Source organism: Magnolia sinica, chromosome 4, assembly GCF_029962835.1.
Source record: "Magnolia sinica isolate HGM2019 chromosome 4, MsV1, whole genome shotgun sequence".
In the NCBI taxonomy this organism is placed as follows: domain Eukaryota; kingdom Viridiplantae; phylum Streptophyta; class Magnoliopsida; order Magnoliales; family Magnoliaceae; genus Magnolia; species Magnolia sinica.
In genome coordinates this window covers 109,182,894-109,254,982 of record NC_080576.1, presented here as the reverse complement: position 1 = coordinate 109,254,982, position 72,089 = coordinate 109,182,894, and the positions used below count along the sequence as shown (strand labels likewise).

The 72,089-nt window shown below is 41.7% G+C and overlaps 4 protein-coding genes and 1 non-coding gene across 6 annotated transcripts; 4 read left to right on the top strand and 1 right to left on the bottom strand.

The window, feature by feature from the left end:
• The first annotated feature begins 7,379 nt into the window (after positions 1 to 7,379).
• Positions 7,380 to 7,935, top strand: LOC131244635 (cyclin-dependent protein kinase inhibitor SMR4-like). The gene has a single exon (XM_058244137.1). It carries the CDS (start codon positions 7,411 to 7,413, stop codon positions 7,783 to 7,785), a length of 375 nt encoding a protein of 124 aa, XP_058100120.1. The 5' UTR covers positions 7,380 to 7,410; the 3' UTR covers positions 7,786 to 7,935.
• Positions 7,936 to 19,973: 12,038 nt separating this feature from the next.
• Positions 19,974 to 26,428, top strand: LOC131244276 (abscisic acid 8'-hydroxylase 2-like). The gene is made up of 8 exons (XM_058243910.1): positions 19,974 to 20,241; positions 20,922 to 21,240; positions 21,316 to 21,465; positions 22,383 to 22,631; positions 23,075 to 23,164; positions 23,501 to 23,686; positions 23,755 to 23,873; positions 26,296 to 26,428. The coding sequence occupies exons 1-8, from the start codon at positions 20,027 to 20,029 to the stop codon at positions 26,426 to 26,428; spliced, it is 1,461 nt and encodes a 486-aa protein (XP_058099893.1). The 5' UTR covers positions 19,974 to 20,026.
• A 3,722-nt stretch (positions 26,429 to 30,150) lies between these two features.
• TRNAY-GUA (transfer RNA tyrosine (anticodon GUA)) lies at positions 30,151 to 30,241 on the bottom strand. The gene is given in 2 exon segments: positions 30,151 to 30,186; positions 30,205 to 30,241. It is a non-coding gene; the product is annotated as a tRNA-Tyr (tRNA).
• A 10,674-nt stretch (positions 30,242 to 40,915) lies between these two features.
• Positions 40,916 to 48,364, top strand: LOC131243764 (probable WRKY transcription factor 49). 2 transcript variants are annotated; one of them, XM_058243328.1, is made up of 3 exons: positions 40,916 to 41,263; positions 41,599 to 41,742; positions 47,315 to 48,364. In XM_058243328.1, exons 1-3 carry the CDS (start codon positions 41,001 to 41,003, stop codon positions 47,730 to 47,732), a joined length of 825 nt encoding a protein of 274 aa, XP_058099311.1. In that variant the 5' UTR covers positions 40,916 to 41,000; the 3' UTR covers positions 47,733 to 48,364. The 2 variants fall into 2 exon arrangements, with proteins under 2 accessions (XP_058099311.1, XP_058099309.1); XM_058243326.1 differs by having other exon boundaries at positions 47,303 to 48,364.
• A 17,381-nt stretch (positions 48,365 to 65,745) lies between these two features.
• On the top strand, positions 65,746 to 71,876 carry LOC131243763 (protein FIZZY-RELATED 3). Its single transcript, XM_058243325.1, has 10 exons — positions 65,746 to 66,402; positions 67,584 to 67,706; positions 67,837 to 67,941; positions 68,830 to 69,009; positions 69,846 to 69,908; positions 70,005 to 70,199; positions 70,604 to 70,705; positions 70,882 to 70,944; positions 71,112 to 71,180; positions 71,601 to 71,876. The coding sequence occupies exons 1-10, from the start codon at positions 65,953 to 65,955 to the stop codon at positions 71,652 to 71,654; spliced, it is 1,404 nt and encodes a 467-aa protein (XP_058099308.1). The 5' UTR covers positions 65,746 to 65,952; the 3' UTR covers positions 71,655 to 71,876.
• The last annotated feature ends 213 nt before the right edge of the window (positions 71,877 to 72,089 follow it).

Genomic DNA, 72,089 nt, shown 5'->3' with positions numbered 1-72,089 from the left:
TCTCCCTCGTCAAGGTAGTGGCGGATTGGATCGATCCAGGATGGTCCCGAGTCGATTGTGTTGACGGCCTCGCCAATTGGTTCATTTACACTCGGCTTGTCGACGTATTCGATAGGGACGGACCTGGGTATATCATCTTCATCGGCGGAGGCGAGCTTTGCTAATAAATCGGCTTTGCCGTTTTCTGTACGAGGGATCCGAGTGACACGACAGAGCTGAAATCCATTGACAAGTTCTTTCGCTTTCTCCATGTATGCTCTTAATTGGTCTTTCCGTGTTTGGTATACACCGGTAACTTGATTAACAACCAACTGAGAGTCGCTGAAAACGCTTAGGTGCGTAACTCCCATACTAGCGGCGAGTCGGAGGCCGAGTAACAATGCTTCGTATTCTGCCGTATTGTTCGACGCTTGGAATCCAAGTCGTAAGGCATACTGTATATAGGTATTATCGGGAGTTTCCAGCACAACCCCAGCCCCACTGGCCTTCGAGTTGGAAGAACCGTCGACATACAGTTTCCAAGGAATAGGGCAAGGGGGAGCGGTTGATGTCGGAACTGCACCGTCCTTCGGCGTATCGTTTACTGAGAGTTCGGTTGGAGGCGTCCCCTCGGCGATAAAATCAGCTACGGCTTGCCCTTTGATTGCTGCCTTTGGTCTGTATTGAATATCAAACTCACTCAGCTCGATAGCCCATTTAGTGAGTCGGCCGGAAGCCTCTGGTTTCTGCAATATCTGGCGAAGCGGAAGATCGGTCATCACGATGATGGTATGGGCATGGAAATACGGCCTGAGTCGGCGAGAGGAAGTTATTAAAGCCAAGGCGACTTTCTCCAAGCTTGGGTATCTCGTTTCTGCTGGCAGTAACGCTTTGCTGACGTAATACACCGGCAGTTGCTTTCCTCCGAATTCTCGTATCAAAGCCGAGCTGACCGCTGCCTCGGATACTGCTAGGTAAAGGAGCAGGGACTCCCCTGACTCGGATTTTGTTAAGAGAGATGGAGAACCGAGATATGATTTTAACTGTTGGAACGCCGCTTCACATTCTTCCGTCCAACCCATCGTTTACCTTCCTTTCAATTGTTTGAAGAAAGGGAGACATTTATCCGTGGCTCTGGACAGGAACCGATTAAGTGCTGCGACTCGTCCGGTCAACCTTTGGATGTCCTTAATGGTTTTGGGAGATTCCATATCAATCAAAGCCTTTATCTTCTCAGGGTTTGCCTCTATTCCTCGCTGACTGACCAAGAAACCGAGGAATTTTCCGGAGCCTACTCCAAAAGCACATTTACTCGGATTTAGCTTCATCCGGAACTTCCGTAGGATTAGAAACATTTCTTCCAAATCATTCACATGATCTGCCGCGTGTATGCTTTTGACGAGCATGTCGTCGATGTATACTTCCATGGTTTGGCCTATAAGCCGAGCAAAGATTTTGTTAACTAACCTTTGATAAGTTGCGCCGGCATTCTTCAAACCAAATGGCATCACTCGGTAACAATAAAGGCCTTTGTCGGTGACAAAGGTAGTTTTTGATTTATCTGTTTGATGCATTACAATTTGATTATACCCTGAATATGCATCCATGAAGCTAAGGAGCTCATGTCCGGCTGTAACCAGCTGGTCTATCCTCGGAAGCGGAAAGCTATCCTTGGGGCAGGCTTTATTTAAGTCGGTATAGTCAATACAGACTCGCCACTTCCCGTTGGATTTCTTTACAAGCACGACATTCACGACCCACTCTGGATAGTGTATTTCTTCTATGAAATTAGCCTGGAGGAGTTTGTTGACTTCTTTTTCAATGATGGCGTATCGTTCGGGGCCGAGAGGTCGTTGCTTCTGTCGGATCGGTCGATACGACGGATCGACGTTGAGTCGGTGAGTCACCACAGAGGGGTCGATCCCGGGCATATCTTCATGACTCCAGGCAAATACGTCGGCGTACCTACGGAGCAGGGCTATCAGCTTTTCTTTCAAAGGGGACTGCAGAGACGAGCCAATTCGTACTGTCTTGGATCCATCTGTCTCGACCAAGGGGACCGAGACAAGATCTTCGACCGGCTGTCCTCGTTCATAATTCTCGCCCCGAGGGTCCAATGATTCGATCGTTAATATGTTGGTCGGATTCTTGTCGGCGGCTCCTTTTACAGCTATCATGTAACATCGCCTCGCATCTTGCTGGTCTCCTTTGACAATTCCGACTCCCGACTCGGTCGGGAATTTCATTGAAAGATGGTATGTGGATACCACGGCCTGGAGGAGACTCAATGAAGGTCGGCCGAGTATTGCGTTGTATACTGAGGGTTGATCGACGACCAGGAAGTCAACCATCATCGTCGTCTGATGTGGGGCACTACCAGCAGTGAGTGGTAATGAGACAGTCCCTTCGGGCAGTACTTGTCCTCCGGAAAAACCAATCAACGGGGTCCGAACTGGGCGTAACGTGGATCGTTCGATCCCCATTTTGTCGAACGCCCGAGTAAACAACACGTCTGCAGATGATCCCGTATCGACGAGTATTCGGAACACTTTTCGGTTAGCGATCGCCAGGGTGACGATCAACGCATCATCGTGGGGGTGATGGATACCTCGGGCGTCTTCCTCAGTGAACGATATGCAATATCTTTCCCTTTTTTTCTCCTTTGGTGGCCGATCTATAATCATGAGCTCGGACTGAGGCTGACTAAGTTTTCTTGCATGATTCCTTCGTGCATTGTTTGAGTCGCCCCCACCCGATAATCGTCCGGATTTCTTCCATAGGCTGACTCTCGGTCGGGCGTGCCTCAGCTGCCCCAGCTTTAACCATATGTTCTCTGAGTCGGCCGTCTTTTATGAGTCGTTCGATCTCTTCTTTTAGGTGACGGCAATCACTTGTGTTATGCCCGTGATCACGGTGATAATGGCAGTATTTATCCTTGTCCCGCCGATTAGGATTACTCCTGAGCTTACTGGGCCAGTTAACAAAGCCTTCGTTTTTTATTTCCATAAATACCTCTTCCTGAGTCTTGTTCAGGGGAGTATATGTGGAAAATCTTCGATCCGGCCGTTTGCCTGACCTTCGCTCATCACGTGCTTGATCATCCTTGCGTTTCCTTCCTTCGGCCAAGTCGGCTTCCTTTTTGGCCGACTCTTTGGCCAAAGTTTTAGTTTCACGCAGGATTCGCGCTTCCTCAGCATTCGCATACTTATCCGACCGTGCCATAAATTCTGCCAGAGTATCGGGCGGAGTTTTATCTAGAGATGCCAGAAATGGCTTATCTCTAACTCCTTGCATGAGCGCATTGAGAGCCATTTCTTCTGAATGTTTTCGAACCTGAAGGGATTCGAAATTAAAACGCTTGATATAATCTTTCAGTAGCTCTCCCTGCTTTTGAACTACGTTGTTCAGATGTGCAGGGGGCTTCAATTTCTTCTTTCCGCCGATGAAGTTGGTGAGGAAGGCGTCGCTCAGCTCAGCGAATGAACTGATGGACTTTGGTTTCAACTGTTTGAACCACATTCGAGCTACATCGGTCAATGTAAGAGAAAAGGCCCGACACATTACTGCATCCGAGGCATCGTGGAGCTCCATATAGGTTATGAAGCATTCAATATGCTCAGTCGGGTCGGTCTTGCCGGTGAAAGGAGTGATTTGAGGTAATCGAAACCTCTCGGGCAACCGGGCCTTCAGTACCGAGTCCACAAAGGGGGACGCCTTCGCTTCGGACCCGGTTGAATATACATTCCGGCCGTGCTTCATGTCCGCCATCTCTTTCGCCATCTCTTCCCGCACTTCTCTTTTAAAATTTTGAATATCGGCTTTCCAAGGTTCACTGCTCTCTGCGGTGCCTTCCATGGATGGGCGATTGCGCCTTCTTCGCTCTATCTCGTGCCGAAGATCAGTCGGGGGTAGGGAAGCGTTGGCTGATTGCGCTGGAGATGGTTCTGATCCGCCTTGGGGTTGGATCGGCCGGAAAGACTGCGGCGCGGAAGGTTGAGGATCAACCGCCGTAGTTGGTACGTGCGTTGTCTCCCCTTGAGGATGCGGGAGCGGCTGCATTTGTTGCTGATACATTCGTTCCAGCATCTGCTTCATCATATTCATATCAGACCGGATTTCTTGAACCTCCTTATCCAACCGTCCATCGTCGCGACCCCGCTGATTGTTGCTTGTCCTGGTCGCTCCTCGTTGGCGGGAGCCGCGACTGGACCCGCTGGCCCTGTAATCGCATTCTCATTCAAATCTTCTTCTGGGACCGTCCTTCTAGTCATCACCATGGAACTCAATGTAGAAATATGAGATGGCTTTTTTGTACGGGTTCCCACAGACGACGCCAAACTGTTGGTGCAAATATCTGGTTCGTCCTTCTGGACCTTCGTGTACCTGCACAGAGAGGGGACAAAGGAGACCCTGGCTTGAGCAGGGGACCCTCCGATGCCAAAGTCAGGCCTGGATTCGGGGTCTAGATGTATAGAGGGGTTCTGAGAAAGAATTATTTTTTCTTACCTCCCAAGACGATGGAGGTCCCTCTTTTAAAGCTGCCGGAGCATTTAATCGTACGAGGATTCTTCTCCTGATATCGCGGAAATAGGATCGTGCCCATCTCGAGCCTTCATCCGATCCCGTGAGCTTCGGGGTCGGAGATCTTATCCCAAGATATCCGGGATGAGGCTTGATCTTGCGATGGCCGATCTGGTAAGGAGGTCCGCCCGATGCATGCCCAGAATGCTGATGAGTCGTCCGAACCGACTCAACCTTTGTCTCGGTTTAGCGAATCATGCCTCGGATTTGACACATCCTTTGGTAACCCGAGGCATTAAGTCCGAGTCTGCGGACTTATATTTTTTATCCCCAACAGACATCATAGTGGGGCCCACAGAGCACCGACCATCAGCCAAGGCAGGGGAGTAGCCAATCTGTTTCCGATTTATAAGAAATATCACGATGGCCCCGCAAAGCTTCCGCAGGCAATCTGTTTGTTGCCGCTTCCGCTTGGGAGGCGAATTGCCTACCACCCCGAGTTCCTGCGGTCAGCAGTCAAGTGAGGCCCACCGTGATGTTTGTAAAAAAATCCGACCCGTTAATTCGTTTTGTAGCTCATTTTATGAGATGAGGTCAAAAATAAGGATCCTAAACTCAAGTGGGCCACACGATGTGAAAAAGAGGAGAAGAAAATCCAATTCGTTAAAACCTCTCCAGAGTCCAACATGATGTTTATGTGACATCCAAATCTTCCGTATGATCATTCCCACTGGGATGAACTGAAAGCACAGAAATTTCATCTGGCCCAACAAACATTTCAACGGTGGACGGGGTTAATTTCTCACAACATCCAGCCATTAAATCCAAGTTACCGTGACCGCGGAAACTCGCATTCCCACACAAACCCTGAGCACTGGGCAGGGCTCACAATGAATGTTCCCTCAGAGTCAGATGCTTGCTAGAATACAGCCCGACGTACAGAAGATATAGCGTGTGACTTTAGCCGTTGGATCCGATTCATTTCCTATCATCAAAACCGTTTTGATGACGGACCACACCGTGGATGGGAATGCTTATCATGTTTAATTAATTTAAATTTTTTGTTATTTCAGGGCTAAGTAAGGGTCCATTTTCAAAGGTAGAAGGTCAAATAATCAAATTTTTAGTATTTCAATCTAAGATTTTTGATCATTATACCATCATCCATCCAACGTGTGGTCATCATATAAACGGAATAGATCATTGAAAAATGGCCCAAAATGCCTCAAGTCCTCCGACGTATCCTATTGCAATAACTCAGATGTACTGTAGCAAATCCTTTGTTCCCTCAATCTAAACGTGCAGTGTCATATTTGCTGAGGAGCCGACACAGACATCCTAACGAGGCTCGTGCGAGTTCCAAATAAAGAGACTCGCCACCAACGCATGCCTACGTAGCAGGAATATTTAAGATCTAGACCGTTCATCAAATGGTATTAATATTTTTATTTATTATAGTTTAATCTGGATATCTATTATTCTAATATTAATATAAAGTTGAATATTTTTACTGAACGGACAGATTAAAATTACTGAAGATTCAAACTCAACTCAAATACTTAACCCACCAGATATCAGAGCATGCTGATTTTTGGGACACATCATCTAAAATTTGGGTCCTCCTGATGAGCAGATTGGATCTTTCACACGTATACCGATATGGTACACCTAATGGGCGAGTTCTTCAGATGAGACTCGCTCGATTCCTGTACAGATTTTTCAGCTGAAACATGGTTGAAGTGGACAACAGGTCTTCGATGAACAGTGAATACTCCGTACTCGTTACGGTACACTTTGACAGTATGCTCTCTTCGCACGTAGGCACGATGTGTACGTGTATGAGATCAGAGCCTCTCATCAGGCAAACCAGACATGGTAGATGCAACCAATAGATGGATCAAACGTGTACTTGAGTAATGGATGGTTAAGGCGTCTCTCATAAGTAAAACAAATACGGATAGATTATAATATTGATTTCCACTTATTTAGGATCAACAGATGATCCGTTCCGATCTCAAACATATACAATTATTTTACATGCTTAACGCGAATACTCATTCAAAATCCACGCGAGAGAGTATATGCACTAATCCCACTGCTTGTTTCCTTTGGGAGCGGATTAGGTGAGGCCCCGGCCGCACCCAACACGGTGCGACCCATACAGTGGGGCTCACCTTGATAAATATATTTTATATCCACGCTGTTCATCTGTTTTTCTAGATAATTTTATAATATGATTCCAAAAATGAAGAATATCTAATCAAAGATGGACCATACCAAAGGAAACAGTAGTGATTGACCATTAATGGGCCAGGAAAGTTTTGGATCAAGCTGATATTTATTTTTTCCCTTCATCCAGTTTCATGTGACCTTATAAACAGGTTGGATGGTAAATAAATACTACAGAAACATTAGAGTGAGCCCTATGATTTTTTTTGAATGGTAAAGTGTTCAATCACCACTGTTTCCTATGGCATGGTCCACCTTAGAATTGGATACGTTTTTTTTTTTTTTTTTGTTGGGGGGGGGGGGTGGGGCGAAGGGGTGTTCATGTTCAAACATGATATGGAAGAACGGATGGACGGCGTGGATATAGAATATATGCATCAAGGTGGGGTCCAGGGCCGCACCGTCTTTGGTGTGGCTGGGGCGGTGGGGCCGTATATAATGAGCTCCTGTTTCCCTTCATAGCACGTGGGGGTGACGTCCCTTCCGAAACGGGGCTTCCTTCCCACGTGTCAGACTTCCCACCACACGTTCCACCTCCAAGAATGAAATACGCGCAAAACAAAACCAACGGCCCAGATTCAAAATCCAATCTCCCCGCTTTTTCCCGCCCAGCCACAAACCCAGTTCCCGCCGCTTATTTTGAAGAACCCAAAACGCGGCTTGAAGTGGCCCACACCTCGGATGCGAAATGCCTGTTGCACCTCCACTTCCATATGCTTAAAACAGCCAACAGCATCACGCCACGTGGACGCCAGCCCCATCCTAGCTGTCGCCGGGCCCACAACCCAATATATACAAAATTTCTGCACTAAAAAACCTATTCGCGTAAGGAGAGTAGAGAAGATGGAGAGAGAAGAAGAATCGACGGGAGAAGGGTGCGTTACACCAAAGCACGGTGTATATCGCATCCCAAAAGAGCTCATCTGCCCACCGCCTCCAAAGAAGAAGACAGCCGTTGGGAAGAGGATGGACCCGCCTAAGAATGGGTATTTTCAGCCGCCCGATTTGGAGGTTCTCTTCTCGTTGGTGCCAAGGCAAAGGGAGGCATGTGCGTAGTGCGCACCCTAGTCGATATGCGCATTGTAGATGTGTACTGTAGTTAGTTAGTTAGTTTTCTTTTTTCTAATCTTTTTGTTGTATTTGTAACGAAAAACATTTGAAATGTTAGTTTTTTTTTTTTTCTCTTTTCTTGAGGGTTTCTTTGAATATTTTTAAAATAGAAGTGTTTATTCCGGTGTTTGGATGTTAACATGCGTACTGCGCAACCGGCGTACTGTAGGAAAGCACCACATCATCTTGGTGTATTTGAGTAGGGGATTTTTAGTTCGTCTCATATTTGAAGATTTGTAACCAGATTCTTTTCTTTTATTTTCTGGCAGCAAAGAGGCTTCGAGCTCGGGATCTTTATGTCGATCGTGAGAGTTATGGCAATGGGCTCCGCGGCCCGGCCCGGCCTGTTACTAGGATTGTCAGTGGGCTGGGCTCTGGTCAGGCAAAATTTACATTTAGAATAAGCCCAGCCCGGGCCGAACCAACGTCAGGCTCGGCCCGTTGACAGCCCTACCTGTAGTGGTAGGGCTAGAGTCATTACACCATGCCTGAGGGCTGTGCTCGAGCTTGAAATGTTAGCCCAACATACGCAGGCCACCCTAGTCCATTAGAAAGCCGCTTTCTATAATTTTGAGTCACATTCATCGTACATGGGTTGTTGAAGGAGGCTTGCTGTATCCGAGTGATGTTGACGATATCCAAGAAAAAGAAGAAAAAAAAAAAAAAAGATTCTTAAATGAAACCATTTCAACGTTTTAATCATTTTTAAATATTTTAAGCGTAGGACAAGCGCAGGGGCAGGAAAAATGCCTTTTCAACTTGATTATGGTTAAGGGTTTGGTTACAATGATTAGCTATGGCGAACCCTGGTTCAGCCTATTGGCCCCACTCCTGCAGCCATGGTTTTAAGACTTGAATGAGTCCAATACAATTGGTCCAAGTTGACTCGGTTCAACTACGACTTGATCCGTTTGATATTATAAGTTACTACCTCGAATCACCCTGACTCGGGTGAGTCGTGACTCGATTTTATACCAAACAAGTCCATCTAGCTAGCCATGTCTAAAAACTAAAGCTCGGCAGAATTTGGCCTGATCTGAATCGAATTGAAGGCTTGGCTCGATGCAGATCGTGTAGGACCACTTAAATCTGATTGTATATAAAATCGAGTTCGGATCATGGTCAATTCAGATCGATCCAATTCGAAATCCGAGCAAACCCTAACTCCTCTTTCTTCACCCGAAGGAGGTGCCATACCCACCCATCTCTCCTCATATCTTTCCTGATTTCCCTCCTTTCCTTCATTCTCTTCTCTTTTCTTTTCTTTTTTCTCTCCTGATTTCTTACATCTCTTTCTTTCTCTCCTCTTTTATCTCCCTCTCTCTCCCTAGACTCAACTCGATCCGACTCGATTCGGTTTCCCAGACCGAATCAGACTCAATTCAAGTTAAACCAACAAGGATTCAGATTGGATCAAGTCAGCCCTACTGGACTCAGTCCCAGATTGGATCGAGTTCGAGTCAAGTTCTTGAAAAATCAAATCGAGTCGAGTTGGACCCAATCCAGTCCAACTCAACTCAATGTCCACCTCTACTAAAAACCATGCCTACTGCTAAAATGGGCATCACGTTGGGCTGGGCTGGGCTGGGATTGGCTGCAGTTTGTCTTCTAATTCCATTTGGGGGGAAATCTTCAGTGTGAAGTCACGAGGATTTTCCGGCAGATTCAAAACAAAGCGGATCGCGTCCTGCCCTCGCCTGGTCAAAATGGGTCATGCAGGGGCTTTGTGGAGCCCACTGTGATGTATCGGTTATATCCACTCCGTTCATCCATTTTTTCAGATCATATTAGGATGTGAGCCCAAAAATTATACAGATTAACACCTCAAGTGGACTGCACGGTAGGAATTGAACACTTATCGTTGAAACTTCTGGATGCCACACAAGTTTTTGATCAAACTGAAATTTGTGTTTTTACCTTCCTGGGTCTGTGTGACCTTGAGTATTGTCCTGACCCTTCATCGAGTCCAGGTAAAAGGCAGAACGGCCTAGATTCCATATAAACAGCATGGTGGGCCTTCCCTGGAAATTATGTATCGGCGTTCCTTCCCCAACCTGCACCCCGTCGTCTGGTCCACATGATTCGCAGATCAGCCCGATTTTCAACCGATAAAATCCGCTGACACATCTGATCGAGGGGTTGGATTTCATTCTTGTATCTGGCGGACCCCACATCTGCCCAGTACCACTGGAGCAGAAGTGGATTGTCTGCTGACACGCCTCCATTAGCCAGGTGGCTACTAGTCCGTGCTCTGTGAAGCAACCATAGTATAGATATTTTATCCACGCCGTCCATCCATTTTTCAGAATCATTTAAGAGAATAAGCCCAAATTTGAGGCAGATCCAAATCTCACAATGTCCACACTACAGAGAAATAAGGTGATTGAAGAATGCCCACCATTAAAATCTTCCTAAGGCCTACTGTAATTTTTATTTTCCATCCAACCTGTTGATAAGGTAATAAAGAAGGGAAAACACAAATATCAGCTTGATCCAAAACTTTTGCAGCCCCGAGAAGGCTGTAATTGTGGGCGTTTAATCACCACCGTTTCCTTTGGTGTCGTCCACCTGAGATTTGGATCTACCTGATTTTAGGCTCATGCCTTAGTATGATCTGGAAAAATGGATGGACGGCGTGGATGAAATATATACGTCATGGTGGGGCCCACAGAGAACAGAAAGGTGCTACTGGCAGCGTCTGCAGGCAACCGCTACTCGCTCGATCTCGGACACGGATTTCCCGGAAAGCCTTTGGCAGGATGTTCCTGCAGGATACTAGGTGGAACCCACCGAGATATTTGTGAGAAATCTACCCCAGCCATCCGTTTTTCAGATCATTTTAAGGACACGATACCGAAAATCAAGTGGATCCAAAACTTAAGGCCGCCATATGAGAGGGAAAACCAGGAAAGAGTTTACTACCGTTGAAACCTTCTTGGCATCTACTTAATTTTTATATGTCATCTAAACCGTTTATAATGTCATTGATGAAGTGAAAATACCAAAAACTTAGCATGATATGAAACTTTGTCGCCGTACGAATGTTTCAAACGGTGCTCACTGTTTCCTCTCGTGCGGCCTACTTAAGTTTTGGATCCACATAATTTTTAGTATCATGTCCTAAAATGATTTCTAAAAACGTATAGACGGTGTGGATTTACCACAAACATAAGCATGGGTCCCATCTAGCATTCCAGCTCAGGAACCTCTTGCGAAATCCCACAGCAGGAAATCCGCGTCCAGCGAGCTCACCCGACGTAGAAAAGGATAAACGCGTGAGCGTGACTAGCAACAAGCTCGCCGCATTTAGAAAAGCATAAATGCGACGTGATTCACGCAGAGTATGCCGCAATCTCGGTAAAGATGAGAACATGGCATGTGTAGGAGATCATGGCCGTTCATTAAGTTGACGGCGAAAGGAACATGTCGTTACCAAAAAACAGTCTCAAGATATCAGGTGGGTGCATGACGTACAAGACAATTCGGTGGTTAGGGAAAAGACGGCAACGTCTATTTTTTACCTACAAACGTAGCCCATCTTTATAGGCCATCCTACACACGTGTGATGATCAGGACCGTTGATGTCTACTGAATATGGGTACATGAAAACAATCTCACTCATCAAGCCGAGGATTGGGCCTGGACCCCTGTTTATCATGTAAAGGTGGGGCACATCTAATTAATGGCCCTTGAATCATAAAAGGTTAAAGGGAAAGTCATGGTAAAAAAGTGGGATGATCCTGACAATTCAATGGTGGCCTTCAAATACATGGTGGTAAAGGAAAAGAGAGAAATAGCTAAAAGTCCTATGATCAATGTGATTTTTGTGGGCCAGACCAGATGAACAGTTTGGATAATATAATGCATGGTCCAATCATATATGGTTCCAATGTAAACATCCGAAATATGACTTCCTTTTCCACGATGAAAATGGTGGTTCACTCATCTCTAGCATTAATCATCCTTACACATAGCACATTTGTTGTGCAATAGAAATTGTTGATCACATGTGTACCTATACTATAAAGAAACGACTGAACGTGCATGAAATCCACCCCATCCATCAGGTGCATCACCCCTTATCTTGTCTTGATACCAAAAATCCGTCCGATTCAACACTCAGATGGGCCACACCATAAAATTATACCTAAAGATCTATTCATATTTTATGGCCGTCCTAAGTTTTGGGATAGTATGATTTTTGGGTAGGTATTTCATCCTGATCTGGCACATAAGATGAATGGATTGGATGTCATACACACAACGGTACGGTTTGGATCTCTTTCCAAATGGGTCACCCTCTACCCGACGATTTGCCCTGACCATGCTAGAATTAGTCAAGCCCAAGACTAACCCAACCTTGTCAGTCATGACCACGATCCAGTTCGACAATGAAAAATGTGGCTAAAGATGCACCCAGCTTTCCCTGATTAATGCATACATAGAAACATATATACATCATGGGCTCATACGTTAATTGATCATACATGAATTAATGTCATCCATTTGCGGCTTACACATATATATTGGATGGTCCACATGAATTTGAAAGTATTGTAATTAGGTGGTCCACCTATCTATATTGGTTGGTTCAGATGTGTTTATTGGTTAGGCCACACATTACTGGCATATCTCAAGATCACGTCCATTTTATCTAGTTGGTCTTGCATGATGGGCCCATCAGATCTATAGTTTGAATAGATGAACCATGGACCTACATGATCTGGCCTCTTTAGGCACTGAATTTGTACAAGTGGGTCCCGTTTTTAGGATCCAAAACGATAATCATATTGGACCCACAATGGGTGGACCATGTGGTAGAAAGTCCAAGCTGGATAATCCTAACCCTTTGATGAATTGGTAATTGATGGTCACTGAGAAAGGTACAAAAACCCCACTTAAAATAAAAATTCAAAATTGGATGGATGAATTTTCATTCGTCCAAATTGGTCCCCACTGAATCAACAGTCTGGATTCCCTAAATATTGGGGCAGCTTTCACAAGCTCAAGGCCCAATGTCTGTTTACCTATTTCAACAGACAAGTCTCCATAATAAGCAGTTAGGATTGTTCGTCCCATTTGATTTTAGGACTGTAACAAAACTACAGTAGGTAACATAATTTAGTCTGTTTAATTTGAGGTAATGCATGCCACGTGTGCAATTTGTGAATTCCTGCGTATCAAGCATCACAGGCTGTCCGAGTATCACATAACTCCACTTTAGTATAGCGGTCGGTGGGCGGTTCCTTTGGATGTCTTTGTAGAATAAGACGTACGTCCACGTAGAAACAAGGACTGTACGTGGGGCTCACTAGGATATGTGTACAACTTCCAACTTATATGGTAGGATCTCTGCACGATGATACTTGGAAATCTAAAAATTAGGCCATCCAACCATTACATGGGCCACCACATGAATTTAGAGATTTTTATATGAGTTTCAATCGTTATAGTGCGGTCCACCTAGTGATTTTATAGTTCCAATTTTTATTTTTAGGAAACCCCATCATCACGGAGGAGCTCACATAATACATGGGTGGTATGGCCTCACTCAAGAAAACAAAAAACAACCACCAAAAACCTCCCACTTCACATGGCCCACATGATAGTTGGATGAGCCTGATTTTTGGGGCGTCCAACATTTATAGGGCTCACATAATACATAGGTTGAACGTTGGAAGCAAAACCCAGTGGGCCCAGACCAAGCTAGTGTATAATACGTTTATTATTCAAGGACTTGTACGAAAACCAAAGGAGAATATTATAAAGGGGATTTTGACCGTACTGACATCGTTGTATGGTCAAATTCTCTCGAAAGAGAATTAACCTTCGAATATTCGAAGGGTAGCTTACAATTATGAACCAAGGATAATATATTTTACTATGACCACAAGAAAAAGGAGTGACCCATATCATGCAATGTAGCACCTTGCAGGAAATAACAAGTGTCACTTGGAAAAATGACATGTGGCTTGTCGAATATGCTAGAGCTAATTTTGTTTATGAGAGCTAATTGTGTAAAATAATTAATTATAGTGAGTGCTTTCTACAACTAATTATAGTGAACGCTTTATAGGGTAGAATTAGAGCAGGGCACAAACCGACTCAACTCGCCTAACTTGACTTGTTTAGAACCTACTCGACCTAAACTAAATCGGTGAGTCGGTCCGAACCGAGCAACCTTCGCCAAATTTGAATTCAAACCAAGTCAAGTTCGAGTTACCCAGTAACTCGACTCGGCTTGACCCGAAACTCGATCCGGTCAAACTCGACTCAATTTGAAACCAACTCAACTCAAATTTGGGTATATAAATAATAATAATAATAATAATATCCTAAATTCTAAATATCTCTAACTATATACGCCGGACTGACCCACTTCTACCCGATCCCAAACTCTTTCTTCCTCCCTCATCCTCCTCTTCCAAGTTCGGCAACCACCCACCACCATCACCTCCATCCTATCTCTTTCTCTCTCCTCTCTACTCCCTCCCACCCTCCTCTTCTAAGCCCAGCAGCTGCACGAAAGTGACCCACCACCATCACCAAATTCACTGTCATCTTCTCTCTCCCCTCCACTCCCTTCCTCCCTCATCTCTTGATCTAAATTGGTGCTAACTCGAACCGATTTGGTTCAGACTAGTCCAGGCTAGACCTGGATTTGGATCGGTTCAGGCATGTTGTACTCGGTACCGAGTCAAGTCAAGTTCAGGTTAGGCCTATTTCAAAAACGGATTGAGTCGGGTCAGCCCTAACTCGGTCCAAATCGACTCGATGCCCAACTCTTGTTAGAATGGAGAGAGAGAGAGAGAGAGAGAGAGAGAGAGAGAGAGAGAGAGAGCTTGCAAATTAGGAAAAGAGAGAAAATCAAGATATATTTTAATAGTCAATTTAGATAAGCTAAGTGAAGAAAATGTGTTGGTAGGTTTTATGGGCCCAACGTCACTAAATTAGTTGTTAGGATGTCGTTTTGCCCAATCCTCCACTCAAAACACGTAATGAATCCAATGATCCATAGTGAATCTTATTTTTTATCACAAAGCCTGAGTTTGGCTATAAATGCTAATAGAATTTTTCGAAAAATCTTTCTCGTGTCGTTTAGTGTAATTCCGCCTGCAAAACGCTAAAATTAGAATTACTTGATTTACAAACAAAATCTAGTCAATTGACACGTCGCTAGTGAACCCGGCATTGTGTGTTCCGCAAATCTTGGAAACCTTTTTCTTCGCGAATGGATGCTAACTAGTTATAAACTAAAAAAAGAGTGTTATTAAGAACTATAAAACAACTAATTACGTATTTAATTTTAGTTGAATCTACAATCCAATGTGCAAGAAATAGTTATATAAAACTCTCTATTGAAATTGTTGTGGCTCTATATATTTCTCTTTTCTTTTTCTTTTGTTCTTTTTTTTTGTCAATATTTAATTAGACATAATCTCAAAAAACTCTTCTTAAGGTAAAAAAATTTCCTACATTTAATATGTCATGGATTTCAAGGAGACATTTTTATCTTTATAAGGTTGCTTGTTTCTTAAGAAATGAATATATCTTTTATTGTAAGGATTGAGATTTCTACTTGCAAAACAAACCTGAATCATGAAAATGGAATTCATTGTTCTACACATTAACAACCTAAATAACCATTACATACTAAGCAAAATTTCCATTTTCACGTCTTTAATTTCATCTATCCAAATATGATTGAATGATATATGATGCTTACCTACTCACATGTAGCAAATGATCCTATGCAGTTTGCTACACAATAATTGGATAGTTTTTAATTTTGATCATCTAATAAATGTCCACCAATCTGATAGTTGGATCACCAAATAACTGTAATATTTTTGTCATGCTATATCAAAAATTGGACCGTATAATTTAGACAGTTCAATTCTGACTTGTCTAACACACACCACTGTGTGCGCGAAAAGCATAAACGAGTTTACTTTCTTCTCAGGTTCGAACAAAGTTGGTAGTTTTTCACCACAATGGGTACTCGAACCCATTACCTTTGGTTTGATCCTCTTGTGAGTCTACCCCCGTGGGTATGCACCGTGTAAATATATTTAAGTAAGCACATGCGTTGCGTGGGCCATGTGTGGTAGCTCTCTGCCGATCACCTCAATCACTGATCCTTATCCTATGACTTGACCTTGTTAGAAATTCAGTCTTCAATAGTCTTGTTTGGTCATGTCCGATTAGGTCTCATTTGATTAAGTCATGTTATCTGAGACTCTAAATAAATAAATAATTATTTGACACATGTGATGAATGTCTGATTTTAAAAATGTGGAGAGTAATCACTGCTGCTATGGGCACGATGATGGTCCCACTTACATCAATAGAATGATTCTAACAAGTTTATGGGTAACTAAAAATGATTTATTAAAAAGTGAAAGCAGAACCACCTAGTAGAAGGCTCTAGTGGCACTATACAGCCTGGGTGAGACCCCTGACCGTGGGGCTCACAATAATGTCTTTTCCTTAAATTCACATTGTCCAACCATTTTGAAAGCTCATTTTAGGGCATGACCCGAAAAATGAAGCATGCCCTTATCATAGGTGGACCACATGACAGAAAGCTGCTGTGATTGAGTCCCCATCATTAAAAGCTTCATAGAGTCCACCGGAATGTCTTTTTGTCATCCAACCTGTTGATAATGCCACGAAGACCTATAAGAAGAGACCACACAAATATCATCTTGATCCAAAGCTTTTGTGACCTACAAGAAGTTCTTAATGGTTAATTACTATTGTTCCTGTACTATCGTCTACGGAGATTTGGCTATGCAATTCGTGTCTTCTTTTTTTATCATGCCTTAAAATGGGTTTTCAATATAGTTGAACAGCGTGATGTCATCACATACATTAAAGTGGGAACCACATTTAGGGGTTCCACCCACCTCTGCATGAGGTGGACATTTAAGTCGGAATACCAAATGAGGTACTACTGCAAGCACCAATATTCTTTCTAACATTAGTATCACGCGTAAGCAGCTGGGACTTGAGTCTGACATTTGACCTTTCAAACTTCAGAAGATACGTCTCATTTCTCTCCGGACTAGAGGTGTACACTAGCTCGGTTAGCTCGCTCGACTCGACTCGACTCGAAAAAGCTCAATTTGACTCGGTTCGAAGTTGAGTTCGAGCCAAGTCGAGCTGATTTTTTGAGCTCTCGAGCTGGCCCCAGCTCGACTTGACTCGGATCGAACCCAACTTAAATAGAACTCGGATCGAATCAGTTTGGTGACTCTCAGTTACTTTGATATTGACGCTGCTCAGCAAGTGTTTGATGAAATGACTCAAAAAAGTGTGGCTGGTAGCAAAGAAGATATAAATATGAAACCAATACCCTTTTTTTCCCTTGATTTTTATGTTGCTTAGAAGGTGTTTGATAAAATACCTGTAAAATCACTGTTGCTGTTTTACATACAGTGAGACTTTGAAGGTGCAATCCATGTGTTTGTAACAATGTTGCACAGGCGAACTCAGCTCGAATTTGGCTCGAACTCGGCTCGAACTGGCCCGATCTACTGACTGAACGGAGCCAAGTTGGCCAGTCAAGCTTGAAGATCGAGCCAAGCCAAGTTCAAGCTGGGGTCAGCTAGTGGCCGAGTCGAGCTGAGGCCACCTCGACTCGGTTCAACTCGATGTAAACTCCTAGGGATAACTACTCTGAATCGATGGAGCTTTTCTGGATAAATACTCACAAAGATACCTCAAGATCATGAGGAAAATAAGAATATAGAAATAATTTTTTAAATATTAAAAATAAATTAATTGATGATCAAAACAAGATTACAACAACTTAAATAGCAGTACGAATACTAGTAAGAAGTTTCAGAATCAAACTACAACTAAAACTCTTTGAAATCATGACTTACTATAAATAGTAAACTTACTATATAGACTGTCGTGATTTGATTTAGATCTCATGATTTTCGGCCAAAAAAATGTCTTATTTGGCCCAACCACTTTGTTTTTCTAATTTTTATAAGTACTTTTAGTGTTGGACACAACTCTTAAAGCTCAAAGAATGAAGATTTACAATCAAAATAAGATGGATTCTCAACCGTGTTGATTCGATGGAATCTCGCAAATTCAGCATCGGCAACTTACATAGTGGGGTTGGTTGGCTAAAGTATCTTCTCCTACCCAAAATCACATATGGTATGTAAAATAACTCATTCCCATTTATGAGATATGTCAGTCTTAAAGTTTTGACTGTCCGAATCACTTCCACTTCCAATCCTACCTTCTTTGGTCCATCTTGGCATTAGAATAGTCCGCGACCCACTCTACATCGCCCGGGGGAGTCTAGGACGATTTTTGGCTTTGTTTTGAAGGGTGCTGTGGAACCCGAATCCTCTTCAGCGGCTGCTGTACGCGGTGGGTAAAATACTCAAGAGGGGCCCACCGTCTTGTGCGTATAACATCCACTGTGATGATCAGGTGCATCTTCACATGTCACAGTATAAGACTAATATATGTGTTTTATCCGCAACATCCTTCCATTTTGAAAGATAATTTCAGGGCTTGATACCAAAAATGAGGTAGATGCATATCTTAGGGGACCACACTATGGAAAGCAGTATTGATTGAATGTCCACTGTTAAAAACCTCCTAAGGCCCACTGTAATGCTTATTTGACATCTAACCTGTTGATTAGGTCATACAGACTTGGATGAAGGGAGAAAATATATATCTGCTTATCCAAAACTTTTATGGCTCCCAAGGAGTTTTTAACGGTGGGCGTTCAATCAACACTGTGCGGTCCACTTGAGATTTGGATCAACCTCATTTTTGGGCTCAAACCATAAAATGATCTAAGAATGGGTTTTGGAATGGTGGAATTTCATCACCAATGGATATTGGAACCCTTGACCGGGTGTTGAAACTACTGAGAGTCTACCACCCGAGCAAGAGTAAGGATCGTGATGATGCGCAACTAATGAACAGGTTGGATGGAACATAACACGCCTTGGGTCCCACCCACAAGTCTATGGGCGTTTATTCCTCATTGACTTATCCCGCTGACGAAGACTCCGCTCAACCTAAACATGACCATCCCCGCGTCACTGGCTCCAGTGTATGGACAGCATCCCATCCGGACGCGTGGGTCCGCTTCGCCTCTCCCACGTATGTGAGGGTGGGTGGTATCGCCTCTTAATACGGTTGCGGTGGGTCAGGAGCATCAAGGCGCAACACACGTCCACAGCGCCTCACCGGTGTTTCAATAACGTAAACGGTGCGGCCTCTGCAGAGGGAAGGTTGACGAGATCATTTGGCATTCCTACCAATAATAGGCAGGTTAGAAAGATCAGCCCATTAACTAGGTGGGACCCACCATGAGGTTCCCCATGGACTGATTACCCAGTCCAGTCCAACCATCATGTGACCCACGTCATTTCCTAACCATTCATTTTTTCGACCAGCCAATATCCCCTTCACGAATGGCTGAATGGCCTGATTTTCAAGATCGGAGCAGAGTCATGTTGGGCCCCACCTGATATACGACGTTGACCCAAATAACGTGTGTCAGGTCAGTGCACGTGAGAATCAAATCCTCCCTTAAATCTTACTCTCGCGAGCGTCAGCAGCTCTGCTCGAACGATATGCTATGCGTGGAGAGTTTGCTAGTTGTCTTGAAATAGAGTACGTGCGGACTTTTAACCTTTGAATCTGGGTAATCATACAATAATCCAAGACGTTTATTTGATAATTCTCACCTTGGGATGGAAATAGAACTAATAAAATCTTCACCCTCCAATAATTTTGTCTTTTGCTTACTTAAAACACGAACGGTCACCATAACCTTTGGATAATCAACGGTTTGAATTACTCAATATGAGATTTTTTTATTTTTTTTTTCTGGGAATCACGCATTCAAGGAGACCCTTATCAAATAAACGGTTTCTATCATTTAGAAAGATTAAAATTCAACGGCTGTAGCCACGACGTATCTTATTATAATACGTGGGAATGCATTCGAGCAAACCTCATGCGTGTACTGGTGTGCGAGTAGGAAAGGGAAGCGGTGTGGTGTCCAGAAGTGGCAGACCACGTAGACGCATGGCAAGGCCTCTCAACGCGACTCCGCCCTATTTATACAGAGTCGCAGCAGGGCTTTCATTCACCAACCTCACACCCATAGAACGTTCTCTTTCAAAAAACAAACACCATGCAAGAAGCTTTTTTACATCTATATTCTCCTATTCTCTCTCTTCTCCTTCTCTTCTCCGCTCTTCTCTGTGTTTTGATCTTCTTATGCTTTGAATGGGTGAGGGGCATGCCCAAACGGCTCCCACCCGGTTCCATGGGGTGGCCTTATATTGGAGAGACACTCAAGCTCTACACTCAAAATCCAAACACCTTCTTCTCAAACCATATAAAATGGTATAGACCTCTCTCTCTCTCTCAAAGGGTAATGAAGGGGTTCTCTTTTTTCTTTTTCTTTTCTTTTTTTTAGATTTATGGGTATTTCTATGGACCAAAATAAGATATTCAAGACGCATTTAAGGAAATTATTCTCTATATTTTTTATGGATCTTTGAAGATCAAATTAATGGAATTTTCTTCTTCTTCTTCTTTTTCTTTTTTCGGTTTATCGATGGTTGTAGCACTGATATAGAGTTTATACTACAAAACCCATCTAGGAGTTCTAATTTCACTATAATTTCATTTTGAAGATTCTCTCTCTGAAAGGGAATGAAGGTTTTTTCTTTTTCTTTTTCTTTTGTTTTTTTTTTTTTTTTCGTTTTTTGTAGATATATGGGAATTTCTAGGGCTTCTTTATATTTTTATGGAGCTTTGAAGATTAAACTAATGAATATATTGAGGTTTTGTTGTTGCTTTCTTGGTATATGGATAGCACTAACATAGGGTTATACTATAAAATCCATCTAGGGACTAACCTCTGGCATTTTGAGTATTGAAACTAAGTAAAGCCCAAATGAAATTAGTAGAAAAAATCCATCTACGTATACTTTTTTAATGGACTTTTGAGTGTTTATATATACATGTGAAAAAAGAAAAGAAAAGAAAAACATAGAGATTTTTTATTTTTTTTTATGTAGGTATGGAGCTATATTCAAGACACATATATTGGGCTGTCCTTCCATAATGATTTCGAGCCCAGAAGCAGTGAAGTTTGTGTTAGTGAGTCACGCCCACTTGTTCAAGCCCACATTCCCTTCCAGCAAAGAGATGATGATAGGACCACAGGCTGTGTTCTTCCATCAAGGTCCATACCATTCAAAGCTAAAGAAGATGATTCAGTCCACCTTCCTCCCTTCTTCAATACAGGGAAATATCTCCGAGATTGAGCGCCTTGTTCTCAAATTGCTACTTCCTTGGGAGAACAACATCATCAACACTCTCAAAGAGATGAAACGGGTATGTTCAGACAAAATTCCTCAGGTTTTTGCATTCAGAAACTTAAATAAATTTCATAATCTTTCCTTCTTCCAGTTCGCCTTCGAAGTCGCAATGTTCTCTATCTTTGGACATAATAGAGATTTTGAAACAGAAGGAATCAAGGAGTTGTATCATCGCATAGAGAAAGGCTACAATTCAATGCCCTTCAAACTACCAGGAACTTCATTTCACAAAGCAATGAAGGTAACAAAATCCATGTGTCTAGCCAATATTTCTACACAAGTGGTCCCCATATTGCATGATGATCATGATTATTTATTTATTTTATTATTATTTATTTTTATGTGTGTGTCTATATTTATGGGAGAATTGTTCCTGTAAGGTTGACCTTTGCAAGTTGAATACGGATCCTCTGTTTGCGTCAAGCAGCAAAATTGTGGTTGTTGCAATCTAAACCTGTTTGGCCGGCCGGATTAAGAGGGATTAGGAGGGATGGGATGGATTTTAAGGTAATGATGGTGGTGTCATTGCGTTGGTTTAAGATCCATGGGATTGCTATATCCGGGGACAAGTTCACGGCCGAGTCTGTTTGGCACGCCCGGCATATCCCGGGATTTTACCTTGTGATTGTGTAATGCATTGAATAATGCATCGCTGACTGAGATGGACCAATCGCTACATATACAGTAAGGTCGAGCAATGTATGTCCCACCATGACGTGTATATGACATCTAAACCGGCCATCTATTGACTTCTGTCCTAAACATGGGATATCACAAAAATCAGCTGTATATGAGACTCAGTTGCCATGTAGGGTATAATATGGCTAAAATACATACAATCACTTTGTGGGGCGACCTGAGTTTTGGAATGGCTTGAAATTTGGCAGAACCCCTCATCTAGGTGGGACACACGATTAATGGAATGAGTGCTAAAATGCATGCACCCTTTTTGCTACAATTGGTAATACATCAATACAAAGTTTGTACTACTATGTTGCCAAATGCAGCTGAAAAGGGTGTGTCTATTAAAAAAAAAAATTAAAAAGGGTGGGTGTAAGTATCAACTTTCACATGATTAGTTGCATTGCATGGAATTCTATCTATGTGTATTTTTACATATTTTCATTCATAGATGATGGGATTTTTACCTGTTTATAGGCAAGGAAGGCTCTACATGAAATATTGAAGAGGATGATAGAGAAGAGGAGGGAAGAAAAGAAAGATGGTGGAGGTCTATTAGGAGTCTTGTTGGGGTCTAAAGATCAGAAAGCTCTTCATCTAAGTGACTCTCAGATTGCTGATAATATAATTGGAGTGATTTTTGCAGCTCATGACACCACTGGAAGTGTTCTCACATGGGTTTTGAAATATCTGAGTGATCATCAAAATCTCCTTGAATCTGTTATTGTAAGTCCCTTATACCCTGAAAGGTTTGGATTTTTGTGCTGTTTACGCCTTTACGATTCATAGATACAGCCTCTCTATCTACTTTTTTGTAGAGTAATAGTACAACTTTGTACTAATTGTATTAGCAATGTAAAAGGAAGAGGGTGTATCTATCAACCAGGTTGGGTTTTTATTGTAAAGTTGGAAATCTATTTCTTTTTTATTTAAGATGGTCCACCGTCCATGATAGGAACCTACCACCAAGTGTCCTCTGCCATGACTGGAATCCAATTGGTGTAATTTTTGCATGGCTTCGCAATCTTCATCAGGCCCACTAAATAAGCGGTTCCGATCTAGTGATGAGTGGACCCATATACTACAGTCTGGGTGTGCCCATAAAAGGAAGAGGAATTAATAGACGGATTGGATTGAATTTTTTTCTCACGGAATTTCTTGTACTGTAGAGAGAACAAGAAGACATTCGACTTGGAATTCTAAACGAAGGCCGTTCGCTGACGTGGCAAGATACGAGAAAAATGACTATGACTAGCCGGGTAAAAATATATGCAACTGCTCTTCCCTACCAAAATTACTACTCTTGTTACTACTAGAACATGCACGTAGCATGCATGAACGGCAATCCGTACCGTTCAAACGATGGGACCTATTTCTGATGGATCATAAAATGAAATTTACATCAATTGAAGATCATAACCATTCAATTTTTGACCAACAATTGGATGGTTAGAATGGAGGATGGTCAGTGATTCGAATTAAACAGGCAAGGTCATTAAGATGATGTGATGGGTGGTCCACTCGATGTATGTTAACCACATTGGACGGCAGATAAGTAGTCGAGGAATGGTTGTGAGAAATGACAATGGGTGCAGGTGATACAAGAGACGTTGAGGGCAGCGAGCGTGCTTTCGTTCACTTTTAGAGAAGCGGTCGAAGACGTAGAGTTCCAAGGCTACTTCATTCCTAGAGGTTGGAAGGTTCTTCCTCTCTTCAGAACCATCCATCATTGTGCTGACTTCTTCCCTCAACCAGAGAAGTTCGATCCTTCCAGATTTGAGGTGGGTCCCACTCTCTCCTTGTCCCTTTCTCTCTCTCCTTCTCTCCCTCTCTGATGTTTTGATAGCAGGTGCCACCAAGACCAAACACGTATCTGCCATTCGGCAACGGTGTGCACTCCTGTCCAGGGAGTAAGCTGGCCAAGCTCGAGATGCTCGTCCTACTCCACCACCTCACCACCATGTTCAGGTCTCTCTCTCTCTCTCTCTCTCTCTCTCTCTCATATACACACACATGCACGTACGTCGAACTCAGCGGTCCATTTGTGGGTTCCACCACCCACCAGGAAGGTCCAACTGTATATACACTTACAGATCCATGATCCATCACATCAGTTCCAAATTCTTAATTGGAAAATCTGACGGATTGGCACGATTTTGAGCCGCAAGCGGATTGGCTGGCGTACCACACACCAGCTATATAGCTACTGTAGGTACGGGTCGTCCGAAGACGAGTGCTGACGCTCCTCGAGCTCGGAGTTGTACGAACGGTTCAAAGGAGATCAAAGTTACATGGCCCCACTGATGTATTTATTATATCTACACCATTCATTTATTTTTAGAGATCATTTTAGAGAATAATCCAAAAAATAATCATATCCAAATATCAGTTGGACCACACCACAGATTGCAGCGGAGGTAATGATTTTTCTTAAAACATTCATAAGGCTCACCATAAAGTTTATTTTCCATACAATCTGTTCATAACGTCGCAAAGACATGTACAAAGAGGAAAAAAAATTTAATATTGATCCAAAACTTTTGTGACCCTAAAAAGGGTTTCAATGGTAGACATTCAATCCTCCACTGCTTTTTGCAGTGTGGTCCACTTGATAGTTAGATCTGTCTTATTTTTCTTCTCAAGCCTTACAACTAGCTCGTCAAAATGGATGGACAGTTTGGATATAAGACATACCTCATGATCAGACCCACAAAATTTGCTGACGTCAATACAGCAGCTATATAGCTGGTGTGAGTTACACCAGCCAATCCACGTCCATACTGAGCCACCCATCGCTGAGATTTTCAACGGTTCAGATTAATCTCAATGGATGCCAATGAAGGGTATAAGAGTGCGTGACCATGGCCCACAGTGCCCAGCAAGGGTATCATACTTCCCCATCTGGTAGGCCACGAACTCTACGTATTGCCACGTGGAGAGCTTCGCTTCGAATCTCAGCGGATTAGATACTGACAGGTTGAGTAGCGAGTCCGCTACTGAAGTGACGTCACCAATTTTGTGGGCCCCACTATGATGTATGTGTTGTATCCACACCGTCCATCCATTTTGAGATATCATTTTAAGCCATGAGCCAAAGGAGGGAGATAAAATCTGTAGTGGACCCCACCATAGAAAAAAGTAAGGAGAGTGATTCCCACCGTTGAAACTATCCTAAGGCCCACCATAGTGTTTATTTGAAATCCAACCTGTTCAAAAGTTAAAAAAGACATGAAAGAAGGGAAAAAACAAATATCAGCTTGATCTAAAACTTTTATAGCCATGAGAAGTTTTTAATGGTAGGCATCACTGTCTTACTATTGTAAGTGCTGGGTCCAGTGGAGCTTCGTATTTAACTCATTTTTTTGGATATTTTCCTGAAATGCTCTCCAAATGGATGGAAGGCGTGGATACAGAACTTACATACGGTGGGGCCCACGAAACTTGGTGACGTCACTTCAGTAGCGAGTTTCGCTACTCAACCTGTCAGTAGCTAATCCGCGCCCGCCGTTTGGATGTTCTCGTGTCGACAGTACATTGCGCAGGCTGCGCAGAGTCTACGCGCCTCCCGGTTGGTGCCCGCATGCATGCATGAATTTCATGGCGTGACACGGCTAGCTTTTCTCGAATTCTACAGAAATCTACCATGAGGACTTCTCCCTATTGCTTACACGTATCAAACTACGTTTGGACTGTGCCACATGAGCCCTCTCCCCGTGCAACTTCTACACCGTCCATCATGTGCGTCCCCCACCGTGTTCTCCTTGGATCTCAACAATCAAGCCCATTCCAAACTCATGTTGACCACATCACATAAAATTACCTTCTGTGGCCCACCTGACGAACGCATCTTGTGAATGGAATGGATTGGATTGGATGGCCTAAAGAAACCCACACAATATAGAAGATTTAATGGTGCCCGTCCACGTAACAACTGTTCCTGTCGTGTGACCCACCTGTGTTTTGTACCGTGATGATTTCAGAACAAGAGATGAACCTGAAGGGACACACCTTTTTGGATGGATTTGATGTGGACCTTGTATCAAGGTGGGCTCTTCACACCGCATTGTAGAATAAGCCAATCTACAAACGTTGTAGAGGAACCAGCCTTGTGTGACCATGGTTAAAAGACTCGGCGGCTCGACCTAACTCGGTGGGCCATTCAGGCATTTTTTACCACAAGATCAAAAAAAAAAAAAAAAGCCTTCCATTAGATGGTATGTGCCTGATGAGATCTATGACAACCGTTAGTCCATTGATTGGATGGATGGGTAGAATTATTTTATTATCATTGTCCAAAGTACATGATGTTACACAAAAATGATATTTTGAACACTGATTGCATGAAGTTACTGAATTTTTGTGATTTTGATCTCTTCTCTCTAATTTTTAGGTGGGAAGTAGTGGGGAACGACAATGGAATAAAATATGGACCGTTTCCGGTTCCGAAAAGAGGACTGCCCATAAGGGTCACCCCAAGGATACATCAAACCAAGGATCTAAGGGTTCAAGCCACGTGTCGCTAAGTTTATGGATGGATTTTTGTGGGGCCCAAAATCCCCCATTGCATTTGTACTCTCATGGGCTTAGTTTTGTGAATGGTTCTTTCCATGTGTTTTTGGGTGATTTGGGATTTGAGTAGACAAAAGAAGGATGGATGCCGTATAGGTTTTAAGTGCTTTTGTTTTCAGATACATGTGTGCTTGCAAAAGAGGTTAGAGGGTAGAGGCTTTTCTTTTTCATGTATGTTATGGAAACTTGGGTAAAATAAAGAGAATATATAGCTATGTTAGATTTTATGTGTTTATGATGGTTTATATATATATATATATATATATATATATATATATATATGCTGCAATATTTATTTATTTTTTCTTCTTTTACAAAACCATAGATAAGAAAATTCATGGAAAAGAGTTATTAAAAATTAGTAAAATATGTAATGGTTAATAGTTCTAAAGTGAAATCTACCCCTCTAAAAGTGTGGAAATGAGGCTTAAGAAAGGATTTGGATCCTTACTCTTGCTCGGGTGGCAGACTCTCAGGAGTTTCAACACCGGATCAAGGGTTCGAGTATCCATAGGTGGTGAAATTCCACCATGCGTGAGTGTGTGGGGGTGTGTGTGTGTTTAAAAATAATAATAATAAATAAATAAATAAGGCTTAAGAAAGGAAGTGGATTGGGTCTTGCCCATCCATGTTGATCTGTTTTTCCATATTATTTTAGGATTTTATTTCAAAGTTATGGCAAACATGGGGCAGATGCAAGGCTCAAGTGAACCACAAAGTGAGAATTGACTAACCATTGTTTAAAAACTTATCGGGGCCATAAAAATTTTGGATCAAGCTAAGTTTGTGTTTTACATTCATCCACATCTACTTGACCTTATGAACAAGTTGAATGGAAAATAAACATTATGGTGAGGCTTAGGAAGGTTTCAACACTACCAATCACTATGATTGTTTCTTCCAATGTTATGGTCCACTTGAGCCTTGGATCTACAACATTTGTAGGTTTATATTCTAACTAAAATGATGTGGAAAAATGGATAAACAAAGTGGATAAAACTCATACATCATGGTGGGACCCATTAAGCCCCAGCCTGGATAGGTGGAGGCAGCTGGACACAATCAGCTTCCTTAAAGAAAATGCTCTTTTCAAAATGAATAACTACATAAATGAAAGCAGCTTTTTTTCCATCTTTTATTATTACCGGAAAAGATGTTATATTTGTGTAAAACATTTTCTTTTTCACGATTACTTTTAAGGTCCATTAATAATTTTAAAACATGATGAGATCCAAAATGGCTTGCGGTGCATGCTCTACCAAAAAGAGAAGGCATAATAATATCTTTTCCATGGTCAGTTTTTGAGTTTCATTAATAGCTTTGGACCATGCTGATTGATGAGATTGCAGTGCATGGTGATGCGAAGGGAAGATGTGTTGTGGGCATGATGTGATTGTTATACTAGGTTTATAACATAGCTTCATGGGTGGTGTAGGTCGACAAGAAAATGCTTAGAAAATCCTTTTTGAGTGCCATTGAAGGAAGCAGCCCATGGTTTTGGACGAGAAATGGTTAGAAGAAATTAAAAATAGTCATCCAATAATAGTAACTTATATTGTTGATAGAGGTAGACATCGAGTCAAGTCGGACCAGATTGGATCCACCTCGACTCGGTCTGAAACTTTCAATGCATGATCCGAACTCGATCCGATCCGGGACCGAGTCCTGGTCCTTGGACTCGATCCGATCTGGTGCACTACTGGCCTGACCCGTACTGAGTCTGACTCGGTCAGGGAAACCGAGTCGGATCGGGTTGGGTATGGTTCGAATCGAATCTTCTTCTTTTTTTTACAGTGTGGTCCACTTGATCTTTATATCTGTCTTATTTTTTGACTAAGGCCTTAAGATGAGCCCACCAAATGGATGAACGGTTTGGATATAACACATACCTCATAATGGGACCCACATAACTTGCTGACGTCAATACACAAGCATCTACACCCTGCAGTTCACTTCTCGTTCAAAAGTTGGGTGACGTCATGGGTTACCCTCCATTAAAATATTAATAATCATTTTTTGAGCCCATTGAGTGTGATTCACAAATCCAGACCATCCATTATGTGTGCCCACTTAAATGAGGGGTCATACCAAGTTTTAGATGCATGCAATTTTTATGTGGGCCCCACCAAGTTCTTTTATATGTTTCAGGAATATCTTCACATGATTTTAGATGGAATGGCCCACCTGAGTTCCATATACAACTGATTTTTAGGATATTCCATAAATTAAAGGGGACCCATCAAATGCACGGTATTGATGTTAGACATGCATCACGGCGGGGCCCACACAGCTCGACCTTGGGGAAAGTTCTCATGAGCTTGACTGCATTGAAATTTGAAGGGGACTAATTGGTTACTCCCCCTGGCAGCTTGGCAAGCTCGGTGCTCAATGCACCTCAAGCCATGCACTGCCTGAGAGGAGAGGATTAATTCATTACTCCCCTCGCCACTGGCCAATGGCTGGTGGTCAGTGCTCTCTGGACCCCACCATGATGTATTTATTTCATCCATGCTGTCCATCTATTTTTCTATATCATTTTATGGTATTAAAAAAAATAAGGTATATCCTAATCTCAAGTGAACAACATTACAGGAAACAATGTTAAATAAATATTGTGCGGATTGGATCCAATCGAATCGGATCAGTCCGGATTGGCCACTGATCCGAATTCGACTCGATGTACGGTCGGATTTGAGTGAGCCTACTCGATCTGACCCGATCTAGGCTATCAATTCAGTTCGAATTGGGTTGGATCTACCAGATCGGGTCAAACATGCCCAGCTCTAATTACTGATCAGGAAGGTAAGTGCTTGAGCCAGACCAAATCGTCTTTTGGCATGACTAAGGGTAGGCCTAATTAGGGGTGTACATGAACCAAGCTAGCTCGGTCAACTCGCTCGACTCGGCTCGAAAAAGCTTGATTTGGCTCAGTTCAAAACTGAGTTCGATTCGAGTCGAGCTTGAAACTGAGTTCGAGTTGGCCCGAGCTCAACTCAACTCGGTTCGACATATAGCTCGAACTCGGCACGACTCGATTAGGTACTATAATAATAATAATAATAATAATAATAATAGTAATAATAATAATAACTCTAAATCTCTACTTTATCCTTTTTCCTTTTAAAAAAAAAAAACAACTCTACCCACCCAATCAGTGACCCTACAGCCTCTCTCCCTCTCTACTAGCCCCTCTCTCTCTCCTCTCTCTCTCTCTGGTCATCTACTCGAAAGCTCGAGCAGAGCTCGAACTGGTCCGATCTGCTGACTAAGTTGAGTCGAGCTGGACACGGTGGCTCGGTCACCAAGCCAAGCCAAACATGAGTTGGATGTGTCCGCTGACCAAGCCGAGTCAAGCTGACGCCAGTTCGACTGGTGTACACCCCTGGGCCTAATGTACGTTGGCTTGCATTAACCTGAAAATAGACTTAGCTTGGAGTGGGCTAAACGATTCTATGGTGGGCCAGACCTCGAAGCCGATGGGCCAATCTGGCCAACTGCTAAACCCCCCTGGCGGCTGACAAATTGAGGAAATATGTGCCCAGTGTGGACCATGTTTGAACTATCTGGACCATCAATCCAGTGATTGTGGACTATGTTTGACCTATCTGTGGCATCAATCCAGTGAGCCCCACCCAATTTTTTGGTAAGATAAAACAAAAAAAAAAAAAAACAAAATTCCGACCTGCCGGATTCGAACCAGCGACCTAAGGATGTCTACTGAAATTCTCCACTACAGTCCTCCGCTCTACCAACTGAGCTAAGGTCGGTTTGCTTGTACTTTACATGTACAATTGAATCTGGATCCTTGTTGTACTTTTTTTTTTTTTTTAATCTCTGTTGTCCATTTCCACGCCACCAATCGTAGGGTTAGGATTGTCCGAGGAGGGGACTTTGGGCGGCGCATAGTCCATCCACTGTGGGCCCAAAAGAGAAAGGTCTATATTGCTGAGAGCGCATTAGGTGAGATGCCCGATCCACCGAGGTGGGTGGGATCCCTGACTGTGGGGCTCACAGTGATGTATATGCCTTAATCCACACCGTCCAACCGTTTTAAAAGCTCATCATAGGGCATGATCTCAAAATTTAAGAAGATCCAAATCTTATGTGGACCATACGACAGGAAAGAGTAGTGATTGAATCCCCACCACTAAAAACTTCATAGGGGCCACCGGAATGTTTATTTTCCATCCAACCGTTGATAAGGTCACAAAAATCTGGATGAAGACAACATACAAATATCTGCTTGATCCAAAACTTTTGTGGCCCATGAGAAGTTTTTAATGGTCGATTAGCACTGTTTCCTGCATTATGGTCCACCTGACATTTGGATCTTCTTCATATTTTGGATCATGCCCTAAAATGAGCTTTCAATACGGATGAACGGCGTGGATATAGTCACATACATCACAATGAGCCCCACAGTCAAGGGTCCCACCCACCTTGGTGGATCGTGGGTCTCACCTAATCCGCTCCCTAGATTTTTAACCAAGTTTCACACTTTTACAAAACCCATGGTACTCCTCTCGAGTATATGAATCAGCTCGAGTGGGGTCCATCAGTCACTGATGTAAGATTCTGATCTGATGCCACCCCTCATGGATGAACCATCCTTCAAATCTCCCAGATCTGAGAACCCCAGATACCAATCTCAGCCCTCTTTTCAGCTGAGCTAGAGTGCTCATCTATTTCTCTTATTAGCCGTCTATTTGCTGGCCATAAATTGCATAGTTAGCATCCCTTTAGCAAGTAGATTTTTGGGGCATGATTCATGTCAAGATAGAGCCTAAGAAATTGACGGTCTGGATTACTAAGCCAGAGGCAAAATTTTCGATTCATGGGGTCTGGATTTTACCCAGCCCAACCCAACCTGACCTAACCAAAGTTCCATTAGGCTTGAGAAGTCAATACCTCAGGTTGGGCTTGGGTTGGGTCGGGTCTTAGCCTGAATACTCTCAAGGCCAGGTTGTGCATATGTTTGACCCTGACCCACCCCCCAAAAGTAAGTTTTAGCAAGTGGGGATTTGATCAGATGGCTAGGATCATTCTCAGTCGTGTAGTTTTAAGGAGTGGGCCATCTGCAATGTGGACCATTAGAGTGGTTGAAGTGGGTGATGATCATTTGGGAAAATTTCTCTTTCCATCATCCATCAAAACCATTGATTCTTACTGTCAAAAGGCCAGGCTGCTCCATCGGTATCTGATGATCCACATGGTCCACCTTTAGCAATTTTGGGCACATGGATGGGCCTAATTAGTAAATTTAGTGGGCCAAATTTTAAAATTGCCAACAAATGGCTGAGATGTATTGGAATGAGGCATGAATGTCAACGAAATCAATATATGGCCCAGGCGAGGCAGGAATTTCTAATTAAGTGGGTGAGACCAGGCCTTACTTTAAGGGCCAATAAATAGATGGGCCAAACGGGGCCCACCCCAACATGTTTCCCATTGACTAGTTTTGCAAGTTAAATGCAGTCAACTCTTCTTTACCTGTGACATTCATCTATGGCCACTAATCAAATAGGATCATCTAATCTATGTGATTTTCCTCCATTACCTAATCTATAGTGAGGTCCACTGGATGAATGGCCTAGATCACTCTGATGTTACTAAAGATTACAAACACTTTCTTTATGGAGCCTCTTAATTCCCATCATCCCTTGCCATTAGACATAGGTTCAAGTCCAATAATTTCATGCACATTCATGTCCAACGCCTGACAGAAAATGTCCATTTCTATCTTGACTTTTGAGCGTTCATTAGATCGGTTTGATCCAAATCCCAAGGTCAGCTCATGTGGGGCCCACCACTAGAATGGAACACCTACGAGACCAAATTGATTACTGAGCTCCCTAACGTCCAAATTAGGTGCCAGTGATTGCACCCAAAACAACTGGTCATGGGCGCTATATTTTAGGCCTTGACATTGTCTCTTAGCAATGTATATGTCAAATCAGACAAGTGGGGCCCATGGTTCGGTCATCTTGATCATAGCTGTTGGACCCCACCATGGATGGTCCATGGATCAAGAATATTTTTTTAGGACAATCTTAGTTTTTTTAAATTTGCAGCCCACAAGAAAAATAAATAAAGGAACAGACCGCATCAAACTGGCACGGATATTTAAATCTTGGAGATTTATTGGGCATGGTCAATCCACATAGGGATGTAAATGACCAATGGTATGGATTCCCAAAATATTGGGACCCACTTCTTAGAATTGAAAATGGGTCAATCATGCAATCACACCGGTTCAATGTATATGAATATGATACAGAGAAAATGACAACAATAATGACTTAGTCCAATGCCCAACTAACCAAAAGATATTTGCTCACCATGGCTTTGACCCATTCAGAATTTCACCTGTAATCCTTATCCAGCATCATGATAATGATCTACGATTATGATTGGCTAGAGCAGGATAGGTGAGGGTCCCATCACCATTTTCAGTAGGTTTATTAAAATCAGTCGGACCATAGTCCGTTGGTCAATCAAACCACCATTTTACTAAAGAAAATGGACAGTTTAAAGACACTGTGTAAGTAGTTCAGAAAAAATAAACATGTGTAGAGGTGGCCTTATAGAGCCAGACAAGGGTAGAGGCTTGTTCAATTCATTTAGGGCTAGGACCAGGACATTACCTTTTTAGTCCAATTAGGGCTACTGCCAGGCCAAGGCCAGGGGTCAAGGGATCATCCGACCCCTACAAAAATAGAGCTTGCACCCCGAACTAGGCGGAAGGACCGAGCCCAAGTTTGAAATCTAGGACGGGTGCATGGGCATGGGCTTGGTCATATCATCAAGTGGGCGCACCTGGCATTTTCAGCCCAATCGAAACCAAGGCCAAGGCTTCAAGGCTGGGCTAAAGCCAAACATAGTTAGGCCGGACCACGCCCCTTGCTGACAATGGCATGATGTCCTAGTTACCCAATAGAAGTTGATGATGATGATGATGATGCAACTAAGTGACATAGGGATGGATGTGATGCGGTTGAGCACCATCTTCTTCAAGGATAACTAATTTGAATTTGCGGAGTTTTTCTGCACTCCTCAAATAAATTACTCGAATCCATGAGGGAAGGAAATAGAAGATAATTTCTAATAATTTTGAAAATAAATTGATTGATAATATACACGAGTTTAGAATCCTTTAAATAGTGATACCAATCATAAGAAGAAGTTTCATAATCAAAGTCTTTAAAATCATGACTTACAATTTATAGATAATCATGATATCAACTAAAGGTCATGATTTTCATTATTAAAAAAAAAAAAGTAAGGGTCCAATTTGGTCCAATCACGTTATTTTCCTAATTTTTCTAAACCCTTTTTTATATTAGGCACAACTTACAAAATTCAATGGATTAAAAGTTATAATTGAACTAAATATAAATAATAAAAACAAAATTAATATGAATTTTCAACTATCAATATTACAAAATCTCGCAAATTCAATGTTGGCACCAGGTATAGGGTTGGTTGGCTAAAGTAGCTTTTTCTACCGAAGATCATAAATGGTAAGTCGAATAACTCACTCCGATTTGCTAGATGTGTTAAGTTTTGACGGTCCAGATCACTTTCACCTACAAACGGGCTTTCTCTGGTAGATCTTGGCCATGAAATTGTCGGTGACCCACTCTCCCTCACTAAAAAAGGACACGTGGGGCCCATTTTGACTAGAGATTCTCCATAAGATGTGGACAGGTCACTAGCGTACATGGGCCATGTCTAAAATTTCAAGTGGGTTTGTTAGGTGGTCACATCCATGCATGGCATGGCAGGAAAGGGGACAGCTCTACCAGCTCCCACACCCTTCATGTGATACCAGACAGGCACAATCCTCACCCACGTGTCCTTTGTGTACATAATTCCAAATGGACCCCACAACCTCCAAGAAGATGCCAAGCCGTTGACTGTAGGATACAAAACCCATGACATCCTAGACATACGAAGGTGGCTGACTAACCTGCGCACCCTCTGTCCTTTGCAAGCTGTCTAACGAGTCCACCAGTCAACCAACCCTCTGTCCTTTCTAGGGTTCCCAACCTCTCATCCAATCGAGAAGTCAAACCAAATCAAACAAATCTTCCCTGACTTCACTCGCCCACTGCATTTCACATTCAGAGCACTTGTCCAAAGGAATTTGTATGACCCGAGGATGTTCACAGCATACTCGAGTTTTTTGGTTTTATACGAGTTTGGCCGGTACCCTACTAACGGTGATCATTGCCCTGAGAGCTCCTCAATTAGACAATCCTAACCTTTCAATTTATCTGATTATAGATGTTAAGCAAGAGAATTGAATTAACATAGGTGTTTCAGATCTTCCAATCAAGGAGATTTTTAAGGCATGGTCCATCCAGACATATTAATTATCTAGATTAAGGGTGCAACTTGGCAACTTTAGGTTATGTATTATATGGGAATTATTTAAAATATTCTTTAAAATGGGAAATTGAGCCGTTGAGTATCATGGCCCAATGTCTGAGTCAGCCTGATCAACTGAACATTGAGTTGAGATTATCACATTGGTCAAGCCAAGTAACAGGCACCCAACAACAGATCAAACATGCCCCGAAACCCCAATACATGCTCTACCCCACCCGATCAAGTATTATAGGAATAGTCAATCTAGGTATTGATCCAATCAATGAGTTCAAATATAGATGGTTAACTTAGCCACTCACTTAGAGAAGACAGGCGATGATGATCGATCACATCCTAAAGAAGAGAAAAATGAAGAACGAACTTATGAAGGAAAAACGTGCATATAAAATTGTTACTCCTGAAATTCAAAGATGGAATCTTCTGTTAAGATATCACGTTAAATAACCATTTGCCCTAAAAGCTTAAGTTGTCAATAGAATTCAACGTTTTACATTGCATGCTTCTAGTCATTATGGAAGCATGCAATGTAATACTAGGGTGGTCATGACACTATAATGTTGACTCTATCTAAAGAGGCAAAGATAATGTCTGTACTTATTCAATCATGGGAAGAATATTATCATTACACTTATGAGTAAGCAAATCGACTCGGAGCTTCGTAAAGAAGTAATCTTTTCTATTGGTAGATGGTATAGAACCTATGATTAATATAAGAAAATTAGCACCATTGAAGACAAGACTTTAAAAAATAAATAAATAAACATTTCACTAAATAGATTGCTGCCTAACAAGCATAGGCATTTCAAATGCTTTAAAGTGTTCCAATAAAGTGACTAGAGTAGTTACTAGTGGGAGCATGTTATAATTGAAAAGGACAAGAAGATCGGACCATATCACTCACAATTCAATTTCAAACATTGCTCTTGGGATTCGAAGATAAGACCGTTTGGTTCTGATACTATATTAAATAACCAGTTACTCTAAAAGCTTGAGCCGTCATAGAATGATGTTACAATATATATCAAGGGACTTTAACACTCACTCACATATGCGAGGTGGAACTCTACACGAGAACATACTAGGTAAGGGCGGAGAAACACTCACGACTCACACCATAAATGATACCCCATGGGAGAATATATTATAGAGGTATATTTGTTGCTCCCGAGATTCTAACACAAGACTTTCCGCTCTAAAAGCCATGACATTACATATTTATTTGAGTATTGTGCACCAACAAGTCATACGTAATCACTAATTAACTTGAAGATAAGTTCTCTTCAAGTGAAATGTATTGATGTTGGACAGGTGAAAGACGACTCAATGGATGATCAAGAAGGAGTCGCCCCGACTAGTAAAAAAAATGGCTTGAACATGCACAATAGCATTAAACAAGTATAATTTTACAACCAGTTATATATTTCATATGTATAATATATCATTAAAAAGTCACTGACAAACCTTACGCCCTACCCAATAACCTTGATTTATTGGCCTCCAAAAATAACTTTACAAAAATAGTAAATCTATTGGGAGACTTACACAAAACTTTAGGATCTAGCCTTCCAAAACAAACCAGAATTATGAGATAATAGAGCAATGAAATAAATTAAAGCATAAACCACACCACACAAGAGATTTTTACGTGAAAAATCCTCAAAGAGGTAAAAACCACAGGACCTCGTCCAAATCAACAATACACTATGAAGTAGAACGTTACAGCTTTCTTCACTCACGTAGGAGTGGATAAACAATAAGAGAATAAAAGAAAAACGGACAGATCTCACTGATTGCGAGGACGTAGAAGCACTGAGATATAGTAGATCACCTTTACGAGCATAACTTCTCTTCCACAAGCTTCCTCTCTCTCTCTCTGACACCTTTGATAGCCCTACACCCTTTGGCAAACCCTTGTAAAACTTTAGGAAACCCTCTTGCATTACCTCTTACATACCCTAGAAAACCCTAGGGACCTCTTATTTATAGTTTAAAAAATCTTTCGCACCCTTGCGAAAGCCACCTCAAAATTTTACATCTCGCACAAAATCGAACTCAAAACTACGTAACCAAGATTGGTCGAACAAACTGCAGGACTGATCGAGCATAGTTGACTCGATTGGTCAAGCCGGCCCTCGACTGGTCGAGCACTTTTCACTCGACCAGTCGAGCAGTGCTCTCGATTAGTCGAGTAGTGCGGTGATTCCACTGTATGTGGCATCCGCACCGCACCTCATCTCTTCTAACATGAGGAAGAAAACCCCATCACAATCTTCATAAATTCAAGGGTTGTTTTTAACAAGAAGATTGTAATCTTTTTCCTTCTATCATGCATCAGCAATGTCACAACCCTAACTTGGATTTAGCAGGGATGGGTCTTCGTCCAAATTTCAGAACCAATTCTTAAGTGGGCGGGGGCAGTCCTCCAAACCTAACCCAACCCACTTGCATTCAAAATTCCTATAAGAGGACGTGTTAAGAGTATAAGAAGAGATGATTAGATGGAGTTAAATGTCACCATTAAAACGCTATAAAGAATACAAACCAAATCATGCTTTTTAAAAGCGATTGACTATTGCTTCAGTTGGTTTCACTTCACTTTAGGCTCTTAGCTCATCCAAAACCGCAAGAGAGTCAAGACAAATATTATAATGAAAACAAGATCAGGTATGGCATTTCATACAAAAAATACTATTTTGAGACGTGAGAATGTTATACTCGCAGCAGTGAATTCCTATTCTTTTCCACGTGTAAAACATCCGAGACTATTTTGAATGGCCCACCTTGTACCCAAAATTCAAGTTGGCCCACTGATCGGATGGACGGCACTGCTCAATTGGATGTGGACCATTACTGTCCACCTTCTTGATAAGCAGATTGGCTGGCGTTTGGGGCCAGGGAATACACTTGGTGGGATCCTGTTGAACGGACTAGATCTTTACACGTGTGCTATGGTGCCACGTGCACTAGCTGCGGTCACTACCCTTTGCGAGGTCAACCGAAATAATCATGACAGGTGGGAATGCGTCGGCTGCTCTGTCACGTGTGCACCTAACCCCGGTCATTCATCACGTACCCTCCACCGTGTCTGTGATGTGGATCCAAACTAAGCAGGTCGGAGTATTAATTAGGTAGGCCGCACGTGTATGAAAGAGATGGACGGCTGAAAAACTGACCACCTTTCCCATTCAAAATAAACGTGTGATCCACCTTATGACCAGCCCACACTGATTTTCATGGGCGCGGTTTGGGTGGATCTCCGGATCCACCGAGATCGGTGGATCCCTAGCTGTGAGGCCCACTGTAATGTATGTACCTTACATCCACACCGTCCATTCATTTTGAAAGATCATTTTATGGCACGATCCCAAAAATGAAGTAGATCCAAGTCTTAGGTGGACCATACCACAGGAAACAGTAGTTATTGAATCCCCACCATTAAAAACTTCATGAAGGCCACCGTGATCTTTCTTAGCCATCCAACCTGTTGATAAGGTCACGAAGACCTGGCTGAAGAGACCACGACAATATCAGCATGATCCAAAAATTTTGTGGCCCACAGAAAAAAAATTTAATGGTCAATTACCACGGTTTCCTGTATTATGGTCCACCTAATATTTGGATCTGCTATTTTTGGGATCCTGCCCTAAAATGAGTTTTGGACGGAGTGGATATAAGACACATACATCACAGTGGGCCCTACGGTCAGGGATCCCACCCGCCAGATTTTCATGCCACGTGCGTACACGATGCGCACACCTGATAACCAGCACAAATATCATTCTCACGTGCGATATAACACGTGTGGGGAGGTAGGACTTGAACCTACTCTCACTAGTGTAGTTGTGAGCCCAGAACAAGGTCCGCTAAAAGTGTAGTCGTGCGCTCGGAACAGGGTCCGCATGTGTCTTTATGATAGAGTTCGTAATATTTGTTATCATTTTATTTTTATTTGTAACTAATCGGCCCCATAACAAGTTGTCGAAATGAGTGTTATGTGCTGTAACGGTTGTTCGGACACACCATGAAATGGGTCTCATATCTAACGCAGCCTCAACCCATTACATGTTATAGCTTGACCGAACCCACTTAAAAAGCCAGTCAAGCTAGACCTGACCAGACCCATTGCCGTCCCTAGATGTGTCCCACTTGATGGATGAAATTCTCTTATCTAAGCGTTATTTCCAGCCGTGTGGAAATCTAGATCTCATACATGTGTTTCATGTTTGCACGTGCTGCTGCACATGGATGTATACCGCTGGGAGTGTAGATATATAAAATAAAAAATAAAACGACCGATTCACGTGACTTTTGTTTACCGTTGAGATTAAAGATGTTAACATCTACCCATTTCTTATCTTTCGCTGACGAATCATCGACCCGACTCTGTGTAGTAGACTCGGTTTCCGATTCTGACAAGTCCATAGTCTGAAGATCCAGACCATTGGTGTTGCATGTCACCAACAGTAGTTTATTGCCCAATACTCTCCTTTGATTGGACGTGTTGGTCGTTGTTTTCAGCACAAGTCAATTCCAACCAAAAAATGATGACCCGAGTGCCAAGATATTCGGACGCGTGATATATGACCGAGGCATCAGGAGATCGGTCGCCTATTCAGTCACTCGCTTAATGTGTAAAATCAGATCAAGCGATATTCAGAGGGTGGGATTCGTACTCTAATGAGTTACTCTTTTGACTTCCTAGACAAATACTTTCAATACAAATATTGAAAAGTAAAAAAAAATATATTAGAAAATGTTCATTGCTTAATCGGAAAAGTAAAAGATGTTAGGGACATTGTACAAAAAAACCTCAGGATCTCGCCTCCCAAAACTCCAGAATTATGAAATAATAAAGCAATGAAATAAATCAAAGCATAAACCACACGACCCAAGATATTTTTACGTGGAAAACTATTGAATAGATAAAAATCACGGGACCTAATCCAGAGCAAGAATTCACTATGAAGTAAAATGTTACAACCGATCACAAGCACACATCGCTTGGATCAAACCTTCTTCACTCACACAGGAATGGATAAACAATAAGAGAATAAAGAAAAATGGAGAGATCTCGTCGATCACGAGGGTGTAAAAGCGCTGAGATGTCAAGTGCACAATAGATCACCTCTACGATCAGAACTTCCCTTCAACAAGCTTCCTTTCTTTCTCTCTCTCTCTCTCACACCTTTGATAACCCTAAACCATTTAGCAAACTCTTGCAAAGCTTTAGGAAACCCTCTTTCATTGCCTAAAAAAGTCCTAGGAACCCCTATTTATAGTTTAGGAAACTCTCTTCCGCACCATAGCGAAAACCGTCTTAAACTTACCCAGTCCGTACGAAATCTGAACAAGAATCTGCGTAACATTGCTGGTCGAGCAAAGTCCTCGACTAGTCGAGCAAACTCCTCGACTAGTCGAGCAGCGCAGAAGAATAAACTCAATTGCTTGTTAGACTTTGACTCGAGCACCACTCTCGACCGGTCGATTGACGAGGAGAAAATCTTCATCAAAAGATTGTATCATACAATGTAAATTAACCAGCAATTAAAAGATAAGTGAAAGATAAATTAGAGTTTAATTGGGTTGGTATGAGACAATTTTATTTCTTGTATTCATCTTCTATTTATAATTTTATTCTAAGTATAGAAATCTTTCTCACATTTCGTCCATTACCATAGCTGTTTAGCACTACTTAAACTTTTGCTTCTACTCTTACCACCTGCCCTAGTAACCACCCATGGTTGCTCATTTGTCGCTTGATTATTACATGGCATCATCTAATACACTCTGGCTATAGTTATCGAAGCGGATGGCGATAATCATGGGTATATGAATATATAGGATGGTCTTGCAATTACGATGGGAAAAAAGGAAAAAGCAACGGTCCACGTTTAACTGAAAAAAATAAATAAATAAAATAAAATCTCTGGGAGCACATACACAACAGACCAATGACGTGGGTTACTTAACAATGGGCCCCACTTATCAGAACTAAAAAAGCAGAGTACTGCGCATGGATCCATCATACTATAATTCCTCCTCTTCTTTCATTGGCCTTTCTCCTACCTTCTTCGTATCATTCTTTCTCCTCCTCCTCCGCGTACGTGAACTGAATTTTCTATCTCTTCAATCGAAATGGCCGAACCCATGGAAGAATCTCATGCGAATTCATCAGATGGTTCCGAAGACGAGCTCATAAGAGAGCTTCTTGACGATGAATCTCCTTTTTTCCTCCTACCCAAATCCATCGAATCCCAGCCGTCCATTTCAATGGGACCCGTCAGGAGCCGTCTCCTTTCAACGATCTACTCAGGACCCACGATAGACGACATCAAGAACGCATTATCCACACCTAACCGGCCCACCGGAACCGACGATCATAAAACTTCCCGATCGACGTACGTTCATGGGTGCTTGCACTAAGGTATTATACAATGCTTGGGCGATGACTTTTAATATTACTTTTGGTTTCTTAGTTTATACTAGTGGGGCCCATCGATCAGTGATCCAAACCGTTAATATGGTGGGCTAAATTTTTTAATGTATTGGCCATCCATAGTGGGGTCCATGATATCATCGGTATGGATCAGTGAATTATGGGACCCACAAACTCAAAACTCGAATGGTAGCATTTGAACATTCCGCCAGAGCATTGTATAATACCAAGAATTGAATTAGAGATAGAATTTTATTTATTTATTTAATATTTTTATTTTTATTTTTTTTCCTTTAGAGTTCTGACGAGTGAAAAGGGATTGAGTAAGATGGAGAATAAGTATACGTTGAAAATCAAAAGCAGTGGAGATGGAATGGCGGATGATGGTTATAAATGGAGGAAATATGGGCAGAAATCAATCAAGAACAGTCCAAATCCCAGGTATTTTCGTAATTTCTTCTATTTTTGGGTGGGTTTTTATGACTGGAGAGATTTGTTTGGACTGTTGATGACGATACATAGAATCTGGGGGAGCTAGAGTCCGTCGGAGACATCTATCCACCGCACCTCCCGAGGGGCATTTTCGTCAGAAATGATTCCCCTTTTAATAATGATGCTTCGGAAGCGGATTGGCTGGTGTACCACACACGACCGACCTGGCTGGTGTTGGTACGTGTCGTGCGAAGAGAGGCGCCAACGTTCCTCGGGCTCCGAGCTGTACGAACGGTTCAAATGACATCAAAGTTACGTGGACCCAAAATGATGTATTTATTATATCCACACCGTTCATACATTTGGCGACATAATTTCAGTGAACGAACCCAAAAAATTATTCTTATCCAAAGTTCAAGTGGACCACACCACATATAGAAGTGGGATAATGATTCTCATCATTAAAACATTCGTAGGTCTCATCATAACGTTTATTTTCCATCCAATCTGTTCATAGGGTCACACAGCCATGGATGAAGAGGAAAAAAAATATCATATTGATCCAAAACTTTTGTGACCTCTCAAAAGGGTTTCAATGGTAGACATTCAATCCTCTACTTCTTTTTGCAGTGTGGTCCACTTGATCTTTTGATCTGTCTTATTTTTCTGTTCAAGAATTACGACGAGTTTAAAAAATGGACGGACGGTTTGGATATAACACATACCTTATGATGAGACCCACGGACTTGGTGACGTCAACACACCAGCCAGGTCGGTGGTGTGTAGTACAGCAGCCAATCGGCTTCCGCATGCTTCGCCACCATTTCGAAAGTGACGGTGGCTCATCACCGTACACGTGGCATTCGCGTATGGCTGTCTGAAGTTTACAGACTGTGTGGTCTGAAAATCCTGTGATTCGGATGATCGTAACCATCTGATTTTTCCAGCTGAATTCGGGATCATTTGATTTGTAATCATACATTAATAGGCACTAGCTGGATGGATCAGATTGTTCTTTCATTTTAATTTTTTATTATTCCCCGCCACCCTAATGAGCCCTCCCTCGATTAGGCGGTCCGGATTTCATCGCGTGCATGCCACCTGTACGTTGGCTGAGTCTCAACGGACGCGGATTGCGTACTACCCCCGCCCGTCCCTAGCTCCGAACTGGCAGTTCTGTGGGCGGGCCCACCACGATGTATCTGTACATCCAAGCCGTCAATACCTTTTCTCAGATTATTTTAAGGCATAAATGCAAAAATGAGGCAGATCCAAAACTTAATTCGACCACACCAAATAATAAGCTTGGTTGCATTAAAATGCACGTCAACTGCATGAAATGCAAGAGTCATATGTGGTGTGGCCCATTTGACCGTTTGATATGCTTCATTTTTATTCTCATTGTTAAAATAATATGAGAAAAGAGATAAACGGCTTGGATGTACAGATACATCACGGTGGGCCTGCCCACAGAACTGCCCGTTCGGAGCTGGGGACGGGCGGGGGTAGTACGCAATCCACGTCCAGTCTCAACTACTTATTTAATGGACCGTGGACTCACACTAGTGCACGGAAAGAAAGGCGGAGAAAGTGGATTAGCTGGTGTACCATACACCAGCTATATAGCTGCTGTAGGTACGTGTCGTGCGAAGACGAGCATTGGCGCTCCTCGAGCTCCGAGTTTAACGAACGATTCAAAGGAGAACAAAGTTACATGGGACCCACGGTTATGTATTTATTATATCTACACCGTTCATCTATTTTTAAATATCATTTTAGAGCATTATCCAAAGAATTAATCATATCCAAAGATTATCTGGACCACACCATAAATAGCAGAGGAGATAATGATTATCACTGTTAAAAAATTCGTAGCGCCCACAGTAACTTTTACTTTTAACTTTTACTTTCCATCCAATCTATTCACAAGGTCACAGAGACCTGAATTAAGATAAAAACCAAATTTTATATTGATCCAAAACTTATTAAGAGAAAAAGGGTTTCAATGGTAGAAGTTCAATCCCCTATTGCTTTTTGCAGTGTGGTCCACTTGATATTTAGATATGTCTTATTTTCATTCTTAAGCCTTAAAACGATCTACCCTAGTGGATGAACGGTTTGGATATAATACATACATCATGATTAGACCCATAGAGCTTACTAAAGTCAATACAGCAGCTATATAGGTGGTGTGAGGTACACCAGCCAATCCGCTTCCTGCGGATTCCATTCGCTGCCACGTATAGGTGATTGCTTTCTAACCGTTCATATGATGGCGACCAATCAAATGGTCAGGAGCATCCCATCACTGCGAGTTTTGGTCTGTCACCTGCGAACAAAGAAGCCCACGTGTACCGGAATCCTCTGCAACACGTGTTTAGGCAGCTGCCCTAAAAAACCCAAGTCTGTGGGGCCATCATGTTGTATTGCAAATCTACTCCGTCCATCAGGTGAGAACTATTATTTTAACCGTAAGTAAAAAATATCATCCTATAAAGAAACGCTAATGGTCCACAATAATGGAAAGATTGCAAAGCTTATCCTAAAACCTCTTAAGTTAGCCCGATGTGACGCCGCTAAGTTTTGATTTTTTGTATCTTCGCATCATTCTAGCGAGTTACACCTGATTAAAGGGTTTGATGAAAGATACACACAATGGTCTTCCTACACACAAACATATGGTTGGCATCCCATCCTCAGTTCTCCCTGTGGTGTGGCGCACTGAATTTGAATATCAACAATATTTTGGCTTTACCACTAGACTCGAGGATGGAACCGAATGGACGGAGTGGATTTTACATATACAACCGGTGGGCCCCACAAAGAGTGCATGACTGATACAGGATTCCGGTCCTCCATGGTATAATTTGTCTGCGCCGCTTGCACTTTTCAATTTCCGATCTATTCAGAAGGGACAAAGGTGACAAAGTCGCATCAACGGTCCTGATTTAAGTCACTCAAGACCCCAACATTACATCTCTTGGCTTGAAGTCATTCATGATCATGAATCAGGACCCTGGGATCATCTCTCTTTGACGGGAGGAAGGAAAGTTGTAGTGTTGTGAGTTGTACGGAGACACGTGGATGGTCCGATCCTAGAATTTGACTGTCCACTAGACCCATCCCATCTTGGCGGGCCTCCATACAAAAAATACACCGATCAGATTATTTATAGGGACCAGATTAGGTGAGGCAGAGATAACGTGGGTGACGCCCTGACCGTGGGCCTGCCTTGATATAATATGTGTTGTATAAATGCGCCAGCCACCCGTTTTGCGAGATCATTTTTAAAAATGTTCAACATATATAGATATGTTCCACAGGTTTTCATTTTTAAATCAGGTACGGTTCATCCTTTTAAGACCGCTGTGGCTTTTAATTTTATTAACCGTTTTTAGAATAATTGATAGTTTTAAATTTATAAATCCAACTGTTCTAACTACTTATCATCTCACATCGTTGAACAATTTTTATTATTTTCAATGTATAATCTATTTAAGCCTTGCATCTATCTCCTTTTGTGTTTTTTGAAAAGGTTTTCACATTTCTTAGCTCCTACGCTCTACAGGGGGCTACCGTGACGTTTGGGACAAATTCATTTTGCCCATTTATTTTGTGATATCAATATAGTGCATGTGACAAAAAATAAAGCAAATTATCTAAAACTTAAGTGGTATATGCAAAAGGAAAAACTAGAGGTAAAAGGTATTATTATTGAAACATTTCTGAACTCTTTAACTCATGTTTATATGTTATCCAAATTATTTTTAAGGTTATTCCTAATAGGATGAAGTGAAATCACAAAAACTTTAGTATAATAAAAAACTTTTTTAGCCACGTACGGTTCGGTTGAGTTTTAGATTTGCTGATTTTTGGTCACATGTCCTGTGATAATCTAACCAAACAGATGGAGGGGATGAATTTATCCCAAACATCACAGTAGGCCCCACCTAGCATTCCAGCGCAGGAACTTCCTACGAAAGGCTGTTGCAGGTGGATCATGCTGGGCTCTGCGTTCTACACCAATGCAATCGAATCCCATCAAATCACATCCAGCCCGCTAAACTGAGAGCTAGGTTGAAACTGAGTGTTTTGTCCGGCCATGCCTTCCAACTCGGACCATTGATCAGTGGGGCCTACTGTGAACTTGCACTGACCCAAATATCAAGCAGTTCCCATCACTAAAACACGTATCTCACATAGATGATACAATGAACGGTTGAAAATGATCTCACATGCATCTTCACTTGAGGTAGAGGCTTCGTATAGTGAATGGCCCAGATATCACACACGTGCCAAAGGGATTTCATGATTAGGACCCATTGGATCCTATTTGCATTTCTCACATGCAATGTCCCTCCACAAATCATACAGCTGGTGGGTGCGCCGTGCGCACATCTCCCACCGTATAAAGACGGTTGGTGGAAATCCAACAAACATTTCAAAATGGAAATTTTCAAAATCCATTTTAAATGTGCTTTTTAAGAGCTTGCCTGGGTTATGTTCCCGTTTCATTCAAGTCCGAGCTAGTTGAGGAAATACACGGGCCCCACATGACTACTCTGCTACTGGTTCTCATCCATCGGCCACGCTTTTGAGATGATCAATGATCAGAACTGTCCATATCCAGGATTTTGTGCTATATGGGCCACCCTAAGAATGTTATCTGAACAGATGATTCTCGGAGTTGAGAACATTGAAATGAACATTTTCAACGGTTCACATTCAATTTCAAAAATCAAGGGTCAGTATCACCACTGAAGCTTGATTATGAGATCATTACTCATCTATGGTAGTCCCATGAAAGTGGACGGTTCATATAGACGTTGTATGTTCAAAGCAAAAAATATTCAAAGGGATAACATATTTTGACACACCAGCTTTTACTCGTTCATCTCCAATCATATAAATGGTCCGGATCATTTAAATATTAGGTGGTATCCAACCAGTAGGCCTATAGTTACAGTCCATCCAATGAATAACATCCAACCTTTTCATTTTGCATCTGACATCCAAACCGTACAATAGATTGACAGACTATGAGATGGGCCACACTGTCCACCTGACAAGTAGATAAGACTCATTTTTGCACTAGGCGATACTCGTGATGGGACCAACCTATTGAAAGGGTTGGATGTCACGTGAACTCCACAGGTTGAAATTTATTCACTTGGTGTACTGTAACTCATAGTACAACCAGTTGTACTTGAGATCTTCTCTGAATTAATATGACCCTCCATATGGTTGTATTGCAGCAAACCTCTCAGAACATTCTCCAAATTGCACTAAAATTCAAGCCAATCTAATCCATCCATATTTTGCCCTTATTTTCTATAGCCATTCTTTTTCCAAGCCATTGATGGGATGGTTATAACTGCCAATCCATGATGGTCCCTATTCTATGCAAATGATCCTGACCATCCATGTATAAATTTTGTCAAATGAATGTGTTGGACCTGATGAACGGTCCAGATCAATGAATTGGACTAAGTGTCCAAGACTACTTTTGCATATACATCCAACACTTTTTCTCCATAGAATTTCCTAATAATATTGCTTTTGTGTGCAGGAGTTATTACAGGTGTACTAACCCAAGGTGCAGTGCCAAGAAACAGGTGGAGAGATCCACGGAAGATCCGGATGCACTTATGGTCACATACGAAGGGCTCCACCTCCATTTCACCTACTCTCACTTTCTCTCCACTAAAAGAACAAAGACAGACACCTCACCCAAAGGACCCCAACCCCAATTGGGCCCCACATTGTTGGGGCCAGAGACAATTCAGCCACAAAAAGCCCCACCTAGAGAGGAGGCCGGCCCCACTAATAGGGCCCCACAAGGGTTGCTTGAAGATGTTGTACCGTTGATTATTAGAAATCCATTCAACAATCCCACCCTATCAGGTGACCCTTGCTTGTTTTCTCACCCTCCATCTCCCCGTTCTTCTTCCTCCTCTTCAATCTCATGGTCACCAAAATCTACTTCTTTTGAAGTGTAACTTTGAGATGAGAAATCTTAAGTGTACTTGCTTGCACATGCCAACTTGGCATGCGTGTGAGAGATCCAAGACATTCATTTTTTATAGTGTACACTCAGACCATACTCTAAACCAAAACAAAACAAAAAAAAAAAAAAGGTCAGTCCACTCATCAGGAAGACTACCCAGAGTATTTTGGAAGTGGACCACTAATCAATGTTTACTAACTGTCCATTTTTCATGAGTGGTCTCGCCTAACTGATAAATGGACCAGATCCGACACGTGTTTCAGCATGTGTGTGCATCTTACACGTGCAAGTATACTTATAAAGACAGAGAGGGTGGTACTTTTTGCGTGTGGTGCAGCTGTCTTTCCACAGTACATGTGACACATCAATGTGTCAATCAGGACTCTCCATCTAGTGGGGTCCACTATTGATGTGGGTGTTCAAAATATATGCATAGATCAGATGATCCTGTCAATCTGCTTAGTGGCCTTCAAAGCAATGGTTATAAATAGAAGTGGGGTAAAACCCAATGATCATAGTTTTGTTTTTTTTTTTTTTTTCCTGAGAAGATGTGATTGAGAAGTGGGTGTATGATGGAATAACAGAACCGAGTATATATTTATAAATGCGATTTTTCTAGACTCATTATTATTTCTTTTCTTTTTTTCCTATTTGAGGTGATATTTAGACGCACCCTTTTCTTCTCCATTTGCATGCACCCATTTCCCGTTGTAGGAGTTCATGTGGTAGACATTTGTCCTGTATTAACTCAAAATGGAATTGGATGTATGCAAAGAAAAAGGAAAAGGATGGCTGCAAATATCAATTCTCTTCTTTCTTTTTAAGCCAATGGCCAAAATTTTTACCATAAAATTCCTCATGAATTCGAATTTCACCAAGTCATGCTTGAAATTCCCCCGTGAAGAGTTGTACACGAGTCAAACCGAGTCAAGCTTGGCATAGTTTAGCTCAACTCGACCAGCAGCTAACCTCAGCTCGAACTCAGCTCGGCTTGGCTCAATCGCTTGACTGGCTAGGTCGACCTAGTTCAATTAGTAACTCAACTTGTTCGAGTAAAATTTGACCAGAAGAGATTTTCTTAAACACATATAATGCTTCTTCAATCACTCACAAAATACAAAACGGTAACAATACCTCATAGGTATTTCATCAAACACTCAGCAAATAGCATAAAAAACAAGATATGGCGACAATAGTTATATAATGTAAACTTTTTTTTTTATAGTGATTTGTTTCGTATCTATTCATTCCTTGCCACAAGCCGATTCTAGCATCCGAAACAACACTTCAATGGGTCATTTTTTTAACATTTGGCGAGCAATATCAAGATAAAAATAACCAAGTCATTGAACCGATTCGATTCGAGTTGAGGTTCGAGCTAAGTTAAGTCAAGCTCAGGCAAGCCTGAACTTGTCTTGAGCTTCAAAAATCAGCTTAACTCAGTCCAAATTTAATTTCGAGCCGAGGCAAAATGGGCTTCTCTGAGTTGAGTAGAGCAAACTTGACTCTTGTACAGCTGTATTATCTTCAATGAAGGAATTACCAAAATACCTCACTCTCTCTTCTTTTACTTTAGAAAGTGATAAAGTTAAGAATTGTAAGGCCTATGTGGTCTGTCTTGTTGAACCAATAATACGGCAATCAAATCATAAGCTGGGCCCCACCATGAAAATCTGAAGACATCATCCAAATTCATGGGAAGCTAACTTTGTATTTAGCATGCATTTGCCTGTGTGGTGACCTTTTTATTCCTTTTTTCTATAGGCGCTATGTATGCCATATGCATTTGGTGCTTCTGGTTAATATCACATGTTAAAGAATATTCTCTATGAAAATGCAGCCAATTTGTGTTCGTTGCACTATACACACTAATTGCATGTACCCCACAATCACATGGTCTCCCTTGATGCTGACATGGCCCAATAAAAAAGGACATACTCTTTTTCTTTTTTCCAACTGCATCTTAGACACACCTTACAAGGTCACGGGCAAAAATTCCCAAACATAAAATGATGATGTTGTACTTTTAATAAAAACAGTGCTGTTGCTTTGTCATTTTGGTTGAATTTTGTGTGCACGTGGCATTATCTCATTGGGCCAGATTAAAGGTCACGAGGACAATAGCCCACATCTGCACCATGGACGTGACATGTACTTCAAATCTTTGTATGTGAAATTAATCCACGTTAAATATCGCATGTACTTAAATCGCATGTGGTAGGCAATCATGGCCTCTAATTAATGCATGTTATTTTATCCAGTTCCGGCCGTCTACTGCTTTCCAGCTTATATAGTCTGTTGGAAGCCCACCAATCAACCAGTCAGCAATTACTTTCAATATGCTTTTAGGTTTAATCATCCGTTTACGGTGGATTTTCGATTGCTTGGGTGGTTAGGATCTGAGGTATGTGCCACGTGTACCACAGGAGAACATCACATCACATTCTAGCTACAGAGCATCTAGATGCACTGAATGATCACGTACGAGCTGTGTGGTTCCCACCATGGTGATCACCATGTTGGATTTAGATCGACTGAATCCGACCGTACCAAACGAAACAAATGGGGGACATTGAGTAAGGTTAGGCCCACCATAGAAACTTTAGATGGAATGTGGGGTCCACCGTGTAGTGCATGTGCATGTGATCCAAAACTCATAAGAATTAATGGAATGAAACTCAGAACATAGGTTTGTGTGTAGGGCCAACATGGTACGTATCTTTCATCAAACATATTCTTACCTATTTATATAGGAGTATATAGCTAATAATGAGTTTTGAGGAGCATTTATTTGAGAAGAAATAATTAAGTAATTATAGCTAAGGGTGTGTTTGATTCCTGTGTATCAAGAAAATACCTTTTTAAAAAGGTCGTTGTTATCTTTTTCCCCGTTTGATATTTTAAATGCATTTGGGTCTTCAAAATTGTTCTAAAAAACCTAACTTACATTTGTAGACCCCACTGTGATGTGCATGATACATTCACACTGTTCATCTGTTTTATCAGAAAACTTTAGAACTTAAGTCCAAAATTGAGACAAATATAATGTTCAGGTAGCATATACCACAAGAAATGATGGCCTTAAACGTTCGCCATTGAAAGTTATTTTGTTTATTGGGCCCACATTAATGTTTATTTGTCATCTAACCTATTCATGAAGTCATAAAAATATTAATAAAGGCTAAATGCAAATATTAGCTTCATCCAAAACTAAGGAGCACATAAATTTTTATACGATAAACATTCAATTTCCATTGTTTCTTGTGTTATGGTCCATTGAAGCTTTGGAACTGCCTCATTTTTTGGTTCATAGCCTAAATGAGGCTGACTTATAGGATGAACGGTGTTGATACATCACATACATCACAGTGGGCCCTATATTCATTTAGCAGTCATCCTCAGTTTTAACGCCGAAAAGTTAAGCCATCAACGTCGGCGAGAAACAATGCGGTAATTACCTGATAAGTAATTATTACTCATTTACCACATAAGTACCTCTTACCTCAAAAATCAAACAAGTCCTAAAAAATTGTGGCATGTGCATGAAATTAAAAAGGGATTGGGTACTATTAAAATCATGTGGATATTATTGTTATGTATGCGTGATCCACTCTATCCATCTATTTCATCATTAGGCATGAGATTTAAAAAAAAACAGAGAGAGAGAGAGAGAGAGAGAGAGAGAGAGAGAGAGAGAGAGAGAGCTCAAGTGGACCACACCACACAATACGTGGGCTAATGATATTCACTATTCACTATTAAAATCTTCTTAGGCCCATTTTAGGCCCATATGGATGTGTATCTAATCATCCAAATTGCTACAAGATCACAGTGACATATATTGTTGCTACAGGATCTACTCAAATAACAATTTGATCCAAAACTTTCTTAATGCCAAGTTTTCTATACTGATGTTCAATTCCCATCATTTCCTATGATGCGGTCTACTACATCTTCACAGCTGTCTTATTTTTTTATTTTTTTTTGCTCGTTCTCTAAAAGAAGGTGACAAAATAGACTGACAACACGAATAAAATAAATATATCATGATGTACCCATAACTCTTATATGTAAAAATTGTACCAATGTAATATATAAAGTCTTTCCACGTCAACCTTGGACCGTTGTTGTAAATACATGGGTAAATAATCATTACTCATTTACCATGAATTACAATGGCAAATGAAAAGTAAAACACAGAAGTCTCTTATTTCGAAAACATACAAAGAACTTATTCTAACACACATCAATTGCAATTCATAATTCACGTTAAATCCAATTCATATCAAATACATGCTCCCAAATGAAGCATACTTCCGGGTGCATTACACGTGCGGTGCCTCTATCAGATAAGCGAGGTTTCTTACACGTGTGATACTCCACTAGAGAAGAGACTTTATTGCGCGCAGCAATGGATTGTTGGTGATCCATTCCAACCGTTCGTACCATAGATAGTAACACATCTCATCTATACTATTATAGTAGTACATCTGGTCCACCCAGGGCACCGTATTCTCGACCGTCCAAGTTTATACCACACACCTGGCATACTTCTCTGATGATCCAATCCATTCACTCATTACAAAGCTCAATGGATAGATCACAGACAAAAGAATATAATGACTAGACAATCCTAACCATGTAAAAAAATATTATTAACTGGGTTTTATCTAACCATTTTTAAATGTTTAGGAATATCCAGTCACCATTTTTTTTCCTACGGCCCACTTATTGTGGTTGTTGTTTTCAGATGAACGGCTCTGATCATCAGACACGTACGTCACATGTACAGTACAGAGTGGGAGGACCAACCTAGTGTGCAAATGCACCAATGTTACGGTAGAGAGACCTTTATGGTTGGCAATTACTAAGTTGCTATGCCTTTCGTCACCTTTTCAATCAGTGGTGGCGTTTTCCTTCTTTTCTTTGTTTTTCATTCATCATATGGTGGGGCCCACCTGTATTAATGGTAAGGATTATGTTCGTTAAGCGATGCCCCACCAGTCGTTTTTAGATGTACCCGCTTTCTTGAATGCCTCTGCGTTGCATTGATTCTGTGGACCTCAGAACGTGCAACTCAAATCAAAATTTCAAATTGTGGGCCCACCCTAAATAGGACATCATCCAAAATCATATTCGTGGAGCAATTCTAACCGCTGATTATAAGGCATTTGCTCGTTTGATTCTTACGTTGGACTATTTTTATCTCTACCTTCCTTTATATGTGTACCAAACAGCAGTATAAAATAGAAAGTTGCGTAGTTTTGGGATTAGAGGACGTCGAAATTGGGACCCACTATTTGGACGGTTTAATGTAAGTGTCATGTATTCCATGAGTGCAATCTCTTATTGCCCGCGTATCAACCGTCACACTCGAGCAGCTTTTCTCATGAATGCGTGGCAGCGTGGGCTGTGTCCATTGTCATGTCAATGGATGTTAATTCCACTGAAACTTCCCACTTGGAGGTTTTGGCCTATCTACGCTCCCTGACATGTCATTATGTAGCATGCATGTGTGAGATCCAAACCGTCCACTATACAAGTAGTTACATCTAGAAATTCACTTTAAAAAAAGACCCATTTCATCACTTGAGTCACCATAAGTGAACGTAAAAATGTGGAGCATTGGACAACATTTTGTAACCGTCCAATTTTTTCTTAAATTGTGGCCCATATAATGAATCCAGTCAACCGGTTCTTGGGCCATGGAATCTCAACTTGCAGCGCACCAAACGTACCGCTTGGATACACACGTGTCAGGGTCAATGATGTCAGCTGACCCACACGCGTGTGGAATATTCGGCATGCGCCAATGAGAGGACTGAAAGATACGTGCATAACACGAGTTTGGCTTTGGTACTTACGTGGTTGCTGACGTGTCATGTATCACTATGATGATAGAAGTATCACCCCACCTACGTGCTAACATGATGCAAGTAGCATCAACACGCTTGGTCACATGATTGTAGTGCTTGCGCATGTGTTAGTACGTGTGTAGAGATGATCCTAACCGTTACACGACCATTCTATTATCTGTTCCTAGATCGAATGGCTAGGAAAATCTATGGCAACCCCTAATTTCCCCTAGCATATTCATGGCGGGCCTGCCTCTTGAATGGCTTAGATCATCCATACACGTGGCTCAACTAGCAGACAACAAATTCCATTTACCAGGCCCTTAACCTCATCTCGAACTCGGCTCGGCTCGAGCCTTAAGCTGGCTGGCCAGCACGGCTCAGTTCAGCCTATAGCAGCCCGAGCAAGTTCAAGTCAAAGTTCAAGCTTACACGGCATTTTCTCAAATATTTTTCAATTTTTCATGGAATGCTACCACCTTAATAATAGGATACAAGTATTTTATCAAACACTGGGTAGGCAACATCAAAATTATGATTTGAGAGTAATTTTATGATGTGAAGATCATCTTTTACAGTAATTTATTTCATATCCATTCCTTTCTTACCACTGGCCAATCCTCTGCACACAAAACATCAGTACATTGGGTCATTTTATTAAATAATCAGTGAGCAACATCAATGTCAAAATAACCAAGTCACCAAGTCTATCCATGTCAAGTTGAGGTTCGATCCATGTCAAGTTGACCTCGGACATGCTCAAAATTTCAAGCTCAAGAAATCAACTTGACTCAGCTTGAACTAAGTTTCAAACGAAGCCAAAACGAGCTTTTTTGAGTTGAGTTGAGTACGCTAAGCGAGCTAACTTGGTTCGAGTACAGCTCTATTCGAACCAACCACAGTAACGATCCAGTACAAATTCCCTGGACTTTATTATGCTGTGAATTCCTTTGTGGGGTCCGATTGGGCCCACCAATCATGATGTTGAACGGCTGGATAGGATTCACCCGCCATGGATTGCATCTACCCTGATATCACTCTTGATCAGATGATAACAACCGTTCAAATATGATCTTGCAAAATGGATGTGGTTATCCTGTCATAGTTTTTGAGGGGTCACCTTCAACTTACAGCAGATTTCTCCTCTACAGTAGTAGTCGTAGATCACAGGTGGACCACGCTTTGATCCTTGTTCTTCAGTGCACTCATCATTCTAATTTGAGCGAGTGGGGCCCATGGTAGCCTTTTGAACCCAGCAACCGTCTAATTCAGCCTTGTGAAAGTGCGGCCAGTTGTTTGGTGACGTGGACAGTTGATTTGTTGGACTCTACAGGAAAAAAAATCCAAAATGGAAACACCCCATGCATACGATCTTCGGCCCTTTTTATTTTGAATGAGGACCACCTTTGTATTGCTATCTTTATGTCATTTATGTTGAATGAGGACCACTTTTATCTTTATAAGGAGCCTAGAATCATACGGATATATATGTGGCTATGGCATCCTAATGGTTAGTGCCTGGATCACCAAACCACTGGTCCCACCTTTATAAACTATAGTTCTAGAATTCACTAGGTCTACTTGAAATTTATTGGGTAGAAAAACCTGAATTGGTGAGATTTCGAGTTGGGTGTTGGAAAAGTCACTTCAGATTTCAAGCTAAGTTACTGGGATAATTCATCTTATCTTAATTTGAACATTAGTGAAATATAAATTAAGTGGGAGAAAATTAAAATTATGATAGCTTTGGATTTGACAAGCGCCATAGTTTATATTTATATTTGATATTAAAGATAATCTTTTGTAGAAGAATTTTGAAGCCGCTAACAACTTTCTACTACGAAGGATGGTAGGCAAAACTAGTTGTATCAAAATGTTTCTTGAGGGTGGGCATTGCTTGGGTGGATGTACTGAGGTGGGTGAATGCCTTATTATGGGGCCCATGGTGATATGTATGTGTCTTATGTTCATATAATCTATTTATTTTGATGACTTATTTTAAGATATCATCCCAAAAATGAAGCGGATCTAAATCTCAGATGGACCACACCACAGGAAATGGTGTTCATTGACCATTAGAAACTTCTTTTGGGCCAAGTTTTAGATTAAGCTGGTATTTGTGTGGTCCTTTCATCCATGTCTTTGTGACCTTATCAACCGATTGAGTGGATGGAAACTAAACATTTTGATGACCTTCAAGAAGTTTTTAATGGTGGGTACCCAATCACCATTGTTTCTTGTGGTATGGTCCACATAAGATTTGTATCTATTTTATTTTTTTGGATCATAACCTAAAATTAGCCATCAAAATCGATAGACGGCATGGATGCAAGACACATATATCACGGTAGGCCCATATTAGTCAAAGGCATATACATCACGGATTGCATACGGGGAGTTAATGGGCCAGGCTTGGGCTTCAAAATTAAGAATTTTGAATAGGTCTCGCTTGATGGCCCGGCCCCAAAGAATTCAAAATCCAGGTTGAGACCTACTGGAAGCTGGCCTGCTAACAGCCCTAATTGCACAGACACCCAGATCCATAGCTCAAGTGGTAGACTGAGTGAAAGATACGTCGTTTCAATGCTGAGGTCTTGGCATCGATTCCCTAGCCGGGGTGGCTAACAGTGAAGTGTGATCTGACAGTGAGTGTAGTAACAAGCTAATTAGAAAAAAAAAACCCTAATTGCACATTGAGAAAACTCTGGGCACCCACTGTGATGTGCATGCCTTATTCCCATCATTCATCAATTTTACTTGCTCATTTTAAGGCATGGCCCCAAAATCAATGCATGTCTACAGGACTCGCAGTTGCAAAAAATGAAAATGGTTAGAAAAAGTGACCAACCGCCCTTATTCAGGGTACACATTTGGGTTCCCCACAATGGGATTAACCTCGAATTTGAGCATGGGCATGGCGAGATGGGCCCCACCTGACAGTGGTCCAGATCATAATGAGTAACGTTCGCACCAAAGAAAAAAAAAAACAAGAAGAAATCATTGATAACTCAAGAACGACGGGACACAATCAGAGCAGTCCATTACCAGTGCATGCAGAAGAAAGGGAGGAGTTTCATATGCCTATTCTCCACATTCGAGGGCTGCAACTATGGCCAAAATATCCACAGCAATGTTATAGCTTTCTCAAAAACAGGGCTGCCTGACCAAATTCCAGTTGGGTCCGAGCCAAAAGAGAGTAGGGGTGGCAATGGGCCAGGTGACTGGCCCTGTAAGTTCAGGGCTTCGGTTTCTAAACTTGGTCTGAGAGCTGGGCCTGGCTTGAAATCTAGGCTCGGTGTCGAGGCCAGGTCAGGGGCAATATGCATAGCTCATGGGCCGGTCCTAACCGTCAAGTGGCCATCACTATTTGATAAGAATGGGTGGTTTAAAGACATGTGAGCTATTCCCATTTACAGTATGCATGTGAAACTAGTTAGATCTAGATAATGTTTCAACAATCCAAATTATGTGTTATGTAGGGACTTGCGGCAGTCATCCAGGAAAAAAAGAAAAAACAAAATACTAATTTGGACTATTTCAAACCGTTGATCATTTTACATATGTTTTTTTACCAGCTTTGACTAGGGCAAGGCCTTTTCAACCTGAGCAAGGCCAAGCCATGGCTTATGTCTGCAGGGTTGGCCCATCATATTGGGATCCCTAAATAAGAGTGTTTACATAGTTAGGCCCACCCATTGGATGGATTAGAGCATAGAAGGATATGCCCACTTTGATGCATGCATGGCGTCTCAACCAGCTCTCTTGTATGCTCCTGGCTAGAGGTGGGCATTGAGTCGAGTTGGATTGGATTGGGTCCAACTTGAATCAATTTGAAACTTTCAATGCACAGTCCGAACTTAATCCGATCCGAGACCGAGTCCGGGTCCTCTGACTCGATGCAATCCGTTACACTGCTGGCTTGACCTGAACCGAGTCCGCACTCAGCGTCTAAAAGAGTTTTAATGGAGACGTTCAACCCCCCACTGCTTTTTGCAGTGTGGTCCACTTAATCTTTAGATCTGTCTTATTTTTTGGCTCAAGTCTTAAGACGAGCCCGCCAAATGGATGGGCGGTTTGGATATAACACATACCTCATGATGGGGCCTACAGAACTTGCTGATGTCAATACACCAGCTAGCCTGGTGCGTGGTACACTTGCCAATCCGCTTCCTTACTCTTCTTTCTTTTCTTATGTCAGAACTCGGTGCTCGGGGCGCCTTGAGCCATGATCTGAGAGGAGATAGATTGGTTATTCCTCTTGCAACTAGCCAATGGCTGGTGGTCGGTGCTCTGTGAACCCCACCATGATGTATTTATTTCATCCATGCCGTCCATCTATTTTTCTAGATCATTTTATGGTATTTTTTTTATATCCCATAATTTAAAGGGGACCCATCAAATGCACGGTGTTGATGTTAGACAAACATCACGGTGGGGCCCACACAGCTTGACTACGTGGAACCATTTTCCTTTTCGTTCTTTTCTTGGGCACTAGGCAGCCTGGCAGAGCTCAGTGCTCGATGCACCTCGAGCCACGGGCTGAGGCATGAGAGGATGGATTGGCTACTCCCCCTGCCACAAGCCAATGGTTGGTGGTCGATGCTCTGTGGACCCCACCATGATGTATTTATTTCATCCATGTCGTCTATCTATTTTTCTAGATCATTTTATGATATTAAACCAAAAATTAGGTATATCCCAATCTCAGCTGGACAACATTACAGGAAACAGTGTTGAATAAACATTGTATGGATCGAATAAGATCAGATCCCGGATCAGATCAGTCCGAATTGGCCATTGATTCGAACTCGACTGGCTTGACCTGAACCGAGTCCGCACTCAGCGTCACCTGCAACTACTGAAGAGTCTGGTTTGTGTTTTAAAACACCCTCCAAGAGTGAGAGTGAGTGATCAACTCAGTGGGTGTTATTAGTCTTAAGTTACAACAAACATCAATTATATTATGAATTTAATGAAAGACATACATTCATCGATCTCTAACTAGTCTTGTCAATGTATATGCATGTATTATGATATGATGCATGACCTCGCAACAACACTCCCTTGAGCGACTTCATCTCACGGTCGTGCATGACCAACACTCCCTCATTGCGACATCAACTGTCGAATTGCCCAATACTAGCTAATGCGATGCATAAATAATGTTAGCCAAATATTTAATTAATTCCGTTCATCCAACAAATTGGGGAAACTGGTACACCCCACGTATCATTACCCTCAACTAGTTACGAGGCCAAGGCCCCTCAACGTGCAAGACCAGGACCCCGCGATCCTTAATCCCATCGAATTCTCCATCCCTGATTTCAAGCACATGGGGAGTGTTGAGAAGAGGGATCGCTTGCGATCACTATAGGGAGGCTCGTCACCCCAGCGTAGGACGACAGCTCGGATACAGTGTCCCATTTTACCATGCCCGGCTCTCGAGTCAGTGGATCGATTTCAAATGGTTATCAATAGACTTCAGTGGTTGAAGGGTGTTTTAGGTTCCATACAGGCGTGAGTAGATATGATTAACGAACATGGTTAGTCAGTAAGTGAACTAAACCGTGCAAGTTCAGGTGAGTACGTGACGGGCAACATCAAGTACAAGCGACCCATGTAGTTCAATTACGGTCGCCATTTGCACCCGTCCAAATTCACTGGTTTAGTCTCAGGATAGTCCTACCAACGAGACCACCTTCTCTCACCTCAGTTCCCTAGCCAACTTGGGAATTTGATGGTATTCAATAACACTTCAACAATTCAAGATTTATCATCTAACACAAGTGATGTCATGCACTCATACATCAAACATAGAATTTCAAATTTTTCTATAAATGCAAATACTAACAATATTATGAAATGAAAGTGTATGTGTGTTGTGTGGGGTTAGCAAAGAGACCAAGAATTATATATCTCATAGCACAAAAATACAACAAGGGTTAACGTATCATACATGCTTACAAGGAAACATTATTCAAAAACCAAGTATGAGATGAATCATGCAATCACCAAGTTCATGCCCAAGCATGTGAGGAACAACAACAATACATAATCATTTCATGTCATTTGAGAGAATCCATCATATAAGGTCTTGACTAGGTTCTATCTAGATTATTCAAATACATCACCCAAATATTCATAATCATTAAATTCACACTAAAATTGGTGCTAGGCCACCTAAGAATAATAGTTCGCGCTTATGGATCGTTGAGATCTTGGGAAACAACCTAGAAGTGTCGAACTCGGGGTTGATTGGCCGGAATCTTGAGGCAATGAATTTGCATGTTAGGATTTCATGCAAATCCTCTCTCAATATAAGGGGTTTTCAAAAATATGAGGGATTTACCTACCCAATCGGCGGAGAGTGGCTTTTCCGGTTGTGGGTGAAGGATTCCTTGAGGAAGAGGTAAGGAGTTGTAAAGCTCGAACTCCCTAGGGCCACAACTTCACTATGACCCACCTTCTCTCCCTCCTTCTCTCACACCTTTCTTTCTCTCTCTTCTCTCCTTACTCTCTCCTCTCTCTTTTGTTGTTGAGATTTTTGTGGAAGTGAGTGAGAGAGAACTTTAAGGCTTTATTTCCTAGGTTTGGGCCAATTAGCCTTAAGTTCCAACAATTCCCTTCAATGGCCCTGTGGGGGCCCTTTTTAGCTTTGGGGCAGCCCTGTCATCCCATTGGCCACTAAATTTGGTGTGTAGGTGTCTCATGGCCCGATGAGGGGCTGTGCAAAATTTGAAAACAAACGGACGCGGAGTTTTATCGTACGGTTCAAATATTTAAATGGCCATGTGAGGTCCATTCTGGCTATTGGGGCGGTTCTGATACTCCCCTGGCCACCAAATGTATAGGATATGAGCTTCATAGCCCGATGAAGTGCCGTGCAAAGTTTGAAGGCAAACGAATGCGGAGTTTTACCGCATATCAATGGTCACCGTTTCACGATCGGATTCCAGACTTTGTGGACGAGCGTAGAAAAATATTTTAGGCCTTTACCGTAAATGTAGAAGAGATCTGACGGCTGCAAAACCTAGTATCTCAATTTCATTTAAAAGTGTCAGATTTAAGTTTTAGCCCTTGGGTCAAGGTTAAGGCGAGTTGCGCTCGGCAAGTGCCATTAGGACGACGCAGATAATTGGTTTCTAAGCATCTACTGAGTCTGTGGTCCGCAATGGACCCCAAGTCCAGTGAAATCTATGGCATTCCCAATTTTTAAATTTTTCTGACATTTTTTGGCCGTTGCACAACCCGCACAGGTTGTTGCCAAGTACAAACAGGTTAACCGGCTTGATGGTCCGCACCCGGTCCGATCATAACCAGACTAGTCTACCTTAATGGGTTAATCTGGGTTAATTTGTTGGTGGTACCCCATATATGAGCGGTTTAAGCGAACAGTCCTGCGGCAAATCATACGTGGACGCCTCAAGACACTGTTTTGATTGGACTGGACGTTACACTAAGGCATGGGAGGATGGATTGGCTACTCCCCCTGTTACCAGCCAATGGCAAGTGGTCGGTGCTCTGTAGACCCCACCATGATGTATTTATTTCACCCATGCCGTCCATCTATTTTTCTAGATTATTTTATGGTATTAAACAAAAAATGAGGTATATCTTAATTTCAACTAGACAACATTACAGGAAACAGTGTTGAATGAACATTGTGTGGATTAGATCAAATCAAATCGGATCGGATCCATTCAGATTGGATCAGTCTGGATTGGCCACTAATCCGAACTCGATTCGATGTACAATCGGATCTTAGTAGGTATACTCGATTCGACCCGATCCTGGCATTTGGTTTAGATCGGATCGGGTCGGTTTCTGCACAGCTCTACTTCATGTTCAACAAATCTCATTCTATTACTAAAATAATCAACATATTATATGTAGAGAGAGAGGAATGCTTACATGCGCACCTTGTTATGCGAGCACCCGTGTGAACCTTTGCACACGTGTCATGGGCTCAGAATCCAAACGGTCCATGTGATGCGTCACCCATTGAAACTCTATAAGCCCAATTTTTAGCTTGATCCAAAACTTTAGTGGGCCATAGAAAAGAGAAATGTAAATCATGGTAAAAAAAAAAATTTGTTTCCTTTTTCCATGGCCTACGGGAAACATTTGTAATGAATTCATTCCATTCATCTGTTTTGCAAGACCACATTGGGACAAAAATATAAAAATCAGTCGGATCCAAAACTCATGTGTGCCATAACACATGGAAACAATAGGGATTGAATGCCTGGAGTGATAGAAGTTGTGTATTAAAACAGATATTCATACCTACAATTTCTCCGAGTGGTAGCAACCCTATGAAGGGTTTGGATGACATATAAACATCATGGTCCGCATCATGGATGTTTCAAGCATGCACATTTCTATTCCCACTTTTTCGTTTGGTGTGACCCACTTGAGTTTTGGATCTACCTGATTTTTATAGCCATGTCCTAGTGTCGTCTTTCAAAACAGATGAACAGAGTGGATTTGTCATATACATTTTGTAAGCCCCACACGACCTGAGTCAGGGTTATATCTCTGTGCACATATTACAGGCAATCCGCTTCCCACCTTTTCACACATGTAGGGCCCACTTAAGTCACGTCACCACGTTCTTTGAGCCCCACTGTAATGTATGTGTTGTATCCCCACCATTCATCCACTTGGAGAGTTCATTTTAGTTCATGAGCCAAAGAAGAATAACTAAAGTGAACCCCACCACATAAAACAGTTAGGACAGTGATGTCCACCGTTGAAACCTTCTGAGGCCCATCATGATCTTTATTTGAGTCCAACCTGTTTATAAGTTAACACCGGCATAGAATAAGGGCAAAACACAAATACCCTAAAAAGTTTTTAATGTCAGGCATTCAATCTCCACTGTTTCCTACGGTGGGTTAACTTGAGCTTTTGATCTGCACATTCTTTAGATCATGCCCTAAAATGATCTCTCCAAATGGATGGCCATTTTGTATACAACACATACATCATGGTAGGGCCCACATAACATAATGACGTCACTTTACTTGCTACTGTCGACTTCAGTAGCTAATCCGCGTCCCCTGCTTTTGTGCAGAGGACACTTGCAGTGGGGCAGCGTGATGAACCGCCCTTTGCCACGTTGGCAACTGTGGATGAGAATCGGATGCCCGCCTTTTCTCAAAATTTTAAACTGTCAGCTCCACCCTCCAACGGCTACTTGGAGCACGCCACCAGTCCACGCTCCCCACCTAAACAGCACACCCCTTTGCTAAAAAAAATTCATCTTGCCTCTTCCGCGAGTTAGCATCCAGCGTGTCTCACCACCGTCTGGGGTCCACATGAAGAGATATTCCGGTTATTTCAGCCGTCCATTTTCTTTTTACCACAGCAAATATATTTCTCTCCCATAATCAAGGTTTAATGATGATCCTATCCTTTGATTTTCAGATTTGAATGTGAACCATTGAAAATTCTCTTTTCATGGCTTTAGATCATCTTCAAATAGTTATGGTCAAAATCATTCAGTCAGAATAAATTTCATCAAGTGATCAGTATAGCATAGATTCCACAACATGGGAGGTCCAGATTGATTGTTGGGCCACTCAGCATGTGGGTCCCACGGCACACTGTGGATTCGGTGGTGGTTTGGGTCGATCTCCGGAATCACCAAGGTCGGTAGATCACAAACTGTGGGGCTCACTGTGATGCATGTTCCTTACGTCCACACCTTCCATCTATTTTTAGAGTTCATTTTAGGGCATTATCCAAAAAATGAAGTAGATTCAAGTCTTAAGTGGACCACACCACGGGAAGCAGTAGTGATTAAATCTTCACCATTAAAAACTTGAAGGGGGCCACCGGAATGTTTATTTTACATCCAAACTGTTGATAAGGTCAAAAGGACCTAGCAAATATCAGCTTGATTGAAAACTTTTGTGGCCCACCAGATGTTTTTTAATGGTCGATTAACACTGCTTCATTTTTGTCATAATGCCCTTAAATGAATTTTCAAAACAGATGGACGGCTGGATATAAGGAACATGCATGAAGGTGGAACTGACGGTCAGGGATCCCCGGATCCACGGAAGCCACGCCCTATGGATTCGTGACGGAGGACAAACGAACTCTTTATTACTAAATGAGTAACGCGAATTGAAGTCCCGCGAGTGCAGTTTTCTAATTCTCGCTGTTCACACGTGCAAGTGCAACAGACTGGTGTGAGATCCAATCCTCTAGTGATGCATGTATTTACTGCTAAAATTCAATTTAAAATAAAGTTCTAGTTATCAGATGATGATGAGTGCATGATAAACAAGGACCATTGGTAGATTTATTTTCAACCGTTCATTTCTTTGCAAAGCTGGAACATACGCTACAAGCATAATATCCGTGTTTCATTTTACAAATAGCATTTTCGTACGTTACTCCTAATGAAAGGCTTGGATCACACAGAAGCATGCTAAGTTTGCACGTGTGAGCTGCAAGTATCAACTGCAATCGTGCAATTTCACTTATCAGGGTTCTTGTGAAACAAATATTTGTGTACTCTCGCGCGTGAGATGAAGAAGGGAATTTCGGAAATTTTGCTATCATGAGAAATTTATGTGAAATCCGGAACGTTCATAAAAAACTTCAATCTATGAAAATCTAATTTCTCAATAATCATGACATGTAACTTATCAGGTAGGCCACACTTCCAAAATGAATATATACCGTTGGTCAACTTCTTTTAACCCAGCTAATCACCGGACAGATATTAATTTGGACAAAGGAAGAAAAAAGTGAAACGAATGATAAGGGAAGCGGATTGGCTAGTGTACCTCAATCCAGCTATATAGCTGCTGTATTGACATCATCAAGTTACATGGGTTTGATCAGGGGGTGTGTGTTATATCCAAAGTATCCATCCAATTGGCAAGCTAATCTTAACGTTTGTGATTAAAAATATGGTAGATCTAACTATCAAGTGAACTGCACTATAAAAAGCAGCGGGGGATTAGACATCTACCATTGAAACCTTTTTTTTGGTCAAAGAAGTTTTGGATCAATATGATTTTTTTTTCCTCTCAGTTAAGGTTTTTGTGGTACACTAGGATTGGCTACTCCCCCTGACACTAGCCCCATGGCTGGTGGTCAGTGCTCTGTGGGCCCCACCATAATGTATGTGTTTCATCCATTCCGTTTATCCATTTTTAAAGATCATTTTAGTTCTTGATCCTAAAAATAAGGAAGATATAAATCTCAGGTGGACCACACCACATGAAAATAATAGTTATTGGATATCCACCATTAAAATCCTCCTAAGGCCTACCATACTGTTTATTTGGCATCCAATCTGTTGATTAGGTGATACAGGCGCAGATGAAGGGAAAAAACGAAAATCAGCTTGATCCAAAACTTTTATAGCCCCCAAAATACTTTTAATGGTCAATGCTCATTCAACACTGTTTCTTGTAATGTGGTCCAGTTGAGATTGATATATACCTCATGTTTGGTCTCATATCTTAAAATGATCTTTAAAAATATATGGACAACATGGATGACTTCCAATGATAAGATGGTAGAATCACGTGTGTTATATTGACTCGTGCGATATGCAAGTCCTAAAAAGTCGCATGCGCTCGAGCTTATGTGTCCTATATTGCTGCTGTAGTTACACGGTTCAAAAGAGATCGAAGTTGCATGGCCCATAGTGATGTATTTATTATATCTACACCGTACAGATATAATTTTAGAGCATTATCCAAAAGATGAATCATATCCGAAGATCATCTGGACCATACCTTAAATAGCAGCGGAGATAATGATTTTCACTGTTAAACAATTTATACGGCCCACTACAACGTTTATTTTACATTCAATCTGTTCATAAGGTCACAGATACCTGAAAGAAGAGGAAAAAAAGAAATTCATATTGATCCAAAACTTCTGTGACCACAAAAATGGTTTCAATGGTAGAAGTTCAATCCTCCACTGGTTTTTTCAGTGTGGTCCACTTGATATCTATATATGTCTCATTTTTAGTCTCAAGCCTTAAGAGCAGCTTTCCAAATGGATGGACGGTTTGGATATAAAAGATACCTCATCATCAGACTCACAGAACTTGCTGACGTCAATACAGCAGCTATATAGCTGGTGTGAGGTACACCAGGCAATCCGCTTCCAACTCTTGTACACCTCCGGACCACGTGAGCTCCCCAATTCGACCGTTGCAATCCCCCTTCCCTTTCCAGAGAAACCAACGTTTAAAAACCAGCTACTCTTCCATTTACAGACCTCTTTTCTCACCTCCAATCCTCCAAATTCCACCACCAAAAAAAACAAAAAAAGGAAATAAAATCCCAGCCACCCAAATCTCTAAAGAAAAATCCAGCAATGGAGGAGAGGAGGAAAAGTCGATTGAATCTCCCAGCCGGAATGTCCGAAACTGCGCTCCATCTCGATACATTCTCAACGTCATTCCCAAAGACATCGCCATCACCGTCAAAGACAACGTACAGCGATAGATTCATCCCCTGCCGTTCATCTTCTAGGCTCCAGTGCTTCGCGTTGCTGGAGAAGTCGTCGCCTGCCAAAGAAGGGGGGAATGAGGCTTACGCCCGGTTGCTGAAGAGCGAGCTTTTCGGGGTCGACTCAGTGCCCGGATCACCGGCGGGCCAGGCATCGCCGATGAGCCCCAACAAGAATATCTTCCGGTTCAAGACCGATCATTCAGCCCCGAGCTCACCTTACTCACAGTCGATTTCAGGCCATGATGGGAACATGTCCGGCGAGGTGTCGACACCTCCAAAGGCACCTCGGAAGGTGCCCAAGACTCCTCATAAGGTACAAAAGCCAACCAAGCACTACATTTTCCCTTCTTCTTCTTCTTCTTTTAAAAAAAAAATAATAATAATAATTTTACATATGGGTTTTCATTTTTAGGCAAAATAGAGGGTTTTAGTATAAGCAAAGAAGAAGAAATTTCAGAAGAAAAAAAATGGATAAGCTAATTTGGGGGAATGAGGGATTACTGATTAAGAAGAGATATCATAAGGCTAATTGAGAGGAAAAGATTCTCGAATCCTTGTATGTGGCATGTGTTTGCGAGATCAGGGCCATTCATTTGGGGGCCATGTGAAAAATAAAAAATAAAAAATGACTAAAATTTCCATATCTGGCAAACACATCTAGCCCACCGAATAATCAGAACCTATTGATTTTTATAGCCTTGGTAAATAACAGAATGGCCTGTTTTTACGATGGTCTTGAAATAGGCCAATATATTAGGGAGGCATATTTGCTTCTCTCAGGATTCAAACACATGAACTTTGTCTCTGATAACATGTCAAACAATCACTTTCCCTAAAAGCTCGAGCGGTTAGATGATGGTGTATCAATGTATATGAAGGGAATATAACAAACAATGAAGGCTAAAGAAATGTCAAGATTTTCCATATCCGGCGTACATTTGTGGCCCACTTGATGATTAGAATGGCCTGATTTTAGTGCCTCGGCGCATATCCCACGACTCCAACTTGATGATCAGACCCCACAATGAGACTGATTTGAACCATGGTAGGGCACATCATATCCATGGCCCATTTCACCAAAAGGGACAAGAGGATCATATAATTCCAATGAAAACGAGAACGATTTTGAGCTTCTTCTCTGCTGATTTGGGATTTCAGAAGAAGTATCTGGTTGTAAACTGCATGTTTGAGTTCTCTGATAAATAGTTCTATTCCAAAAGGGTGGGAAAGAAAATTAGAGTTACAAAATCTCAATTGTTCTCAAATGCCACTCTCCTGCATATGCAATTGGCATTTTTGTGTGAGATCCAGACTGTCTAGTCAGTCAGCTCACCAGGTGTGCCACAAACACATGAATGTGGACCATTGATCAATTCCTCTTAACCATCCTTTTTTAGCTGGCCTACTTGATGAATGACCCAGATCTCATACACTTGCCACATTGCCACCTTTAGGAACTATATAGATGTTTACTGATGGCTAAATGGGTTGTAGGTTCTGGACGCTCCCTCGCTTCAAGATGACTTCTATCTCAACCTTGTCGATTGGTCGTCACAAAATGTATTGGCTGTCGGATTGGGTACTTGTGTATATCTATGGACTGCATCAACCAGCAAGGTAAAAGCTATAACCCGTTGATCTCTCTCTGTTTTCTTGTAGTTCTAGACCATTGATTTTATTTGTTAGCATGATTGTGATTATGTTGTTGTGAGATGGGTTAGTGATCACCATATGTTCTTGGGCTTAGGTGACAAAGCTGTGTGATTTGGGGCCCAGCGATAGCGTATGTGCGGTCCAGTGGACTCGGGAAGGCTCATATCTTTCGATCGGTACAAGTCTCGGCGATGTTCAAGTAAGTTAAACTGATCTCCCATCATGTTTTTAGTTGGAAAATAGGAGGTTTTGTATTGAGGTTTGCTTAAGCACACATGCACACACACACAATGGGAGACCATATGTATGAAAGCAACAGATGGTTTAAAGAATTCTGATGGCCCACGCCTTTGATAGCCTATTTTTTAGGCCCTCTCATCTATGAAGTGGGACCCGCCTGATAGGCACGGGAGGTCGGGCACATGTGGTGGTGTGCGGAGGCTCTTGTGCACTTGGCGAAACGCCGTGTTGTGAAATTTCAACTATCGTATACTCCAATAACTAGCCACATAAGTAGACTTCTGTAGCACAGAGGAATGCATTCATTAAAATTTCAGAGCATGAAATTAACTAAAAACACATGCAAACATGTCGAAGGAAATGGTGATAAGAAAATCTTAAATTTTTACAGAGTTCATCCAAAATCAGTTTCAATAATGGAGAAATTTACAGAATTCCACAATACATAATCAGACTTTAGATTTTAGCCATAGTTCTTGATTTGCTGATCATTGTTGTTGTCATAGCATTGTCCTGGCAATTTGGGCCGACACCCATTTCACCAATCATTCTTATCTAAGGCCCCATCGTCGGTTCAAACGATTTTTTCCTATTCTTAATATAGGTTATGATTGTGATCTCTTTCCTACTCTTAATATGAAATTGAACTTTTTCATGATAAATAAGATGCATTTGAAATAATCAAAACCATTGATTTACACAAAAAATGGAACTGCATAAAACAATGGCTCATTTCTACAGCTGTGTAGCTAATCATGCATTCTTAGTCTTGTTACATACAAGTGAATTTCTTCAAGTATTTTAGTCGAACACAATTGGATTACTAGCCATTTTCATCATGTGATAGATTTGGGATGGCACTCGCTGCAAACGGGTCCGAACCCTGGCCGGCCATCAGACTAGAACCGGTGTATTGGCATGGAGTTCGTGCATACTGTCTTCTGGAAGCCGAGATCGAAATATTCTTCAGCATGATCTTCGTGTCTCAGATGATTACATTAGCAAGTTTGTTGGCCACAAATCCGAGGTAAGTGTTTTTAAGATCTTTTGTGCATCATATGTCGGAAAACCACAGCGGATGCCAGGATCCTACACTAGCATCAACTTAGGGAATTCAATTGAACTTAGACTATATACCTTGATCAGCCATTGTGCTGGCTGTAGAGGGTTGCAGGTCGGTCTTTCGCCTCCTCTACACCTACGTCTATACATTCTCAAATAGGACAAGAGACGTCCGTATCAAGTGTATGGAGTTAGGGACCAAATGCGTTATAGAAAATGTAGAGTGGCTATGTGAAGTGAACTCTTCCACTTGCGTATGACTTCTCGATCCCACACGTCCTAGGAGACAAGTCATTCTCCAATACATCTCTATCCAAAGTTGTCTATAGTACTTTATGTCCATAAATTTGTGTACACTCATCAATTGTGTTGGACCTACCCTAATGGTCATGTGACCGATCATTTCATTGCCAGATGGAGTTATACCATACATGGCCCACAATTCCAACATGATCATGTTGTCATACACACATGCAATGTGAATCTATCTGTGTGGCTTGCATATATATGCTACATGTATCAAGCTACAAGACCTCTCTACACACACCCACAAACCTATGTGCAGTTTACATGTACATACATGGATGATGCATGTGTCATAAACTCTCTCTCTCTCTCTCTCTCTCTCTCTCTCTCTCTCTCTCTCTCTCTCTCTCTCTCTCTCTCTCTCTCTCTCTCTCTCTCGTTTGGATGCTCTATTGAATTGAATTGCAATTATTAGTACAATAAAATGGACAGTGTCATAAAGTTTTTCATTCTCTCTTTTCTTCTTCTTCTTATTTGGTTCATTCTCATAAACAGGTCTGTGGGCTGAAATGGTCACACGATGACAGAGAACTCGCATCCGGCGGAAATGATAATCAGGTCTGTTGATATTCAATTTTCGATTATCGGTGGACCACCATATTTTTATCATAAACATATGGGCTTATTTTTTGTGTGTGCTTATATTGCAACCAGCTCTTGGTTTGGAATCAGCACTCTCAGCAACCAATCTTAAAACTTACAGAACATACAGCTGCCGTGAAAGCCATTGCCTGGTCGCCGCACCAACAAGGCCTTCTTGCGTCTGGAGGTGGGACAGCAGATCGGTGCATTCGCTTCTGGAATACCTCAAATGGCAATAAGTTGAATCATGTGGATACAGGAAGTCAGGTTCTGTTTGTTTTCCATCCAAACTTTCCAATGACTGATATCTAATCACTATCATTTTCCGTAGAAGGATGTTGAATCTTGCTTTATGCATGTGTGCAAGATCCAGACCATTCATCAGATGGGCCCCGCTGTTATACCTGATGGTCTAAAAATCAGGCTGCTCCAGGTACCATGTGGGCCATCATGCATTCAGAGATACTCGAAGTGGGAACCATCTGATGACTGAGCCGACCTGATTTTATGGTAAAAGAAGGATCGACCAGCAATAAGCATTTGATGACTAGACAGACATGATTTTTGGGCCATAAGACATGCATGGTCCATGACAAATTACACTGATCTGGCACGTATCACAATGGCACATGTGCAATTTGAGAGGTTCTCACCACTCGGGATTTCGACAGGTATGCAATCTGGCATGGTGTAAGAATGTGAATGAGCTCGTCAGCACACATGGATATTCCCAGAACCAAATCATGGTATGGAAGTATCCATCCCTTGGGAAGGTATGCTTCTTAGCTGTAATCCTTCAATTCTCCTGCTTTTTATTTGATTTTCTGCAAAGCTTGTTTTGTAAATAGAACAGAGCCCCAGGATCTTAACAGAGGTGTGTTTAGATTGAGAGAAATGTATTTGATGATTTTTTTATAATATATTCATAGATGAAAACATGATGAAACAGGTAGCAACTCTAACTGGTCACAGCTTGCGAGTACTCTATCTTGCCATGTCTCCTGATGGGCAGGTAATGTATTTTTCTCATCTTCTACCATACCTCAATATGCCGGGCTGGCCTGCTGGGCTTCCCGTCCCAGCCAGCTTTTTTGGCTAGGCTTGGCCTGATACTAGGCTTCAGGGGCCATGCCAGTACTAACATACTGCTAATAACGTAAAACCCGAATTCTTTTGCAGACGATTGTGACTGGAGCTGGGGACGAGACCCTGAGATTTTGGAACATCTTCCCTTCTGCGAAAGCACCAGTAAGTGTTTTTTTTTAAAAAAAAAACAACACTCCTGTTATCCATGTAAGTGTTTGTGTGGTGATCCACTTCGGTAATCCGAGCCTGGGTAGGTCTCAGCCCAGATTTTGAACTGTTCCGGGCTGGCCCTATTCAAAATTCTGATTTTCAGGCCCGAGTCCCGGCTTATTGACACTCCTACTCACGTCTGTGGGGAGCAAACCTATAACACTGGCCAATTCAGGCCAGTGAAAATACCCATAAGTGGGATTTAAAAAAAAAAAAAAATTTGAAAAATAAAAATAAAAAGCCATCCTTATCCTGAACAGATGGACCTACTCGCTAATTCATCCTACCATATGCACCGCACCTGTCACATTAGATTTGTTCTCAAATTGCCCTCATTGAAATGCTGAATCTAATGAAGTTGTGTTAATACAGGCCCCGGTTCGCGATACTGGAGTTTGGTCTTTAGGGCGAACGCAGATTCGATAAATGAGATTTGAACTGTTCATGGAAAATAAGGTTTTATTCTTTTAATTATTTTTTGTAAATGGAGTTACTGAAAGATCATATAATGGTTTGCACAAAATGTAATGTTCTTAGATGAGAGATGTAATAGTACTCTAACAACACAAGTTAAACTGCTCTTAGTTGTATTGAGACACTTCACTAGTCATTGGTTTATCTAGACTGTCCAGCATATTTCATGAGCTACCATGCAAATAATGCACTAATATGATGATCTTAGGCATCAATCAACGCTCAAGATCAAGTTTGCAGAACATACATCTAAACAACAATTCAATCCATATCATAGTTCCCATCATGGATTGCTTGTAATTATAAAGAATCACTTTCGTTAGGCAATCCTAACCGTCCAATCATCCATGGATTCATTGGACAGTCCCAAGTTGCCCAATGCAATTA

Bases quoted from the DNA above. Each gene is read 5' to 3' on its own strand.
- LOC131244635 (XM_058244137.1), top strand. From the start codon at position 7,411: ATGCGAAATGCCTGTTGCACCTCCACTTCCATATGCTTAAAACAGCCA.
- LOC131244276 (XM_058243910.1), top strand. From the start codon at position 20,027: ATGCAAGAAGCTTTTTTACATCTATATTCTCCTATTCTCTCTCTTCTC. The intron at 21,241-21,315 runs GTATGTTCAGAC...TCCTTCTTCCAG, and splicing joins CTCTCAAAGAGATGAAACGG to TTCGCCTTCGAAGTCGCAAT. The intron at 23,687-23,754 runs GTGGGTCCCACT...TTTTGATAGCAG, and splicing joins TCGATCCTTCCAGATTTGAG to GTGCCACCAAGACCAAACAC.
- LOC131243764 (XM_058243326.1), top strand. From the start codon at position 41,001: ATGGCCGAACCCATGGAAGAATCTCATGCGAATTCATCAGATGGTTCC. The intron at 41,264-41,598 runs GTACGTTCATGG...TTTTTCCTTTAG, and splicing joins CATAAAACTTCCCGATCGAC to AGTTCTGACGAGTGAAAAGG. The intron at 41,743-47,302 runs GTATTTTCGTAA...TTTTGTGTGCAG, and splicing joins AAGAACAGTCCAAATCCCAG to GAGTTATTACAGGTGTACTA.
- LOC131243763 (XM_058243325.1), top strand. From the start codon at position 65,953: ATGGAGGAGAGGAGGAAAAGTCGATTGAATCTCCCAGCCGGAATGTCC. The intron at 66,403-67,583 runs GTACAAAAGCCA...AATGGGTTGTAG, and splicing joins TGCCCAAGACTCCTCATAAG to GTTCTGGACGCTCCCTCGCT. The intron at 67,942-68,829 runs GTAAGTTAAACT...ATCATGTGATAG, and splicing joins CAAGTCTCGGCGATGTTCAA to ATTTGGGATGGCACTCGCTG.